Here is a 72089-nt window from a genome sequence, read left to right on the forward strand (position 1 = left end):
GGGGAGGCAAGTGTGGAGAAATTAGGAACAAACCTCCTATAGAAGCTTGCCAAACCATGAAAGCTCCTAATATCTCCAACACTTTTAGGAGTGGGCCATTCTTGGATGGCCTTGATTTTCTCGGGGTCCACATGAACCCCTTTTTTACTAATTATAAACCCTAGAAAAACTACACTATCTACACAAAAGGTACATTTTTCTAAATTTCCAAAAAGTTGATTTTTCCTAAGAATATTAAAAACTTGCCTTAAGTGTCCTATATGATCACTTAGACTCCTACTGTATATGAGAATATCATCAAAATAAATTACTACAAATCTACCTATACAATCCCTAAGGACATGATTCATGAGACGCATGAATGTACTAGGAGCATTGGTGAGCCCAAAGGGCATCACTAACCACTCATATAATCCAAACTTGGTCTTGAAAGCGGTTTTCCATTCATCTCCTTCTTTGATTCTAATTTGATTGTATCCGCTTTTAAGATCAACTTTAGAAAATATGATGGCTCCATGAAGCTCATCTAACATGTCATCAAGCCTACGGATGGGGTGTCTATATTTCACAGTGATGTTGTTGATGGCTCTACTATCACAACACATTCTCCACTTGCCATCTTTTTTTGGAACCAACAACACTGGAACAGCACAAGGACTTAAGCTCTTTCGAACCCAGCCCTTCTCCAACAAATCTTGGACCTGAGACTCAATTTCTTTAGTTTCTTGGGGGTTGGTCCTGTAGGCAGGCCTATTAGGTAGGCTAGCTCCAGGCACCAAATCAATTTGATGTTCTATTCCTCTAGAAGGAGGAAGGCCCATTGGACCCTCAGGAGGAAATAGATCATCAAATTCCTTTAAAAGTGTTTTTATCCCCTTAGGTAAAGTCTCATGTCCACTAGATGTGGCAGTGCAAGAAAGAGTTCCTTTACAGAGAAGGAAATAAGAGGGTTGTTGAATCAAGAGGGTTTGTTTGGAAATTTTATTCTCTTGACTAACGACCTCTAGGGAGGGAACTCCTTTCTCCCTAGATTCCTCTCTATCCTTAAGTTTCACAGACTTTTTTTTTTTCTCTCTTTTCTTCTTTTTTTATAAATCTCTTTTCACTATCTCTTTTGAGTTTCATTTGTGCTTGATCCTCAGCCACCTGTTGAGGAGAAAGAGGATGAAGCACAAACTTTCTTTCCTTATGAGTAAAGGTAATCTCGTTAGTAAGGCCATTGTGCATGGTTTTCTTATCAAATTGCAATGGCCTTCCTAATAAGATGTGACAAGCTTCCATTGGTACTACATCACATAGCACCTCATCTTCATAGTTCCCAATGGAAATTTTGACCTTTACTTGTTGGTCAACTGCTAAATCACCATCCTCATTAATCCAATGGAGTTGATAAGGTTTAGGATGGGAATTAGTAGTTAAACCCAACTTCTCAACCAGCCTAGTGCTACAACAATTACACCATGAGCCACTATCAACAATGAGAGAACATGCACTGTTTGAAACTTTGCATCTAGTATGAAATATGTTCTCTCTTTGTGATAGAGTATCACTAGGTTGGTTGTTGAGGAGTCTCCTAATCATTAAGAGCTCCCCTTCATAAGGAAAAGTAGACTCTACACCTTTCTCTTGATCACTTGCTTCTTCCTCACTATTACTAGAGGAAGTAGTAGCCTCATCTTGGCTACTATAAATGTCATGCCCCCTCATGATCATTACCTTCTTTGTGGGGCATTGGGAGGCAATGTGGCCTCTCCCTAAACATTTAAAGCACTTAATATCACTAGTCCTAGAACTAGTGTGTGTAGTGTCCTTTCCCTTTCCCTTATCTTTTTCTGTGGCTAGATTTTTGGAGGGTTCAAAAGATTTCTTCTTTTCAAAAGTTTTTCCCTCCTTCTTGGAATCTTTCTTTAGAAATGAAGAGTTGGAGCTATTTTTGTAAGATTTTCTCATTCTTTGTTGTTCTACCCTTACACAAAGTTGGACCAAGTCATTTAGGTCCCTGTAGGGTAGTAGCTCCACTTGGTCTCTTATTTCTAAATTAAGACCACTCAAAAATTTAGCTACAGTAGTAGCTTCCTCTTCCCTGATACAAGCCCTCATCATTAATAGCTCCATTTGTTGCCTGTACTGTTCTACAGACATGTCTCTTTGTTGGAGCCTTTGGAGCTTATTCATAAGCTCCCTCCCATAGTAGGTAGGAATGTGCCTCCTCCTCATTGCACTTTTAAGATCATTCCAATATTGAATTGGAGGATCATTGTGGAGGCGTCTCTCTCTCTCTAGGGCTGTCCACCAATACATGGCATGCCCTTGGAAGCTAAGGGCAGCCAAAGGTACTTTCCTCTCTTCACTTACCCTATGGCAAGCAAAGAGTTGCTCCACCTTCATTTCCCAATCTAAATAAGACTCCACATCATCTTTGCCAAAGAATTGTGGGAGGTCAACCTTGACTTCCCTTGGCTTAGGAATTCTCCTAGGAGTATGTTGGTAGTGATCCCCTTGATTCATGCTTTCATTAGGGGATGTGTATTGGGAATGTGAGCTCCTACTCTTTTTCCTATGTTTCTTCATATCTTCTTTCAATTTTTCCTCCTCTTGTCTTAAAATTCTCAACTCTTCCTCAAGATAAGCAAGTTGTCCTTCTCTTTCAATTCTTTCCTTCTCTCTTTGAATGGACTCTTGCTTTTTCCATAGTTTAAGTGATTTGAGCTCTTTAGTAATGTAAGAAAGACTTTTTGGAGAGCCATCACTTTCACTATGGGAGGAATCTTGAGACATTTTAATTCAAGAGATATTTTTCACACAAAAATAGTTTTTATGAAAATAAGGTTTTGGAGTGCTTTAGACTTGGCACTTAGAGGTCTAAGAGTACAAATTGAACTTTGGAGGGAGGTGAGCTACTAAAGAGCCACTTAATAACCAAGCCTCTTCAAGTAAAAATCTCTAAACCCCCTTGTACTTTTGTCTTGCACAAAACAATTTTCACAAAGAACTTTTCTAAAGAAAATAACAAGCAAGTGCCTATGTGTACAATTTATAAAATGCTTGAAAACATAAAGAGCATGAAAACATAAATTGCTTGAAAACTTAAATGACTGAAAACATAAATTACTTAAAACATAAAGTGCTTGAAAACTTAAAGACAAGAAAACTTAAACTAGACGTTTAAAGCAATAAAACCTAAGTGAGAGCTTGAGAGGTACCAAAGACCTTCAAGGACCACTCTCACAAGTACTACACGTGGATTACTATAAAAGTTCTTAAGGAGAGATGGAGATACACCAAAGGCACTCCAAGACACTCCTTAATAAAGGCCTTGTACAAAAATTTAGAAAGCAAAAATTACAAGGTAAATGAAATTCAAATTTGCTTCAAATGAAATGTAAATTTACACTCCAAATGAAATGTAAATTCACTCTCAAATGAATTTAGTGGCTGCACCTAATTTTAAGGAAAACAAATTAGCCACTAATTTAGAACAAATTTAGAGACGGATTTTGTAATGAAAAACTAGGTTTTAGAAACCAAAATTTCCGTCACTAAATTTAGTTCTAGATTTTCACAAAAAATTTTCACAATTGGTTTAGTTTCTTGTTGCTCCAAATCAGCCACCAACTGCAGCCTCACAAGGTGTTTCACTCCTCTCTTTAGAAGCAACTTTGATATTAGTCACTTCTAGGTGTTTCCAAGAGCCTAGCCACCAAGAGAGAACAAACTCCCTAAGCAACCACCAAAGCCTTCAAGTGGATGTCCTTTGCCTTGGCCTCCTACACCTTTCAAGAAGCACTCAACCACCTTCAAGACTGAATATTAGTGTTAAAACTGAAAATGAACAATTTAGAATGGCTACACCAATTGGTGGAAAACAAATGAGACAAGACTAGAAAGAATTCCACAAAAAGACAAGCAACAATTAAAGGAAATTTTGAAGGCTAGCACACAAAGATTAACCTAGGAAAGGCACTAGAATGGATTACAAAATTAAAAGCTAAGATTAGAAAACAAAATAAGACTCAAAAATGTGGCTGGTCACAAAGATTTACATGCAAAAACAATACCAAAACCGAGAGCACTCTTAACCAATTTTTACTCCTTTTTTGGCTTTTTCTTTTGCTATTTTCTTTCTTTTTCTTTTGCAAAATATTTTTCACTTAATTTTCTTTTGATGTTCAGGAGTTTCAATGCCTTTTTATCACTTATAAGTCTCGGTTTCAATATAGAAAAAACTGCAGTAAAATTTCACACAAAACAAGAGGTGTTTTCATGCATGTTACAACTAGTGCTTCACTCTTTTGTATTATTTTTAGGTCAAACTTTTAAGCACTCATTCCTTTGTTTTTCTCATGCATATAAAACACACACACCTCTGTTTTGGTTCTGTTTTAAGGCAAAAAAAATTGCACAAAGTTTCAGCCACAACACAAGACTCAAAGAAACCTAATAGGAATTAGTGTTTAAGAATTTTTTTGACAAAACTTTTAACAAGACATAATAGAAACTTAACTCTAGGAAATTTGCTAGAACTATTAGCAAATTAAGAACTCAAACATGTAAAGCAAAAGCACATATAGGAAGGTTCAGATTTATCAAGAAAATATTCAATAATTTTCGGACACAAAAACACAAAGCAAAAATTAGGTCAAACAAGCTATTCTAGGAAGTTACAACATATAAAGGACTACACATGACTTACTAGGACAAAACAAGTGATTCAAAACCAAAATCTATGCAATATGAATGTTGTCCAATCACGGACACATGTTATAGAATGAAGAGACTCAAGCAAAATTAAAAACACAAGTATAGGAACCTAAAGCACAACAAAACCGGTTTGATTCAAGAATTAGGAGAACAAGCAAATATGAATCAAACAATTATTATGTGACATTTTGGATCCATCAAAGTGTGAATAAAATCTAGATCCATTCAGCAAACATAAGAAGACATGTAATAGAAGGAAGATACAACACGGATTCAAGTAGAAAAGTTTGGAAACAAAACCTCAAGAGCACTAGGCTCTAGATACCAAAAAATGATGGAACTAGGTGAGGAAGATTGGTGTTCCTCAACTCTTCCATGCTTAGGACCGTTTGCACTTGAGGTAGACACTTGAAGAATCTCTGAATCCTCCTTTGAAGAAGCTCCAATGGAGGTGAAGCCAAGAATGAGGTTCGGTTACTTCAAGCTTGAGGTAGAAGCTTGATGAACCAAGGCAAGGTTTGAAGGAACCTTGAAGGAAACCTAAGAGAGGAAATCTCCACGGTTTTTATGACTCTTGAGTTGAGAGGAAAATCTGATTTCATTCTCAAAATATGTTCAAAAGTGTCTTACAAAGTGTAGAAATCAAATATATAGGGAGAGGTAGCTTGTAGGAGAAGCTAACCTTAACCATGGTTCACTAGGAACCATGGTAGGATTAACTTAAACTCCCACGGTTTAGCTAGCTTCTAGGAGAAGCTAACCTTGACCATGGTTCACTTAAGAACCATGGTAAGGTAAGCTTAACCTCCCTTGGTTTAGAAGCTTGTCTTGCAAGCTTCTAAACCAAGAGGTGAAGCTTGAGAAATTCGGCCAAGGAGAAGCATATGAGCTAGGCGGCCTTGGACAAAAATGGCTCCATGATTTAATTTGAAAAACTTTGATTTGGTTTAGTTAGGTTCATCATATGATGATGAGACCTAGCTAAATCAAATCTATAAAAAATTAGGAGCAAAATGAGTCCAATATGCAAAATTTTGCCTAGGCCCAATTCAGGCCCAATTTCTAAGCACACCCTCAAGCATTGCTAAATGTCACCCCCTTTTCCCTACTGAAAAAAAATAAAATGAATGTATCATCTAGGGAGGTTAAATGGAGCTAAACTCTCCAAGTAACCTACCTTAAAAACAATATACACATAATAGGAAAAAGCAAATAAAGTGCCTCTCAAATACAAAGGCAAAAATAACCTATACAATAGACTATGTATAAACTGTACAATATGAACAAATAGAACTAGGCCTTCTCTTCATGATAGAGCATTCCAAGTGAAGATTATCTTGGGCCTAACAAGCCCATTAGTCTTCTCAAGATCCAGCTCTTCCTGTATCCTCCTAGCCATAGCTCTGGTCACTGGGCCCTTGGCCCATGGTCTATCAGAAGTTGAATCAAGGTGTAGAAAGTAAGTTTAAATTTGGAGTGAATGGAGTGTTGAGATTTAAGGATGGGTTGTATATTCCAAATGTGCCAGAACTTAAGAGATCAATCTTGGAAGAAGGTCATAAGAGCAGTCTTAGTATTCATCTAGGAGTTACTAAGATGTATCAATATCTTAAGAAGATGTTTTGGTGGCCTAAGATGACGGAGGAAGTGGAGGAATTTGTGTATGCTTGCTTAGTATGTTAGAAAGCTAAGGTCGAACACCAAAAACTTTCAGATTTAATACAACCTTTAGACGGCCTAATTTGAAAATAAGATTCTGTATCTATGGATTTAGTTGTAGTTATGTATGATATTCTTAAGAAATTTGATCTTATTTGGATTAATGGATAGGCTTACCAGGTCTGCTCACCTTGAACTTATTAACATTAGACATTTCTTGGAGAGATTGATAGAGTTGTACATCAATAAGGAAATTTTGAAGAAAGTGCTACATGGGAGTTAGAAAGCAAGATGCGAGAAACTTATCTATTTTTGTTTTCAGGTAAATTTCGGGGACGAAATTTCTAAAAGGAGGGGAGAATTGTAACACCCCAATTTCCTTAAAAGGATATTTTTATTAGTAATGGCATTTTCGTAATTATTGATGGAATTTTCGTAATTTTAATAAAGGGACAAGGGTATTTCTGGGTTTCGGAACGGGCCGTTCCAAATGCAGAACGGGCCGTTCCAAAAGAAGGAATATGCTTGTTTTTAAAGACCCAGAACGGGCCTGGAACGAGCCGTTCTGGTATGGAGAACGGGCCGTTCTGGAAGCAGTACGGGGCGTTCTGCTGAGATTGAGAACGGGCCGTTCTGGTTTCAGAACGGGCCGTTCTGCTTTTTGGGAACGGGCGTTCCGATTTTGGAACGGGCCGTTCCAGTTGAGAAATTTGCCCACGTTTGAAGGATCCGGAACGGGCCGTTCCGAAATCAGTACGGGCCGTTCCGGTTGCGCCAGGAGGCCTATAAATAGGGGCAGGGGGGGTGAAAATTTTATACCGAGCAAGAAGTGATAATCTTAGAGAGAGAAAGAGGAGAGAGTGAGAGAGAGAGAGAGAGAAAGAAAGAGAGAAAGAGAGGGAAGAAAGAGAGAATCCAGAGGAGGCCCTGCCCAAGTTTCAACTCTGCTTATCCAGGTAAGGGGGGAGTGAGAACCTCGCTCAGGGGTGTGGGGATAATTGTTGGATAGTTGTTTGTCGGATTGGCCCCCAATCCTTTGTCGTTATTCTGTTTAATTTCTATTTACTCTACTTTGTTCTTTGTTGAAGATGCCGTTGTTCTGTTTGATTTTCTATTTACTTTACTTTGTTCTTTGTTGAAGGTGTCGTTGTTCTGTTTGATTTTCTATTTACTCTACTTTGTTTTTGTTGAAGGTGCCGTTGTTCTGTCCGATTTTCTATTCATTCTACTTTGTTCTTTGTTGAAAGTAATAAATGAATATGAAATTAATGTTAATAATAAATGAGGTTTAATATGAACAAGAATGCTCTCTGGATCTCTGTGAATACCTATGCGGACCTTATGAGGAGTATTGATGACATGACCATGTGAAATATGGACAAATGACATGAGACCTAAGAATGGACTATTGAGACAAACTATGATTATGATACTATGACAAATAATGATATGATGTACTAAATGAAATTATGTAATAAGTTAAATGTTGAGTCTATGAGATTATGAAAGTATGACATGCATCATATGCATATATTACTCCAGGTGTGCCGCTGAGGCCGCATACCCACGACTAACAAGGTGTACTTTATGGTCACCCACGATGTAACATGCTAACAAGGTGTACCTTATGGTCACCCACGACTAACAAGGTGTACCTTAGGGTCACCCACGATGTAACATGCTAACAAGGTGTACCTTAGGGTCACCAGTGATGTAACCAGGTGTACCTTACGGTCACCAACGATGAATTGTGAATCTTCCGTATGGCGCCACATGCATGCATTTATGAGTTGAGTCCATGACATCATAGCATGATAAATGAATATATATGTGATATTTGATTATTTATGTATGTTATTTACATGTGACTTATTTTTATGGTGTGTGTGTGTGGGCTATTTAACCTTTATTTCTGCACCTGAAACTGAGTGAGATATTTCTCACTCCCTTGTTATTTTTGTATATGTTTTAAATTATGTTGCAGATGATCAGCATCATGAGGATGTTGGTGATGAGGCTTAAGGCTTCAGTTGGGCATTCTCTGATAGGATGTGAAAGCGGGCATAGCTAGGCTTGTTTTTGGGATGTTATTATTTTAAAAGCTTTAATTTTCTCTTCCTTTGTAATTTTGAACATTCTTGAGAAAAGACCAAAATGTATATCTTTGTCATACTATTTTATTACATGATTTGAAAGTGATATATTAATTCCTAACTAGGAGGCACTGCCACCTTTACTGGAATTAATATATATTCTCCTTTATATGATTTCTTGAGTTTAATACTCATCTTTGACTTTTTTTTTTATGATTGATGAATTACGAATGTGAATCTTCTACCTTATGAGATTTGAAGCAGTTGTTTTATACATGAAAGATGTTATTAAACTATGAAAGATTTTATTTACCCAAAAAGAAGAAAAGTAATATCTTATTGTTTACATTTATTGTGTATTAACGTTGGGGTAGAGGGTGTCACAACTTGTCTTTTATTAACGCAGCCCGGAATCCCAAATTGATAAATTGATAAATGATTTATGGACCAAAAACTGTTGCCAACTGCAGCATTAAAAGGAGCAGCCACACTTAAAGCAAGATCAGGATGCAAGAACAGATTGAATGGGGGAGTTCCTATCTTGCCCCTTGAAGGGTTGTGTAAGACAGTTAGTTGTAGGGGAAAAAAAAAACTGCCATTCAGATCTGTGAGAGGGGAGAGTTAGCTATGTTTTATTTAATTATAATTGGTAATTCAGAAAAGGAGGGAATAGGTGTGATGAATGTTAGCCTTTGAACAGAGAGATATTCTCTGTAGAAGCCGTAGGCTCTGGAACTGTCTTGTGCAACGTGTTATTTGAATTCGATAAAATTCCCCTTTCAATTTCAAAACTAGTGTTCTATCATCTTACCTACACTACACCTATAAACATGTTTTAAAATATTATTAGAAGGTAAGGTAATATATATTGCATTAAAATAAACTAAAATGAAACTTATTTTTCCTTCTTACACAACACAACACTTACTGTGAAATGGAATAAATACAATTTAATACACAAGTAAGCACCAAATTTTAAAGAGTAACTTAATACACTTACTGTGAAAAATTATTTCTTGGATTTTTCTAACATGATTGTTTGTGTTATTTTTGAAGATGGTGTGGAGCAGGTTGTGGACAATACCTTTGGTGCTCCTAAATTGAAAGTATTAAAGCAGAAAATGGAGTTGCTTGGCATCAGCCTCGAAAACTCTTGTTTGCCTGGACAGTACCATAACCTGTTTTGTCCAAAAGTATCATTTTCTTATAAACTGTAATTCATTTTCTGCACCAAGTATTTGAATGTATCTGGTTTTTAAGTAGGTTTCTGAATTTTGTTTGTTTTGATATGCTAGTGCAAAGGTGGGCAGTTAAAGGAGAGGAGTTTGTCTTTTCACATTATATCTGATGGGTATGCTTCATCTACTTGCTTTGTGAATGTGGCAACAATATATGTTTTTGAAGTGATGTGTTTTTCTGCCATATGTGTGATGTAGTGAATTTGCAATGTGGAGGTGTTTTCGTGCTCAATGTGGTTGGGCTGGCCAGGTGAACCTAACATGGATTTATAAACTTTATGTCTTGTTTCAAACATAAAACTTGTAATGGGGTAACAAAGACATACTGCTTCTGCATGATTATTTGGTTATAGGTTTTTGCAGATGACAAGGAATTTTACGGTGGGGTTTGTGCTAATGCCAAGTCACATGGACAAATAGCTGAGGAGAGATTAGGATTGAAACCACTTGGTCCTAAGGTATTCAAATTGCTTTTTGCAATTCCAGTGGCTAATAGTAGTAGAAAAAGTTGAAAAAATGCTGAATTCTCAGAAGGAGCTGTCTCTCTCTTTTGGTTGGTAATTGTTATTATACTAGACATCTAAAAGTCTATTAGAGTGTGCTTGGGAAAGCTATGGAAATTTGATTATTTCAATGATCAATTATATGTATAATCAATTATAATTGGAATAAATTTTTATTTGGATAAGTTCACTGAAAAATAATTTTAAAGTATTTAATTTTCAAATACATGAAAATAACTTATTTTTCAGAGAAAAAAGAAAACATTTTACAAATTCTAGCTATTGTTCCAAACATGTAGCTTACTTTGCAAAACTCTTTTTATTTTTACTCAAAAACAGCTGAAATCTCCCAAAATAATCTTGGATTATCTTAATAAGTGTATTGCTTTTCTCATTGCTCTCTAAATACAAAAAAGTAAGCACTCTTCAGAGTATCGAGGGTGGTAATGCATTTTATTTGGTATTTTCAGCTGAAATAGACAGTGTTTGACTTTATTGTGCTTTTGGCATTATTCTCCCAATGGTTAAGGGGAATTGTCTCATTAACAGAGAATTCACTTGACACTTTGAAATAAGGTTCAGTATTATCCACCTCTACGGACGTGGTCAAATTGATTCAAATAAGGCAATAACATACTTTTTTTCTCCTTTTACAGCCCTCAAGAACATAGTATAAGGTATCTCTGCCAATTTTCATAACCTGTCCCATGTTAATTAACATCTCTCTCATCCCCAACCACCTAAAGGTAAGCAAAACAATTTCTAGTCACATGCTAATATACTAAGAATCCCAAAAGCATAGCAAGCAAATTCCAAAAATTAAAATAGGCAAATATGCGTAATACAAGCTCAATCTGCATATCTGTAAAGGCAGTGACATATTTTAGTTTCCAGTAATAGAGAATCTTCAATGGTTTACCTCAACACGTGGCTGTCCAGGAAGCAGCTTTGCAACTGCAGTACCTACTACAGCATGACCAGCCTCATGTCGTGCAACTACAGCCTTCTCACTTCCTCGTAACTTGGCAGTCTTCTTTTCTATGCCCTAAAACAAATAATTTGGAACTAAGCTTGTGGTTGACAAAGATTGCAAGAAAGTAGAGATTAGCAAATTAGGAGGGACAATGGCTGAAACCCTAGCGCGACTATAAGGAAAGGGAAATTTTAGGAGGGAGTGGCGTTTTGAAACCCTTAGCCATGGTTGCTCTGAGTTTATGAGCCCGTGAAAGTAAAAAAAATTATGAAACATTACAAGTCAAATTATAATAAATATTTTAATATTAAATTTATTTTATTTTAAAATTAATTAAATAATCTTATCAAAGAAATTACTATAGATTTTAAATTTTATTTATTATATTTTATAATGAAAAAAAATTAATATTATATCAAAAGATAATAAAAATTATAACTAAAATCATAATAAAAATAATAATAAAATATAATATTGAAAATTAATTATATTTTATCACTTTTTAATAAAGTAAGTGAATGATAATGAATTAATTAAAATTTTAAAACATATTTTATTTAAAAATATTTTTTTATAATACAGTGATTAAAAGTATTATAATAAATAATAAAATTAAATCTTATATTAATTATTTTAATAATGATACTAAATTAAATATTATAATTATTTTACAATAAATTAAAATGAAAAGATAATAAAATATTTGAACTGATATTTCAAATAAAATATATTAAAATATTATAATCAAAATAAATTTAGTATTAAATCAAAAGATTATAAAATTCATAACTAAAATTATAATAAATATTTGTATCAAAGAAATTGCTACACATTTCAGATTTTATTTATTATGTTTTATAATCAAAAGATATCTAATATTAAATCAAAAGATTATAATAATTATAACTCAAATCCAGATAAATATCTTGATATTAAATTTATTATATATTAAAATTAATTAAATATTTTTATCAAAGAAACTAATACAGATTTTAAATTTTATTTACTATGTTTTATAATCAAAAGAAATTCAATATTAAATTACCAAGATAATAAAAATTATAACTAAAATCATAATAAATTTTCTAATATTAAATTTAGTATATATTAAAATTAATTAAATATTTGTATTTAAGAAATTGTTGCAAATTTTATATATGTATTTTAAAATTTTTATTATATTAAATTAATTGAAAATAAATTATATTTTATCAATTTTTAATAAAGTGAGTGAATGATAATGAATTAATTAAAATTTTAAAATATATTTTAATTACAAATATTTTTTTATCAATACAGTGACTAAAATTATTATAATAAATAATAAAATTAAATAAATTAAATATAATAATAGTTAGTTTTTAGTGATACTAAATTAAATATTCTAATTATTTTACAATAAATTAAAATGAAAATATAATAAAATATTCTAACTGATATTTCAAATAAAATATATTAAAATATTATAATCAAAAGAAATCTAGTATTAAATCAAAAGATTATAAAATTCATAACTAAAATTATAATAAATATTTGTATCAAAGAAATTGCTACACATTTTAGATTTTATTTATTATGTTTTATAATCAAAAAATATCTAATATTAAATCAAAAGATTATAATAATTATAACTCAAATCCAGATAAATATATTGATATTAAATTTATTATATACTAACATTAATTAAAAAAATTTATCAAAGAAACTAATACAGATTTTAGATTTTATTTACTATTTTTATAATCAAAAGAAATCCAATATTTGATTACAAGATAATAAAAATGATAACTAAAATCATAATAAATTTTCTAATATTAAATTTAGTATATATTAAAATTAATTATATATTTTTATTTAAGAAATTGTTGCAAATTTTATATATGTATTTTAAATTTTTTATTATATTAAATTAATTGAAAATTAATTATATTTTATCAATTTTTAATAAAGTGAGTGAATGATAATGAATTAATTAAAATTTTAAAATATATTTTAATTACAAATAATTTTTTATCAATACAGTGACTAAAAGTATTATAATAAATAATAAAATTAAATAAATTAAATCTAATAATAGTTAGTTTTTTAGTGATACTAAATTAAATATTCTAATTATTTTACAATAAATTAAAATAAAAATATAATAAAATATTCTAACTGATATTTCAAATAAAATACATTAAAATATTTTAATCAAAAGAAATCTAGTATTAAATCAAAAGATTATAAAAGTCATAACTAAAATTATAATAAATATTTGTATCAAAGAAATTGCTACATATTTTAGATTTTATTTATTATGTTTTATAATCAAAAGATATCTAATATTAAATCAAAAAATTATAATAATTATAACTCAAATCCAGATAAATATTTTGATATTAAATTTATTATATATTAAAATTAATTAAAAAAAATTATCAAAGAAACTAATATAGATTTTAGATTTTATTTACTATGTTTTATAATCAAAAGAAATCAAATATTTGATTACAAGATAATAAAAATGATAACTAAAATCATAATAAATTTTCTAATATTAAATTTAGTATATATTAAAATTAATTAAATATTTGTATTTAAGAAATTGTTGCAAATTTTAGATAAGTATTTTAAATTTTTTATTATGTTAAATGAATTGAAAATTAATTATATTTTATCAATTTTTAATAAAGTGAGTGAATGATAATGAATTAATTAAAATTTTAAAATATATTTTAATTACAAATATTTTTTTTATCAATACAGTGACTAAAAATATTATAATAAATAATAAAATTAAATAAATTAAATCTTATAATAGTTATTTTTTTTACTGATACTAAATTAAATATTCTAATTATTTTACAATAAATTAAAATAAAAAGATAATAAAATATTTTAACTGATATTTCAAATAAAATATATTAAAATATTATAATCAAAAGAAATCCAGTATTAAATTAAAAAATTAAATAATTGTCAGTAATACTAAATTTTGTTATAGTGTCAATATAGTGGCTAAGAGTATTATAATAACTAATTAAAATAAAAAAATTAAATCTTGGTAATTTTTTAATGATGAAAAATTAAATATTATAACTATTTTACAAGAAATTAAAATGAAAACATTTTTTATAAATTATTATAAATAATAATATTTTTATTCATTTTAGCGACCGATTCTAATTCGGTATCTAAAATTACTATATATATTATATTTTTTTATTCACTTAGCGACCGATTTACCTGTGGTCGCTAAAATTATTGTAAAATAATAATATTTTTTTTCTTTTAGCGACCGATCCTACTTTCGTTGTAAAACCCAACTATTATTTTATTATTTTATTATTATTATTATATTTATAAAGGTATTTTCGTAAATTTATTAAAGTTATAGGGGTAATTTGGTAACTTGGAACGGGCTGTTCCAAAAATGGAACGGGCTGTTCCAAGCATTAAAAATGTGTTGTTTTTGTTGTTGCAGAACGGCCTTGGAACGGGCCGTTCTGGTATGGAGAACGGGCCGTTCCAGAGGGAGAACGGGTCGTTCTGCTGAGATTGAGAACGGGTCGTTCTGGTTTCAGAACGGGCCGTTCTGCTTTTTTTGGGAACGGGCCGTTTCGATTTTGGAACGGGCCGTTCCAGTTGAAAAATTTGCCCATTTTTGAAGGATCAGTACGGGCCGTTCCGAGTGCGTTAGATTGCCTATAAATAGGGGCAGGGGGTGAAAATTTTATACAGAGTAAGAAAGTGAAATCCTAGAGAGAGAAAGAGAAGAGAGAGAGAGAGAGAAAGAAAGAAAGAGAGAAGGAAGGAAAAAGAGGAAAACCATAGGAGGAGGTCCTGCCCAAGTTTCAACTCTTGCTTATCCAGGTAAGGGGGGGAGTGAGAACCTCTCTCAGGGGTGTGGGGATAATTGTTGGATAGTTGTTTGTCGGATTGGCCCCCAATCCTTTGCCGTTGTTCTGTCTTATTTTCTGTTTGCTTTACTTTATTGCTTGTTGGAAATAATAAATGATTATGTAATCCCAATCCCTTGCCGTTGTTCTGTTTGATTTTCTATTTACTCTACTTTGCTTTGTTGAAGGTGCCGTTGTTCTGTCCGATTTTCTATTTATTCTACTTTGTTCTTTGTTGAAAGTAATAAATGAATATGAAGTTAATGTTAATAATAAATGGGTTTTAATATGAAAAAGAATGCTCTCTGGATCTCTGTGAATTCCTATGCGGACCTTGTGAGGAGTATTTATGACATGACCTTGTGAAATATGGACAAATGACATGAGACATATGAATTGACTATTGAGACATGATATGATTATGAGACTATGACAAATGAGGACATGATGTAGTAAATGAAATTATGTAATAAGTTAAGTGTTGAGTCAATGAAATAATGACTGTATGACATGCATCATATGCATATATGACTCCAGGTGTGCCGCTGAGGCCGCATACCCACGATGCTAACGAGGTGTACCTTAGGGTCACCGACAGTTGATGCTAACAAGGTGTACCTTAGGGTCACCGACAGTTGATGCTAACAAGGTGTACCTTAGGGTCACCGACAGTTGATGTCAACAAGGTGTACCTTAGGGTTACCAGTGATGTAACCAGGTGTACCTTAGGGTCACCAGTGATGATATGTGAAACTTCTGTATGGCGCCACATGCATGCATTTATGAGTCGAGTTCATGACATCACAAACATGATAAATGAGTATATATGTGATATTGATGATGTATGTGTATGTTTTACATGCGACTTATATTTGTTGTGTGTGTGTGTGTGCTATCTAACTTTTATTTCTGCACCTAAAACTGAGTGAGATGTTTCTCACTCCCTTGTTGTTTTTGTATATGTTTTAAATTATGTTGCAGATGATCAGCATCATGGGGATGTTGGTGATGAGGCTTAAGGCTTCAGTGAGGCATGCTCTGATAGGATGTGACATCGGGCATAGCTAGGCTTGTTTTTTTTTGGATTTTATTGTTTTAAAAGCTTTACTTTTCTCTTCTTATGTAATTTTGAACGTTCTTGAGAAAAGACCAAAATGTACATCTTTGTTATACTATTATTATATGATTTTAAAGTTATAAATTAATTCCTAACTAGGAGGCACTGCCACCTTTGCTGGAATTAATCTATATTTTCCTTTATATGATTTCTTGAGTTTTAATACTTATATGTTGACTTTTTATGATTGATGAGTTACGAATGTGAATCTTCTACCTTATAATATTTGACACAATTGTTTTATACATGAAAGATGTTATTAAACTATGAAAGATTTTATTTACTCAAAAAGAAAAAGAAATTTTTCTTTACATTTATTGCGTATTGATGTTGGGGTAGAGGGTGTTACATTTAGTGGTATCAGAGCAGGTCGATCCAATCGACCATGAGTTTTGAGTTTACTATGCTTATTTGGTTGATGAATGATGGATTGAATTGATTGTGAAACTTGTTGGTATGCTAGTATGATGATTGATTATGTTTATTAATTGTATTATTTTCTTAGACTATGGCTGGTAGAAATGATCGTGCGATTGTTGATGCTCTTCAAGCATTAGCACAAGCTATGAATAATAACAATAGGGCTGAGGTCGCTCCTAACTGGTTGGAGCAATTTCAACGAAATCACCCACCTACTTTTAAAGGAGGATATGACCCAGATGTTGCTATGAATTGGCTAACTGAGATTGAGAAGATCTTCAATGTCATGGATTGTCCCCTTACTCAGAAGGTGAAGTTGGCCACTTTCATGTTAACTACTGATGCTCACTTTTGGTGGGAAGGAGCACTTCGGAGGATGATCGATGGAGGGGTGCACTTGAATTGGGACAACTTTAAGAAAGCTTTCCTCGAGAAGTATTTCCCAGATGATGTGAGGAGTCGGAAAGAAATGGAATTCCTTGAGCTGAATCAAGGGAACGACACAGTGGCAGAGTATGCTGCCAAATTTGATGCTTTGGTCCGTTATTGTACCCACTACCATGGTGAGGGTGGTGAAAGGGCTAAATGTATAAAATTTATAAATAGTCTGAGTCCTGAAGTGAAAACTGCAATTAACTATCAGGAGATATATCACTTTCCCACTCTGGTCAATAAGTGCAGTATTTATGATCGTGACAACCGTGCTCGTGCTGTTTTCTATAAAGGAGTTGGAGGTCCTATCCGCGCTGTAAGTTCTAGTACTTCGGGTAGGAGTAAGCCTTACTCTACTTCTAATAGATTTCAAGGGAGTAAAGCTGCTGCTAATAAAAGCAAGTCCCTTACTAGAGGATCCACTGTTAGTGCTATTGGAAGTGTTGGAGGGTCTGTGTCCACTCCTTCAGGAAGATGTTGGAAGTGTGGACGTGTTGGTCATAATCAGTCTGAGTGTCTTGACAAGGAGATTACCTGCTTCAATTGCAGTGGCAAGGGTCACATCAGTACCCACTATCCCGAACCACGAAGAACACATGTTATTGGATCGGGTTCGCAAATCGAGCGTCCAAAAATTGTAGGGAGAGTATTTGCTCTTAGTGGTGCTGAAGCTTCTCAGTTAGAAAATTTGATACAAGGTACTTGTTTCATAGCTGAGACTCCTTTTGTTGTACTATTTGATTCTGGTGCAACTCATTCCTTTATTTCTGTCTCTTGTGTCCAAAAATTGAATTTGCCAGTGTCTTTATTAGATTTTGATTTAGTTGTTAAAACCCCTACTAATGGTCCTGTGACTACATCCCTAGTGTGTTTGAAATGTCCTTTGACAGTTTCTGATAAGCAGTTTCTAGTTGACTTAATTTGTTTGCCTCTTAGTCAATTAGATGTAATTCTTGGTATGGATTGGTTATCTTCTCACCATGTTCTTTTAAACTGCTTTGAGAAATCTATTTCCTTTGGTGAATGTAAGAGTACGGAATTTCTTAGTGCTGCTGACATTAAAACTTGTTTAAAAGAAAATGAAAGAGTGTACATGATCTTAGCTTCTTTAACACTTGAGACTGATAGTAAGCTAGATGAGATTCCCTTAGTGAGAGAATTTCCAGAAGTATTTCCCAAGGATATGTCTAGTTTACCACCTGAGAGAGAGATTGAGTTTAGCATAGACTTAGTACCAGGTACCTCACCTATATCTATAGCACCCTATAGGATGTCCCCAACGGAGTTAGTTGAGCTTAAGAAACAAATAGAGGAACTACAAGAGAAACAATTCATTAGGCCTAGTGTCTCGCCTTGGGGAGCGCCTGTTTTATTGGTTAAGAAGAAAGATGGGAGCATGAGGTTGTGCGTAGACTATAGGCAACTGAATAAAGTGACCATTAAGAATAAGTATCCTTTGCCTAGGATAGATGACCTTATGGACCAACTAGTTGGAGCTTGTGTGTTCAGTAAGATAGATTTAAGGTCAGGATACCATCAGATTAGAGTGAGAGTTGAGGATGTTCCTAAGACTGCATTTAGGACCCGCTATGGGCACTATGAGTATTTAGTTATGTCTTTTGGTGTGACTAATGCACCTGGTGTTTTTATGGACTACATGAATAGGATCTTTCACCCTTACTTGGATAGATTTGTAGTGGTCTTCATAGATGATATCCTAGTGTATTCCAAGACTAGGGAAGAGCATGTTGAGCACCTTAGGATCGTTCTTCAAACCCTTAAGGAGAAGCAGTTGTATGCTAAATTTTCAAAACGTGAATTTTGGTTAGATAGTGTGAACTTTCTAGGACATGTGATATCCAAGGGTGGGATAGTTGTAGATCCTGCTAAGGTAGAAGCTGTGATAGAGTGGAGAACACCTAAATCAGTATTTGAGATTAGGATTTTCCTAGGACTAGCCGGTTATTACAGAAGGTTCATAGAGAATTTCTCTAGGCTAGCTCTTCCTTTGACTAAGCTGACAAAGAAAGACCAACCTTTTGTGTGGGATTCTAAGTGTGAGGAAAGTTTTCAAGAGCTTAAGGGAGGAGTGCGTTAGATTGCCTATAAATAGGGGCAGGGGGTGAAAATTTTATACAGAGTAAGAAAGTGAAATCCTAGAGAGAGAGAGGGAGAGAAAGAAAGAAAGAAAGAAAGAAAGAGAAAAGGAAGGAAAAAGAGGGAAACTAGAGGAGGAGGTCCTGCCCAAGTTTCAACTCTTGTTTATCCAGGTAAGGGGGGAGTGAGAACCTCTCTCAGGGGTGTGGGGATAATTGTTGGATAGTTGTTTGTCGGATTGGCCCTCAATCCTTTGCCGTTGTTTTGTCTTATTTTCTGTTTGCTTTACTTTATTTCTTGTTGGAAATAATAAATGATTATGTAATCCCAATCCCTTGCCGTTGTTCTGTTTGATTTTCTATTTACTCTACTTTGTTTTGTTGAAGGTGCCGTTGTTCTGTCCGATTTTCTATTTATTCTACTTTGTTCTTTGTTGAAAGTAATAAATGAATATGAAGTTAATGTTAATAATAAATGGGTTTTAATATGAAAAAGAATGCTCTCTAGATCTCTGTGAATTCCTATGCGGACCTTGTGAGGAGTATTTATGACATGACCTTGTGAAATATGGACAAATGACATGAGACATATGAATTGACTATTGAGACATGATATGATTATGAGACTATGACAAATGAGGACATGATGTAGTAAACAAAATTATGTAATAAGTTAAGTGTTGAGTCAATGAAATAATGACTGTATGACATGCATCATATGCATATATGACTGCAGGTGTGCCGTTGAGGCCGCATACCCATGATGCTAACAAGGTGTACCTTAGGGTCACCGACAGTTGATGCTAACAAGGTGTACCTTAGGGTCACCGACAGTTGATGCTAACAAGGTGTACCTTAGGATCACCAACAGTTGATGCTAACAAGGTGTACCTTAGGGTCACCGACAGTTGATGTTAACAAGGTGTACCTTAGGGTCACCAGTGATATAACCAGATGTACCTTAGGGTCACCAGTGATGATATGTGAAACTTCTGTATGACGCCACATGCATGCATTTATGAGTCGAGTTCATGACATCACAAACATGATAAATGAGTATATATGTGATATTGCTGATGTATGTGTATGTTTTACATGCGACTTATATTTGTTGTGTGTGTGTGTGCTATCTAACTTTTATTACCGCACCTGAAACTGAGTGAGATGTTTCTCACTCCCTTGTTGTTTTTGTATATGTTTTAAATTATGTTGCAGATGATCAGCATCATGGGGATGTTGGTGATGAGACTTAAGGCTTCAGTGAGGCATGCTCTGATAGGATGTGACATCGGGCATAGCTAGGCTTGTTTTTTTTGGGATGTTATTGTTTTAAAAGCTTTACTTTTCTCTTCTTATGTAATTTTGAACGTTCTTGAGAAAAGACCAAAATGTACATCTTTGTTATACTATTTTATTATATGATTTTAAAGTTATAAATTAATTCCTAACTAGGAGGCACTGCCACCTTTGCTGGAATTAATCTATATTTTCCTTTATATGATTTCTTGAGTTTTAATACTTATATGTTGACTTTTTATGATTGATGAGTTACGAATGTGAATCTTCTACCTTATAATATTTGACACAATTGTTTTATACATGAAAGATGTTATTAAACTATGAAAGATTTTATTTACTCAAAAAGAAAAAGAAATTTTTCTTTACATTTATTGCGTATTGATATTGGGGTAGAGGGTGTTACATTCGTCGCTAACATTATTATAAATAATAATTTTTTATTTTATTTGCGACCGATATAAATTCGGTCGCTAAAATTATTTCAAAAATATTAATATTTTTTAGCCACTGATTACAATTCGGTCGTTAACGTTACTATAAATAATAAATATATTTTTTTTAGCGACCGATTCTGAGTTGGTCGCTAACTCTATTTTAAATAATATATTTTTTTTAGCGACCGAATTTAGTGTGATCGCTAAAATTATTATAAATAATATTATTTTTTATTTATTTAGCGACCGATTATATTTCGGTCGCTAAACTTATTATAAATAAGAAAAAAAAATTATTTTTTAGCCACCGATTTTAGTTGGTCGCTAAAATTGTTATAAAATAATATTATTTTATTTTTTTAGTGACCGATTTTCTATTTGGTCGCTAAAATTATCATAAATAATATTATTTTAATTTTGTTAGCGACTGAAACCGTTCCGTCGCTAATTTAACAAACATTTGTTATGTTAGCGACCGATTTAGCGACCGTTTGTTAGCCTCTACAAATTTCGGTCGCTAAATAAAATTTGCTACCGAGTCAAATTCGATCACTAATTAACGAAAATAATTCGGTCGCTAATTTCGGTGGCTAAAATGACTTTTTTTTGTAGTGTAGACTCGAACTGCTCTGATACCACTAAAGTGTAACGACCCGACTGGTCACTACACACAGCACAACACCAAAACACCACACAGAGAAGAACAAGTATATACGTATAGGGTCTAGAATATATATATATACAAGGTCCAAATCTGGCTAGAGTCAGAGTGTACAAAAATACATCCAGCAAATGCTAAACTAAGTAGCTAAATACATTAAAAGAATAAGACTCCATCTGCTAGCTGCAGACCCTCCTCAGCAAACACCAACCTAACCCTGCTCTGCTCCCATACATAGTATGATCATCGCAATCAAAATCACATGGAAACAACAAAGGGTAAGCTAGTGAAAAGAAACAACATACATATATAAATATATGAATAGTAAACAGCTACAGCTATCAGCACATCAATCAACTTAATAATATCAGCCTATAATATATCACAACATTCTTCAATAACAGTACTGACTTAGCGGCTATAACAGCACTGACTTAGCGGCTATAACAGCACCACATTAGTGGCTATAACAGCACCGACTTAGCGGCTATAACAGCACCACATTAGTGGCTATAACAACATCGACTTAGCAGCTATAACAACACCACATTAGTGGCTATAACAACACCGACTTAGCGGCTATAACAACACCACATTAGTGGCTATAACAGCATACAACTCAACTTAACAACTTACAGCACAACAATATCAGCATCCAGCATATATAGCTAAACAACACAGCTCAACATTATACAATACAGCTTTTCAGCAATAACAACATACGACATTAACAGCTTACAACAATAACAGCTTACATCCCAGCTAGTAATATTCAACATAGCTTAACAGCTCACAACACAACAATATTCATCAATTATAGCTCAACATCATAATCTAGCATTATCAACTAGTCAGCACATCAATATTTAACATCTAAAGCTCAGCTATTATCAACTAGTCAGCACATCAATATTTAACATCTACAGCTCAGCTATTATCAACTAGTCAGCACAACAATATTTAACATCTAAAGCTCAGCTATTATCAACTAGTCAGCACATTAATATTTAACATCTACAGCTCAGCTATTATCAACTAGTCAACAAAGAAATATTTAACACCCACAGCTCAGCTAAGCATATTTATCAGCAAATTTCTACACATATCAGCTTAACATCAACTATCATCTCTGCGCCCGTCGCGCTCATGGTCATGCCCAGCGTGGCACAACCAGAGAGCATCAAGGCTAAGCACTCCCGGCGCAATTCCCATTGCGCCCGGCGTACTAGGAGGTAGAGACCTTAGAAGGTCTCCCAAGCCCGGCGTACGAACCCGCGCTCGACGCAGGGTAAGTAGAGACTTCCCCAAAGTCTCACGCCCGACACAATATCTATTGCGCCTGGCACCACCTCTGGCAGAGACTCCTAAGGAGTCTCCACACCCGGCGAGACAAGGTCACGCCCGGTGCCACACCAGAAATCCCCAAGCAATGTCACTTACTGATATCGCGCCCAGCACGGTCCAACCACGCCTGGCGGGGGCCATCCAGAGGCTCACACCCTCAAGCTCGCCCGGCGCATACACCACTGCGCCCGGCGGGCTTGCCCAATGGAGCTCTCTGATGGTCACGCGCCCGGCGCGAAGAATTGCGCTCGGCATTATCCAACAGCAACCCTCAATCTTCGAAAATTCTTCAAAACTTGCACCAACTCATCTTTTCAGACGCATGCAATCAGTTCAAAACATCACATTTTCATCAAACGACCTAGAAATCCCAGCTTTTCCCACATACAACCACAATCAAGAAAAACTCCTAGATTTTCATCAAAACCCGGAAACCCCAAAACGAATTTTTCACCACAACAGCCCATCAATCAACATAAAATCAGCCACACCATGAGTTAGGAACTCATTTTCAATCCAAACAGCTAAAGACCTAGCTTCCCTTACTTGAAGATTGGCTCAGAATAGCCAAGAAGCAGAATTTCCTTTCCGAAGCTCAACCTAGAACTTCAATCCTTCAAAAGTAAGCTTTCTAGTCCAGAGCCATTCTCTTTAGAACTTCTCTCTAAAACCTCCTCTCCTCAACTGCCCACAACCCCTATTTATAGACATTCCAGAGTGGCCAGAACGGCCTGTACCGAATCCTGAACGGCCCGTTCTACACCCCCTCAACACGTACAAAAATTAAATGCAGAACGACCCGTTCTGAAATCAGAACAGCCTGTTCTAGAACTCATCCAGAACGGCCTGTTCTCCATCCAGAACAGCCCGTACTCCCCTCTAGAACGGTCCGTTCTCCCTTCAGAACGGTCCGTTCTCCAACCAGAACGGCCTGTTCTCCCTCTAGAACGGCCCGTTCTCAGCTACGATTTACTGGTCATTTTAATAACTTGGAACGGCCCGTTCTGGGCTACTAAAACACCAATTTGCTACGTTACAGTACCCATGAAAATCGAAGGGTTTTGGTATATTTAATTATGTGAATAAATAAATTTTAAAAAATAAATTCAAAATAACAAATTTTAGATTAAAAATTTGTAAAAAATGAATCAATAAAAAAGACTAATTAAAAAAATAATCAAAGATCAATTTTCATAACAAATTTTGTTTATATATGACAAAATTAAAAAATTAAAAACAAAAAATTATAATAATATTATAAAAATATTAAAATAAATAATAAATAATACAACTGAAAAACTAATTTATACTATAAATTTTTAAAAAAAATATCACCAAAGAAAAACTAAAACATATTAACAAAATATTAATATTAAACTTTTTAATTATAATAGATGCTACATTAAGATATAAATTAAAAAATATAAAAATAATATAAAGATATAAAAAAATTTATATAGATAAATAATTAAAAATATTAAATAAAAATAAAAATAAAACAAGTAATTATAATAAATAAAAATAAATAAATAAAATGATTGTTCCAATACCCTACGATTATAGTGGATACCCTAGAATTTTTATATTTTAAATAACAACAGTCAACAGATATTTCTGTGTCATTTCTTGTAACTCGAAATTAACATTTTCAAGCACGAATTTAGGACTTTTCTTTCAATAACACCATAACATGCAATTAACATGAATATTTTAATTGAAAAAAATAGTCAAGCAAATAATACTCCATGTGCAGCTATTAGAGTCTCAAACACATACTTTCTCACAAATCTCAAAGTGAATAAAAGATCAACTTTGTGGTTGCAATGGCCATCAAATACAATTATTTGCTCTCAACTTCCTACTAAGCATTTTATTGCCCATTTTCCTTCTCTGACACTACCTATGAGAATTTTGGGATGGTTTCTGCAGCAACTACAACTGATTGATTCCATGCAAGGACTTTGGATTCTGATAACCAAGAGATAGTGCACAACCTTCATGTGTTAGAGCTAAATGCATCATCCCTTCTGAAAAGGAAATTTTCACCAAACAAGAAAAAATGGAAACTGTTGAATAGATGAATTTGAATGCCTCAACTAAGTCTTTTGTCAAATCTTTATACCAAACCATATCACATGAAAGAAATAGATAACACAAAAGAATATAGTGACAATAATATCATGCCAACTCGAAATCCGATTCTTCAATGTTTCATCTGAATAGTGTGTGTTTCGAATATGGGATGAAGCCTAAAAAACATAGACAACTAGTGTAGAAAGTTATGTGTTAATTAATTTAATTTTTACATATTTAGTCCTCATCAATCATCACATTTTTATGATAATTTTTTCTCAATACTTCAAAAATAAATATAGTACACTCAATAGCCTAAACCTTGTACAAATTAAAAAGTTTACAACATAAAGACACAGTATCAATACGAGGCAATGGAAGAATTAATATTCAAAATATGCTAGAGTCAAGGAAAAGTGATACTACTTGAGAAATTATATGATCTTCATTAGTTGCTAAAGATGATGCAGAAGGAAAATATTGATAACACCAAAGCAAGACCAAAACATTCAGTTTCAGAATAGAGTAATGCTATATAGTCCGAATCCATCGTCTGAAATTTTTTCCAAACACATAAAAGATTCAAGTCAGTGAACTTACACATTTGACTTTTCAAAAAATTTTAACGTTCGGAAGATATTTTGGAATTTAAATTCGGAGGATTTAGCATTTTTGTTCAGAATATATACCTTATCCTATAAATTTACAACCATGTAGACCCACAATTGTAATGTGCATACTTGAAAATTAATTATCACAATCATTACTTAGTCCACGGTCATATTCCTTTTCAGTAACGATTCTCCGTAGTTTTTAGTAGGCTTGCATATTGTTGTCTTTTGAGTAATAGTTACTTGTACTTACTTGCTTAAGAGCTTAGTAGGTTCAAATGTTAACTTTTTAAGTTATAAATAACTTAATGTTGTAACCAAATAAGTTCATATAATATGAAATGACACAGTCTTCTAAATCAAAGATTTGGTTGTAGACTGGAGGAAGGAAATACCTGAGATTATAGGAAGCACACAACCCAATTCCACGTGCTTAATGAAACTGAGACATTGACATTTGTTGAATGACTTAATGTTGTACCATATCCGGCCGCATTACTAATTCACACCCATGGTCCAACCAAATGTCATATGTGTCTAACCCTATTTGAGCTTGGATTTTAAAGCTTGTTTGATTTTGGGCTCTACTATTTAGGAAGTTAGAACATCTTCGATCGTACATCACACACATGATTCGACTCAATTGTCCAAGAAAAAAACCAATCATCCATGAACATTTCAACACTGTCCCTTTCACCTTCACTATCACCGTCACTTAAAGTGATTTTAACTGTAAGTTCATTTTTCCTTGCTGTTCCTTCATACTTACTAAGGACGAAGCAAAAAATGAAGTTAAGCATGGGAGAGGATGGAGTAGAAGAGAGATCAATAATTACATAATTATTTGTTGTCTTATACTCCAACCACTCTGGAACACAGCTTCCAGGATACACATAAACAACTTTATTGTGATCTGTAAAATTCATCACATTGCCTTGTGTATTCAACCCAATAGCAACTGGAGAATGTTCAACAGATAGGTGTTGGTTTGCAAAATTCATCACACTGATTTGTGCATTCAACTCAATAGCAACTAGAGAATGTTGATCCAAGTTCAAGCAATTCCATAACAGAACTCGTGTCCTGTTTGCCCTTAATTGTTCAACAGATGTTGAAGGGAGCAATAATATTGTCTTCAACGATTTGCAATCCCTAGCGTTTATATTTTTCAAGGATAGGGGAAGCTCTGGTATTGTTTCAAGCTCACGGCAATAGCTTAGGTTTAGATGTAGCAGTTGCGTAAGATTGTTGATGGATGAAGGTAACCTCTGAATGCCACTTCCTGTTAGATCTAGTGATTTAAGCTTTCTTTGATGTCCAAATGACGAGGGAAGTGCTTTCATTTTCTCTGTCCATGATAAGTCCAATTCTTCCATATTTTTTGATATAATTGAGAATTCAGTAAGACTCTTACAATAATCAAGGATGAGATAATTGAGGCTATGCATATGGGAATCACTTGAAAGTATGGTAAGGGATATACAGTTACTAAGATTCAATATCTCAAGTTTGGCTAGAGAGAAAATAGATGGATGCACAGTAGTCAAACTTTCACAACTAGAGAGATCCAATACTTCAAGATTTATAGCTTTAGATAAATCTGGCAGCTCCTTTAACTCAGAAGATCCATCGAGGTAAACACCTTTTAAACTCACCAGGTTCTGTAATAAAATAGAGATATCAAATGCACTAAATTAGTTAATTTGGTCTCAACGATGCAACAATAAAATTATAACAGTGAGATACTTATTTACCTTCACTCCATCCCAAAGTTTTTCCAGTTTGCTCAGTTGTAATTTCAATATTACTAGTTTTTCGGCAGAAAAGTTTTGTGGCAAGGATTTTAGAGGGTAACAATCCCAAGAAAGAAATCTTAATTCAGTTGCCAAAAATAGAGGTCCTTCACCAAGTTGATTTTCGAAACCATAATATGCATCTTCCCTTGAAATTTCCAGAAATTTCAGTTTGCTCATCTTAGCAAATATGTGAGGCCTTAACTTTAGTCCCCTAATTGTTGTCAACTGAATTCGTATGCTTCTAATGGCCTCAGTAACCTGCCATCAATGTTAAAGAAAATTTTTAACCATCACCAAAAAGCCACATTTCTCTAATAAAGAAAATTCATATGTCATTAAAAAGATATAATTAGTTAGGATTTAAACCTTGTCATTTTTCAGTACTTCATAAATGTCATTGGGATCCCATAATCGGCTGCGGCTTCCAGAGTCTTCAATAGACTCTTGACGAACAATCTCACATGCCATTTCTTGTAAACTATCATGCATAGACACAATATTATCCTCTGAAAAAGATATAAGAGCTTTGTCTTTCAACCTTTCTAGCCCAAAAATCACTGAATTATCACTTTTATCATCTTTTAGTAAAGATTTTAGATTATCTACATTTATCTTTGTAGACAATTTGAGAAAGAAACATGCAAGATCTAGAAAAATTTGTTTCTCTTTGCGATCTAGATCATCAAAACTGAGTTTCATTTTGTCGTAAACTTTCGTAGGAGGAATTTTTTCAAGTTTGGATAATTCACTTTCCCATACTTCCTTATTTTTTCCACAAAGAAGACGAGCTAAAACTTTAAGTACTAATGGAACACCTTTGGAATAATTGACCACCTTTTTTGATAGCTCATTGTACTCCTTGTGAAGATCACTTTTGTTAAAGGCATTCAAATTGAAAAACTGAAGTGCTTCACTGGAACTGAGTTCTGTAAGCCTATATATCTCATCAGCTTTGTTAGCATTAAGCACTTGCTCATCTCTTGTAGTTACAATTATTCTGCTACCTGATCCATAATTATCAAGAGTTCCGAGTAAATTTTGTAGGTGATCCAAATCATTCTGCTACCTGATCCATAATTATTCTGCTACCACAATTAATATAACTGCAAAGAAAAAGAAAGATAGAAATGAAATGGAAAAATCAGTTTATTATAAAAATGAAACTAACTTGATATGTCTAGAACAAGTCATATGATAAAAACATGAATACCAGCTTTCTTTTTCTGGATAAGTATGCTTTCAAACGAGTCTTGGTTATTCTTTTCTGATCCTTTTCAGAATATTGTCTACCTGTCTGCCTTTCGGTTTAAGAAGCAATTTCTTTTGCCAATTTTTCAACAATGATGGAATAAATAAGCATTTGCATTTTTAACTTTATGGCTTAAAAATATTATACTGGGTCCCATAAGATAATTGAAAGTACCCAACTGCATAATCTATTTATTTTTCGCAGATTGAGTAATTTAGGGTTATTTTAAAAATAAATTATTAAACGAGCTTGTTTTAAAATAATTTATATTCTTAAGATTGTTTACCGTAGAATTATTATAGCTCATGATAATTCATATTTCACGTGTCTTTGTTTTTTTTTTAATAAATCATGAGAGTTATAAAATAAAGATTATTGTAGCAAACTAATTTAAATCGTTATCAGTTATAACGATATAAAGTGACCCTTTTTTTTTGGAATTGTTATAATCTATATTGGTCCAAATAAAAAAATATTTTTCCTTTAAAAATATAAGCAATTTCAAAATAGTCTTATTTAAGTATTTAGTTTTTAAAATAAGTACATAATAATAGTTAATCAATCTTATCTTTTTAATGACTTGATTCATCTAAATCCTATTGACACCAGTTTTCATTTGGCTGATTTATATTTTCCAAACATTTTTTTCCCTGAAGATCAATGTCCGCACTTGTTTATTCTTTTAAAGGTTTGTTGGGGGTGGGGGTTGGTTTTCGGATAAACTTTTTTCATCACTTCTAAGAAGAAAATAAAAATAAATAAATAAATTTTTATAAATTAAAATTAGATTATATGTAAATTAATTTGTAAAATTTCTTTTATAAAAAAAAAAATACGAATTAGCTTATTTTAGTTTATAGAAAAATTTGTATTATATTTCATATTTTTCTCTAAAAAATACTTCTTAAAAAATTTATCCAATTATAAACTTAGGAATGGATACTAATTAATAAAGTCCTGCCTAATTAGTAGGGTGTTTGGGCCAAAAACAAAAAAAATTGCCCATTGTTTTTCCTAAGACATTTGCAAATTTGAACATGTATTGTGGAATGATGATGACATTGTTGATGAGAACTGCTGGTGATTGAAAGATCGGAGAATCCATAAATAAGGAATCTACGTTGGACTACGTGAAAAAATATCAAGAATTGAGGCTTTGAGCTAAAAGTAGTAGAAAATAGAAATTACAAGAAATGGAAATTGATAAAAAAAAAAAGGAGTTACATATAGTGATTTAGTTCTAAATTAGGTAAAAAAAGTTTATCAATTATTTAATAATTCATTTCATTAGACATTTGTAACATCCCGAATTTTCTACTAATGCAATATTTATTATTGTTTATTTTTATATTTATGAATATTATTTTTTATAGTTATTTTTGTTAATTAAAAGGGGTTTTATCGAATATTTTTAAAGGTTTGTAATAATTTAAATTATTTATGAATTTTTTTTTATAAAATTCTGTTTTTACGCCGGAACGGGCTGTTCCAAAATTGGAACGAATCATTCCACACAGAAAATATACTATTTTTGAAGTATCAGAACGGGTCGTTCCAAAAGTAGAACGGGCCATTCCCAAAGGGAAACGGGCCGTTCCGGAATTCTAAAATTGACTAAAAAGTCAAGTTGGAAACGGGCCGTTCTCCTTATGGTCAATCTGTGTAAAAGTGAACTCCAGAACGGGCTGTTCTGGTTTTAGAACGGGCCGTTCCAGTTGAAAAATTTGCCTATATTTGAAGGCTCGGGAACGGGCCGTTCCGAATTCAGTACGGGCCGTTTCGGGTGCGCCGAGATGCCTATAAATAGGGGCAGGGGTGAAAAAAAATTTATAACTGAGTAAGAAGTGAAAATCTTAGAGAGAGAAAGAGAGAGAGAGAGAGAGAGAGAGGGAGAGAGAGAGAGAGAGAGAGAAAGAGAAAGAAAGAGAAAGAGAAAGAGAAAGAAAGAGAGGGAAAGAAGAGGGAATCTAGAGGAGGAGGTTCTGCTCTAGTTTCAGCTCTGCTTATCCAGGTAAAGGGGGAGTGAGAAATCTCGCTCGGGGGTGTGGGAATAATTGTTGGATAGTTTGATTGTTGGATTAGTCCCCAATCCCTTGCCGTTGTTCTGGCTTATTTTCTGTTTGCTCTACTTTATTCCTTGTTGGAAATAATAAATGATTATGTCATTAACGTTAAAAATGAATAAGTTTTAATATGAATAAGAATGCCCTTTGAATTCCTATGCGGACCTTATAAGGAATAATTATGACATGACTATGTGAAATATGGACAAATGACATGAGACATAAGAATGGACTATTGAGACAAGTTATGATTATGAGAATATGACAAATGAGGACATATGTACTAAATGAAATTATGTAATAAGTTAAATGTTGAGTCAATGAAATAATGACTGTATGACATGCATCATATGCATATATGACTCCAGGTGTGCCGCTGAGGCTGCATACCCATGACTAACAAGAAGTACCTTAGGGTCACCCACGACTAACAAGGTGTACCTTAGGGTCACCCACGATGTAACATGCTAACCAGGAGTACCTTAGGATCACCAATGATGATATGTGAAACTTCCTTATGACGCCACATGCATGCATTTATGAGTCAAGTTCATGATATCATTGCATGATAAATAAGTGTATATGTGTTGTTGATTATGTATGCGTATTGTTTACATGTGACTTATATTTGTTGTGTGTGTGTGTGTTATCTAACCTTTATTTCTTCACCTAAAACTGAGTGAGATGTTTCTCACTCCCTTGTTGCTTTTATATGTGTTTAAATTATGTTGCAGGCGTTCATCATCATGAGGATGTTGGTGATGAGGCTTAAGGCTTCAGTTGGGCATGCTCTGATAGGATGTGACATCGGGGCTTAGCTAGCTTAGTCTAATATGTTATTGTTTTAATAACTTTAGTTTGTTTTCTTTTGTAATTTCTAGCGAAGAAATAACGTAAATAAAGTTGTAATCTTTCTTTTGTAATTTTGAACGTCCTTGATAAAAGACCAAAATATGCATCTTTGTCATATTATTTTTATTACATGACTTGAAATTTATAAATTAATTCCTAACTAGGAGGCACTGCCACCTTTGCTAGAATTAATCTATATTTTCCTTTTATATGATATCTTGAATTTTGATACTTACATGATGACTTTCTATGTTTTATGAGTTACGAATGTGAATGTTCTACCTTATGATATGAGACAATTACTTTTGAAAGATGTTATCAAACTATGAAAGGTTTTATTTACTCAAAAAGGAAAAGTAAAATAAAATTTTGTCCACATTTATTGTGTATTAATATTGGGGTAGAGGGTGTCACATTTAGTGGTATCAGAGCAGGTCGATCTAATCGACCATGAGTTATGAGTTTACTATGCTTATTTGGTTTACTATGCTTATTTGGTACATGAATGATGGACTGAACTGATTGTGAAACTTGTTGGTATGCTAGTATGATGATTGATTATGTTTATTAATTGTATTATTTTTTTAGACTATGGTTGGTAGAAATGATCGTGCGATTGCTGATGCTCTTCAAGCATTAGCACAAGCTATGAATAATAACAATAGGGTTGAGGTAGCTCCTAACTAGTTGGAACAATTTCAACGAAATCACCCACCTACCTTTAAAGGAGGATATGACCTAGATGCTGCTATGAATTGGCTAACGGAGATTGAGAAGATCTTCAATGTGATGGATTGTCCCCTTGGTTAGAAGGTGAAGTTGGCCACCTTCATGTTGACTGCTGATGCTCACTTTTAGTGGGAAGGAGCACTTCGGATGATGATTGATGGAGGGGTGCATTTGAATTGGGACAACTTCAAGAAGGTTTTTCTTGAGAAATATTTCCCGGATGATGTGAGGAGTCGGAAAGAAATGGAATTCCTTGAACTGAATCAAGGGAATGACTCAGTGGCAGAGTATGCTGCCAAATTTGATGCTTTAGTTCGTTATTGTACACACTACCATGGTGAGGGTGGTGAAAGAGCTAAATGCATAAAATTTGTAAATGGTCTGCATCCTGAAGTAAAAACTGCAATTAACTATTAGGAGATATATCACTTTCCCACTCTGGTCAATAAGTGCAACATTTATGATTGTGACAACCGTGCTCGTGTTGCTTTCTATAAAGGAGTTGGAGGTCCTATCCGTGCTATGAGTTCTAGTACTTCGGGTAGGAGTAAGCCTTACTCCGCTTCTAATAGATTTCAAGGGAGTAGAGTTGCTGCTAATAAAAGTAAGTCATTTACTAGAGGATCCATTGTTAGTGCTACTGGAAGTGTTGGAGGGTCTGTGTCCACTCCTTCAGCAAGATGTGGGAAGTGTGGACGTGTTGGTCACTAGTGCAAAAAAGGGTATTTACGTCACCCAATTTACGTCGGAAACAGTAAACACCGACGTTGTAAAAACGTGGTGGCAGTTTCGTAATTAAGTGGAGACTAATTTACGTCGGACCCCCCCTAGTCCGACGTAAATGTGGGAATTAACGTCGCAGTCTCATAGTGCGACGTAAATTTACGTCGGACTAGAGGTGGTCCGACGTAAATTTACGTCGAAACCCCTGTAGTCCGACGTAAATTTACGTCAGAACAACGAAACCCGACGTAAATTTACGTCGGAACAACGAAACCCGACGTAAAAAATGGCCCTATATTCCCCACCTTTGTATTTTCCATTCCCGCGCTCACAATTTACAAACAACCCCTCTCATTTTCTCTGAATTTCTGAGTCTCCCACTGCGTTTATTGCTACATTCAACGTATCCAAGTCTCTAAGTGTCTGCACGTTGGTCGTTTGAGGTTAGTTTGTTGTCCCCGTAATTATTTTGTTTTTTTTTGCTATTTGTTCCGCTGGAACGGCCCGTTCTCCTTGTAGAACGGGTCGTTCTCCTTGTAGAACGGGTCGTTCTCCTTGCAGAACGGGCCGTTCTCCTTGCAGAACGGGTCGTTCTCCTTGCAGAACGGGCCGTTCTCCTTGCAGAACGGGCCGTTCTCCTTGTAGAACGGGCCGTTCTCCTTGCAAAACGGGCCGTTCTCCTTGCAGAACGGGTTGTTCTACAAGCAGTACGGGCCGTTCTGCAAAGAGAACGACCCGTTCTGCTGGAAATTTGTTGTTGTAATTTTTGATCTGGAACGGCCCGTTCTAGTTTCAGTACGGGCCGTTCCATATGCATTAAAGAAGAGACTTTTTTAGGCATTGACCTTTAGTTTACCATCGATTTTTTAGGGTTGTAGTTTAGGTTAGAAAATTTATGAATAACTGAGTCAATAGTTAATTTGTGTTAATATATAGATAATGAATCGAAGTTGGATGAATGCAAGTCGCATTAGTCAAGAGTACAGAAATGGAGTTGAAGAGTTCTTACAATTTGCAAGAGAAAATGGGAAACCCATCAAAGGGGCATATTATTGTCCATGTGTTCGATGTTTGAATCAGATACGTCAAGAAGTTGGAGAAATACGTGATCACCTGTTTATATATGGTATTGTGAAGAGTTATACAGTATGGACATGGCACGGAGAAATATTAGACATTCCAACAGTGTCAACAACTGAAAATTTTGAAGGGATGGGCGATAACTTAGAAGAGATGATACGTGATGTTGGTGAAGAAAATTTTGAAAGAGCACATGTGTATGATACCTTAAAGTCTGATTTTGAGCAACCATTGTACCCAGGATGCAGTATGTTTACAAGATTATCAGCAACTTTAAAATTGTTTAGTTTAAAAGCAAGAAATGGCTGGACTGATAAAAGTTTCACAGAATTGTTGGAGTTATTGAAGGAGATGCTTCCAGAAGATAACACGTTACCTAATCGCAACTATGAGGCAAAAAAGATACTATGTCCAATGGGTTTGGAGTATAAGAAGATACACGCGTGCCCTAATGATTGCATATTGTATACAAATGATTTTGCTACACTGAAAGTGTGTCCCACATGTGGATTGTCGCGGTTCAAAAAGAAAACTGATGGAAGTAATGGTGAGGAAGAAATAGAGGGTCCCCCTGCTAAGGTCTTATGGTATTTGCCAATAATACCTAGGTTTAAAAGATTGTTTGCCATTAAAGAGGATGCAAAAAACCTCACATGGCATGAAAATGGTAGAAAATGTGACAACTTTCTTCGACATCCAGCTGATTCTCCGCAATGGAAGAGGATTGATGAAACATTTCCAGAATTTGGTGCAGAGTCAAGAAACTTGAGAATTGGTTTAGCTACAGATGGCATGAATCCTTATGGGAACCTAAGTAGTAAACACAGTTCATGGCCAGTTTTGTTGGTCATTTATAATTTGCCTCCTTGGTTATGCATGAAGAGAAAATATATTATGTTGTCTATGATGATATCAGGTCCCCGACAACCAGGAAATGACATAGATGTGTATCTTAGTCCATTGATTGATGACTTGAAAATGTTATGGGACACAGGAGTGGAGGTGTTTGATGCATATCGTGAAGAAAAATTTACTATGCGTGCAATGTTATTTTGCACAATAAATGATTTTCCAGCATATGGTAACTTGAGTGGGTATAGTGTGAAGGGTCATTATGCATGTCCTATATGTGAAGAAAACACAAGTTATACCCAATTGAAACATGGGCAAAAGACTGCGTACACTAGGCATCGTAAGTTTCTTGTTCGTAGTCATCCATACCGTAGATTGAAGAAAGCATTCAATGGAAGTCAAGAGGATGAAATTGCCTCCACACCGCGCAATGGTGAAGAAGTATATCAACGGGTGAAGAACATTAACATTGTGTTCGGAAAGACGCAAAAGAAGTCAACTGAGAGAAATATCTGGAAGAAACGATCAATATTCTTTAATCTTCCTTACTGGTGCAAGTTAGATGTTAGACACTGCATAGATGTGATGCATGTCGAGAAAAATGTTTGTGATAGTGTAATTGGGACATTGCTAAACATCAAAGGAAAGACTAAAGATGGAGTGAAAGCACGACAAGATTTGGTAGACATGGGTATACGTTCTGAGTTGCATCCTCAGTCTATTGGAAGACGCACTTACTTGCCTCCAGCTTGTCATACTCTATCAAAGAAAGAAAAAAAAAGCTTTTGTGAGTGCTTAAGCAGTGTGAAAGTTCCACAAGGGTACTCCTCAAATGTGAAGAGTCTGGTGTCTATGCAAGATTTGAAGTTGATTGGTTTAAAGTCTCACGATTGTCATGTGTTAATGCAACAACTTTTGCCTGTGGCTATTCGTAACATTTTACCATCTTCTGTTAGAGTTGCTATTACTCGATTGTGTTTATTCTTCAATGCCATTTGCAACAAAGTAATTGACCCTGTAAAGTTAGATGAGTTAGAAAATGAAGCAATCACAATCTTGTGTCAATTGGAAATGTATTTTCCACCTTCATTTTTTGATATCATGGTGCATTTGATAGTTCATTTGGTTAGGGAGATTCGATTGTGTGGCCCGGTTTATCTTAGATGGATGTATCCTGTTGAGAGATACATGAAGATCTTAAAAGGATATGTCAAGAATCAATACCGCCCAGAAGCCTCTATTGTGGAGAGGTACATTGCAGAAGAAGCCATTGAGTTTTGTTCAGGGTATATGTCAAAATCAAAACCAATAGGAATTCCCAAGACTCAACATGATGGGAAACAATTTGGTAAGGGTACTCGAAGTTTAAAGATTAGAACTGTGAGTCGAACAGAAGTTGACCAAGCCCATTTGTACATATTGAACAACACTGATGAAGTAATTCCTTACATATCTGAACACATAGATGAAATCAAGATAGCACACCCCCGGATGAATGAGAAATGGGTATTGAATGAACATAACAAGAGTTTCTTAGCTTGGTTTAAGAAAAAGGTTTATGGTGAGGTTAATGCTTCTGATACACTTTTGAGACTCGCGCGTGGGCCTAACAACGATGTCATTACATTTGGTGGGTATGACATTAACAAATATTGTTTCTATACAAAGACAGAAGATGACAAAAGTAGAGTACAAAATAGTGGGGTTACAATTCAGGCTGAGGCTGTGCACTTTGCTAGTTCAAAAGATAAAAATCCCATTACAGCATCCATGAGTTATTTCGGAGTCATAGAAGACATATGGGAAATTGATTATGTTACGTTTAGAGTGCCTGTGTTCAAGTGTAAATGGGTTGATGGCAATACGGGTGTGCGGACAGATGATTTAGGATTTACTTTGGTTGATTTGAATAAGGTCGGCTATAAGGATGAACCTTTTATTATGGCATATCAAGCAAGACAGGTTTTTTATGTCAGGGATCCATGTAATGAGAAATGGTCAGTGGTCCTCGAAGGAAGAACCATGCATGGAACTCACGAAGATGAGTCTCTAGATATGCATGAGACACCGTCTTTTTCAAGCAGATCATTTGGTCCTATTGCGGACAATGAAGTGGACGAAATACATGCTATTCGAAGTGATCATGATGAAGGAATATGGGAAAACATTCCAACCTAATAGGTTTCTGTTTATGTATTATTTATTTTTTTATTAGTTATTTTGTTGCTATATTATTATTATCTTTTTTACTTTATTTGTCTATTCAGTTAATTCATTGTTTTAATAATGACAGTTTAATTTTTTCAGGATTATGGAGGATTCTGGGTCTGGCAGTGGAAGGAGGGAAGGTAGATCTGTCACCCGATTGTCTAGGTTGACGGCTGGGCGCATTGCCAAGGAGAGGACACCGGTTGAGGTGGATCCTCGTTCTGGAAAGGCATCAGGCCCAAATGCTGCCAAGTTTAAGAGCTATTTGGGAGTCCTAGCTCGACGACATGTTTCTATTATCATTCCATCATGGGATGACGTTCAGGAGGTTGACAAGAACCTCATGTGGCAGGATATTCAGGTATATACTTTCACATCCTTTCAATATTATATAACTAAAATACATTATTTATTATTTGTTGTTATTTTCATAGCAAAATTTTGACATTCCCAACACTGAGGGCATGAGGAGGAAGATGTTATCTGCCCTTGCCACCAGGTGGAGAGACTTCAAGACTTTCTTGACACGGGAGTATGTATTTGGAGAGCGCCAAAATGAGACTCCCTGTCTAAACTACCAGATCACTGATGAGGAGTGGATGCAATTTTGTGCCACTCGATTGGACCCTTCGTGGAAGGTTAGTTATTGATAACTTTTACATTGACACAAATACTTAAGGTACATTTTAATTTATCTCATTTTCTTTTTTGTATTATTACAGGCTAAAAGAATAGCTGCCCAAGAACGACAGGCCAAGAATGATGCACCCCATCTATTGTCAATAGGGGGATATGAAAGAAAAAAAAAGCAAATGAAGAAGGCTAAGGCACAGGCAGCAAGGGTTGAGGATGCTGACCGTGTAGAGTCACCTCCCCGCCATGAGATGTGGATAGCAGCCCGGACAAAACCAGATGGGCAAATGACTTCTGAGTCTGCAAGAGTCGTTGCTAGTAAAATAGTAAGTAAAAATATACAAACTAAGACTCTTCATTTCAACTCATTTAATTCATAAGAATTTTTAATCTTCCTTATTGTTGCAGGAGGGTTTAGTTGAGCAGAGCACCCAGGGCTCATTTGTTTCTGATGGTCGGAATGATATCCTCACAACGGCCATATGAAAGCCAGAGCACGGAGGTCGTGTGCGTGGTGTTGGTGGTTCTTGGAGCCACCAAGATTTCTTTGGTGGCCGATCATCGAGGAGCACTGTCAACTCTTGCAGTCAAGAGGTTATACAGGAATTGGAGCAGAGATTGAAGATGGAGTTTGAAGAGAAACTGAAGAATATTGGAAAACAGTTTGAACAGAAGTTTGAACTTTTGGCTCATTCTCAGCAACAGACTGCAGTTGCTCATGATGGTGTTCGAGTCAGCACTAAAGGGAGCTGTGCTGCTCCAGATCCCTCACCGGATCAGACTCACACTGATGTACCAAACCAGTGTGAGTTATATGTTGAGGATGACCCCCCACGGTTAGTGGCTATTGGCTGAGTATTTGAGGGTGGCTCAACCATCCATGGTGTCCCTCTACAGCCAGACTGGACACGGGTTGTGGTTGACCAAGTTCAAGATTCTGCTGCTCCAGTGCCTTTGCCCAATACAGAGGTTCAACTAGTGGGGCAGGCAACCGGCACATTCTTAGCTTGGCCAAAACGTTTGGTCATGCCGCTTTCAGCACGGGCAAAGGTAATTATATTATTGCTCTTTTAGATTCTTATAATTCTATTATTGTTTAACTAATTTTGATTATTTCTTTAGGATTTTATCAATCGTGGTAAGGAGGTCATGAGAGAACCTCGTGTTCATGATGCCAATATCGCAGAAGCTGAGGATGATCCCATATCTAAGCTTCTAATCAAATTACCACGAATAGAGAAGCATCCAATTCAATTGCAGTGGGACATTAGAGTTTTTGGAGTTGATAGCTCTGATGTTCCACTATACATATCTCTGCCTGATGCATTAGAGATTGTTGGGGGAAACTGCATGTTAAATATATCTGTCATACAGTTGTGGGCCATGTAAGTCATATTTTCTTTTATGAGTCTAAATTTACAATAATTACATTTAACTTATAATAATTATTTGTGTTAGGTACATGGACAAATTGAGTGTGGAGCAAGCACAAGCAGAAGTATATGGATTTATTGAGCCTCAATCCATCCAAAAATCAGGAAACACTCAGGTCCAGATCCAATAATATATGCAAACATGGATGAGTGACTCAAGAAGACATATATACATGGCTCCATACATTGACGGGTTAGTTTTTTAATTGGTTTTTTAATCATGGTAATTTTTTAACTGATTTGTTTGTCATACAATGTAGGTCCCATTGGCAGTTAATGGTAATCATTCCTAAGGAATATACCGTGGTGTGGTTTTGTTCACTTCATCGAAAACCAAGCCATGAAATTAAAAGCCAATTACATGGGTAACTAAAATTTTTTCATTATGTTTTAAAACTAATTATATATATTGGCTAACATTTGTTTTTATTTCAATTAATTAGAATCGTGTCTGGAGCTAATATATTAAGTGGAAGAACCAGATCATCAAAGTCATTGCATTTCATATACCCTAAGGTTAGCAAATAAATTCATACAATCAATAATATTTAAATTTATTGACTTTGGAATTAATAGTTATTTGTTTCTCATTTTAGTGTAATAAGCAATAAGACTCGTTTGAATGTGGCTATTACATTATGTATTGGATGAAAGCCATAGTTTCTGCGGGTATTATTGATTCTTGGGTGCAGGTAATTCATATCAAAATTTATTTAACTATATTTACCTTTAGAATAATTAACATTGCATATTAATGACACTTAAATTACCCTTTCAGGTCTTTCAAGATCCATCTCCATTGCCCGAAGATGAGTTGCTCAAGATAAGAGAACAATGGGCAAATTTTTTTCTAAGTTTAGTTAGTTAGATATTATGTTTATAGTTTGATAGTTAGTTAGATATTATGTTTATAGTTTGATAGTTAGTTAGTTTAGTTAGTTAGATAGCATTGACAAACATGTTTTATAGCTTTTTTAGGATAATAGGATTTACATTGTCATAATTTATGTTTTTTAAGATTTATATATTATTTTCTTTTTGTCATTCAATTTTGAAATACAATTTGAATTTCTATTCTGGACTGCCTGGTTTAGAATTGGTATTCTGGATTATATTTATATGCAGGTGTTGGATATATCAATTTACAAACGTTTTTAAAAAAAAAACTCCCACAATTTACGTCGGACAAAGCCATCTCCGACGTAAAATTGTGGCATGATTTTGCCCCATTTTACGTCGGTTTGGAGAAATCCCCGACGTAAATTTACGTCGCCTTTTAGAGGCGACGTAAATTTACGTCGCCTTTTAGAGGCGACGTAAATTTACGACTCCCGTATTAACGTCGGACCCTTTTCCGACGTAAAAGGGTCAAAATACACGACGTAAAAGACCCTTTCTGTACTAGTGGGTCATAATCAGTCTGAGTGTCTTGACAAGGAGATTATCTGTTTCAATTTCAGTGGCAAGGGTCACATCAGCACCCAATGTCCTGAACCACGAAGAACACGTGTTATTGGATCGGGTTCGCAAATTGAGCGTCCAAAGACTGTAGGGAGAGTATTTGCTCTTAGTGGTGCTGAAGCTTCTCGGTCAGAAAATTTGATACAAGGTACTTGTTTCATAGTTGAGACTCCTTTTGTTGTACTATTTGATTTTGGTGCAACTCATTCCTTTATTTCTGTCTCTTGTGTACAAAAATTGAATTTGCCTGTGTCTTTGTTAGATTTTGATTTAGTTGTTGAAACCCTTACTAATGGTCCTGTGACTACATCCCTAGTGTGTTTGAAATGTCCTTTGACAGTTTCTGATAAGCAGTTTCTAGTTGACTTAATTTGTTTGCCTCTTAGTCAATTAGATGTAATTCTTGGTATGGATTGGTTATCTTCTCACCATGTCCTTTTAAACTGCTTTGAGAAATCTATTTCCTTTGGTGAATGTAAAAGTACGGAATTTCTTAGTACTGCTGACATTAAAACTTGTTTAAAAGAAAATGAAAGAGTGTACATGATCTTCGCTTCCTTAACACTTGAGACTGATAGCAAGCTAAATGAGATTCCCTTAGTGAGAGAATTTCCAGAATTATTTCCTAAGGATGTGTCTAGTTTACCACCTGAGAGAGAGATTGAGTTTAGCATAGACTTAGTACCAGGAACCTCACCAATATCTATAGCACCCTATAGGGTGTCTCCTAATGAGTTAGTTGAGCTTAAGAAACAAATAGAGGAACAGCAAGAGAAACAATTCATTAGGCCTAGTGTTTCACCTTGGGGAGCGCCTGTTTTATTGGTTAAAAAGAAAGATGGGAGCATGAAGTTGTGCGTAGACTATAGGCAACTGAATAAAGTGACCATTAAGAATAAGTATCCCTTGCCTAGGATAGATGACCTTATGGATCAACTAGTTGGAGCTTGTGTGTTCAGTAAGATAGATTTAAGGTCAGGATACCATTAGATTAGAGTGAGAGTTGAGGATGTTCCTAAGACTGCTTTTAGGACCCGCTATGGGCACTATGAGTATTTAGTTATGCCTTTTGGTGTGACTAATGCACCTGGTATTTTTATGGACTACATGAATAGGATCTTTCACCCTTACTTGGATAGATTTGTAGTGGTCTTCATAGATGATATCCTAGTGTATTCCAAGACTAGGGAGGAGCATGTTGAGCACCTAAGGATCGTTCTTCAAACCCTTAAGGAAAAGCAGTTGTATGCTAAATTGTCAAAATGTGAATTTTGGTTGGATAATGTGAACTTTCTAGGACATGCGATATCCAAGGGTGGGATAGCTGTAGATCCTACTAAGGTAGAAGTTGTGTTAGAGTGGAGTACACCTAAATGAGTATTTGTGATTAGGAGTTTCCTAGAACTAGTCGGTTATTACAGAAGGTTCATTGAGAATTTCTCTAGGCTAGCTCTTCCTTTGACTAAGCTGACAAAGAAAGACCAACCGTTTGTGTGGGATTCTAGGTGTGAGGAAAGTTTTCAAGAGCTTAAGAGGAGATTAACTAGTGCTCCTGTGTTAGTGTTACCTGATCCTAGTAAGACTTTTGAGGTATTTTGTGATGCTTTAAATTGGGTTTAGGAGGAGTTCTTATGCAGAAGGGTAAGGTAGTAGCCTATGCTTCTAGACAACTTAAAATTCATGAGCAAAACTATTCTACCCATGACCTTGAGTTAGCTGCAATAGTATTTGTGCTTAAGTTATGGAGACATTTCTTGTTTGGGTCTATATTTGAGGTTTTTAGTGATCATAAACATCTTAAGTACTTGTTTGACCAAAAGGAATTGAATATGAGGCAGAGGAGATGGTTAGAATTCCTTAAAGATTATGACTTTCAATTGAATTATCACCTCGGCAAGGCTAATGTTGTAGCTGACGCTTTGAGTAGAAAATCTTCAAAAGTGTCTTCTTTGATGATTAAAGAATTGCATATGATTGAGGAGTTTAGGGATATGAGCTTAGGGTGTGAGTTGACTTCTAAGAGTATTAAGTTGGGAGCTTTGAAAGTGACTAACAGCTTGATAGATGAGATTAGGGAAGGTCAGAAGATAGATCCTTTCTTATTGAGTCAAGTAGAGAAGTTGAATCAAAGTGTGAAGAGTGAGTTTAGATTTGGAGTGGATGGAGTTTTGAGATATAAGGATAGGTTGTGCATTCCTAGTGTGTCAGAGCTTAAGAGAGCAATCCTAGAAGAAGGTCATAAGAGTAGCCTTAGTATCCATCCAGGAGCCACTAAGATGTACCAAGACCTTAAAAAGATGTTTTGGTGGCATAAGATGAAGAGGGAAGTGGAGGAATTTGTGTATGCTTGCTTAGTATGTCAGAAAGCTAAGGTAGAACACCAAAAACCTTCAGGTCTAATGCAACCTTTAGATGTTCCTGTGTGGAAATAGGATAGCATCTCTATGGATTTTGTAGTTGGGTTACCTAAGACTGTGAAGAACTTGGATGCTATATGGGTCATTGTGGATAGATTGACTAAGTCTGCGCATTTTATTCCCATTAATATTAGGTACCCTTTGGAGAGGTTAACCAAGTTGTACATCAGGGAGATCGTGAGGTTGCATGGAGTTCCTACTAATATAGTGTCTGATAGAGATCCTAGGTTTACCTCTAGATTTTGGGAGAGTTTGCATAAGGCTTTAGGCACTAAGCTTAGATTGAGTTCAGCTTACCATCCCCAAACTGATGGCCAAACTGAGAGAAACATACAGTCTTTGGAAGACTTGTTGAGGGCTTGCATCTTAGAACATGGGGGTAGTTGGGATAGTTTCCTACCTTTGATAGAGTTTACCTATAATAATAGCTACCATTCTAGTATTGGGATGGCACCCTATGAGGCTTTGTATGGTAGGAGATGTAGAACACCTTTGTGTTGGGCAGAACCTGGAGAGAATGTCATGTTAGGACCTGAGATAGTTTAACAAACTACTGAACAGGTTAAGATGATCCAAGAAAGGATGAGAGCAACCTAGAGTAGGCAAAAGAGTTATAATGACAAGAGGAGAAAAGACCTTGAGTTTAAAGAAGGTGATCATGTATTCCTTAAAGTCACTCCTGGGACAGGAGTAGGCAGAGCACTGAAATCCCGTAAGCTTACTCCATGTTTCATTGGTCCTTATCAAGTTCTTAAAAGGATCAGTGAAGTAGCCTATCAAATTGCCTTTCCTCCATCTCTTTCAAATCTCCATAGTGTCTTTCATATCTCCCAACTCAGAAAGTATGTCCATGACCCTTCCCATATTATTGAGTCTGACAACATTCAGTTGAAGGATAATCTTACCTATGAAACGGTTCCTTTAAGGATTGATGACACGAGGGTGAAACAACTGAGAGGAAAGGAAATCCCTTTGGCTAAGGTCGTTTGGAAAGGAAATTTTGAAGAAAGTGCTACATGGGAATTAGAAAGCAAGATACGAAAAGCTTATCCATTTCTATTTTCAGGTAAATTTCGGGGACGAAATTTCTAAAAGGAGGGGAGAATTGTAACACCCCGAATTTTCTACTAATGCAATATTTATTATTGTTTAGTTTTATATTTATGAAGATTATTTTTTTATAGTTATTTTTGTTAATTAAAAGGGATTTTATAGAATATTTTTAAAGGTTTGTAATAATTTAAATTATTTATGAAATTTTTTTATAAAATTCTTTTTTTACGCTGGAACGGGCTGTTCCAAAATTGGAACGGGCCGTTCCACACGAAGAAAATATACTATTTTTGAAGTATCAGAACGGGCCGTTCCAAAATTATAAAAAGACCCATTTTTGTTTTCCCAGAACGGGTCATTCCCAAAGGGAAACAGGCCGTTCCGGAATTCTAAAATTGCCTAAAAAGTTAAGTTGGAAACGGGCCGTTCTCCTTACGGTCAATCTGTGTAAAAGTGAACTCGAGAACGGGCCGTTCTGGTTTTAGAACAGGTCGTTCTGCTTTTTGGAAACAGGCCATTCCGGGTGCGCTAGGATGCCTATAAATAGGGGCAGGGGTGAAAAAAAAATTATAACGGAGTAAGAAGTGAAAATCTTAGAGAGAGAAAGAGAGAGAGAGAGAGAAAGAGAAAGAGAAAGAAAGAGAGAGAAAGAAGAGGGAATCTAGAGGAAGAGGTTCTGCTCTAGTTTCAGCTCTACTTAACCAGGTAAGGGGGGAGTGAGAAATCTCGCTCGGGGGTGTGGGAATAATTGTTGGATAGTTTGATTGTCGGATTGGCCCCCAATCCCTTGCCGTTGTTCTATCTTAATTTCTGTTTGCTCTACTTTATTCCTTGTTGGAAATAATAAATGATTATGTCATTAACGTTAAAAATGAATAAGTTTTAATATGAATAAGAATGCCCTTTGTGAATTCCTATGCGGACCTTATCAGGAATAATTATGACATGACTATGTGAAATATGGACAAATGACATGAGACATAAGAATGGACTATTGAGACAAGTTATGATTATGAGAATATGACAAATGAGAACATATGTACTATATGAAATTATGTAATAAGTTAAATGTTGAGTCAATGAAATAATGACTGTATGACATGCATCATATGCATATATGTCCAGGTGTGCTGCTGAGGCCGCATACCCACGACTAACAAGGTGTACCTTAGGGTCACCCACGACTAACAAGGTGTACCTTAGGGTCACTCACGATGTAACATGCTAACTAGGTGTACCTTAGGGTCACCAATGATGATATGTGAAACTTCCTTATGACGCCACATGCATGCATTTATGAGTCAATTTCATAACATCATTGCATGATAAATAAGTGTATATGTGTTGTTGATTATGTATGTGTATTGTTTACATGTGACTTATATTTGTTGAGTGTGTGTGTTATCTAACCTTTATTTCTTCACCTAAAACTGAGTGAGATGTTTCTCACTCCCTTGTTGCTTTTGTATGTGTTTAAATTATGTTGCAGGCGTTCATCATCATGAGGATGTTGGTGATGAGGCTTAAGGCTTCAGTTGGGCATGCTCTGATAGGATGTGACATCGGGGCTTTGCTAGCTTAGTCTAATATGTTATTGTTTTAATAACTTTAGTTTGTTTTCTTTTGTAATTTCTAGCGAAGAAATAACGTAAATAAAGTTGTAATCTTTCTTTTGTAATTTTGAACGTCCTTGATAAAAGATTAAAATATGCATCTTTGTCATATTATTTTTATTACATGACTTGAAATTTATAAATTAATTCCTAACTAGGAGGCACTGCCACCTTTGTTGGAATTAATCTATATTTTCCTTTTATATGATATCTTGAATTTTGATACTCACATGATGACTTTCTATGTTTTATAAGTTACGAATGTGAATCTTCTACCTTATGATATGAGACAATTACTTTTGAAAGATGTTATCAAACTATGAAAGGTTTTATTTACTCAAAAAGGAAGAAAAAAATTGTCCACATTTATTGTGTATTAATGTTGGGGTAGAAGGTGTCACAAATTTAAATTGTTAAATATATTATATATTAATTTAAATTTATATAATAAAATATTATATAATTTTTAATTTTTTTAATAATTTGTAAATTTATCTATATATTTAAGACTTTTAATTTTAAGATTTGATCATTGAAATTTAACATATATCATGAATTATTAAATAAAGTAATTTTATTAAAAATTATTCTTAAAATAATTTGATTCTAAATGTTAAACTCACACATATATATACACGCACAAACACACACACATATATATATATATATAAACTTAGAGATAAACTTGAAGTCTATCATAAAATATGTAAAATGATACTAAGAAGTTGCTTAAAATTATGAGTTTATCCATTTAAGTAAAAAAAGTAAAGATGAATTTATTTTTAAATAATTTAGTGACACTTTATTAAAACCAATATAATCGATTTTATTTTCACTGAAATTGTATATGTAACATCTTTTTTTTAAAATAAATAAATTTTAAATTAAAATTATTAGAATAAAGAGAGAAATATACTATGTACTATACATATATAAATAGAATAGGGTAGAAAATTTATAAAATTAGACTTTTTTATATTACATGTAAAAACTAATTGGGTACTGTACCGTAGTGGTCCCCCGTTGGCCGACCAACGCAAGTCGGTAAAATGCTGACCTAACATGCTCTTCGCGCCTTGGCGCTCGAGCATAGAAGGCTATGTACCGTGGGGGACTCCTGTTGGCCGATCAAATCGACCGACCCAACACACATCAATGAAAGGTCGATTCAGTACACCAATCTACTATGACAGCCGAGACAAATGTGAACTAGGACGAAGGAATCTCCCACTAGCCGATCCAAAGCACATCGGTAAAATACCGAGAATATCCAGTAAGGCGCCTCAAGGCCCATTTGGCTTGGCTTGCACAAGTAATCAATAAGATCCCGCGATCCGCGGGATAGGGAGAATAATGGTCATAAACGCAGGGAATCATGAATTTATGAGGGGGCATGACTCGAGGGATTCAGGCTGGTAACGCCACACGACTATATGTAGCAATGATTAGGTCTGATAGGACAGGTTACTCTCATCGAATGTTCTAGGTCAAGACTGCTGTCAAGTTCTTTTAGCTCGGTATCGCTAAGGGTTCTTCGGCGGCGGTCTCCAATACCAGAACAGGTACTAAAATTTTTTTTAATAACACTTGCTCTTTAATTTTTTTTAATCCATTTTAATTCAAAAAATAAAATTTATTTTGAACCCTAACTCAAATTATATTAAATTATATTAAAAGGAAAATATTTTATTTTATAACTAAATTAATAATCTAAACCCTAAACTCTTTACCATTTATTTCTTTTAAAGTCACCAACATTCTCAAAGTAGTACTTCATCATTTTCTAATCTACATATATTTCATTTTTTTACTCCCACCTCTTCAAGATAGTTAAATTTTAAACAAGTCAGTTACCGAATTAATAATCAGAACATTTATTAGATTTGTAAATTATTTTCACTAAAATATAATTCTATTATATTTTTTAAAATAAATTATAAAATTATCTAAAATTTTAAATTTTAAACATGTTTGTTACAAAACAATCATTTAAAAAAAATTATAAGATTTATAAACTTTTTTCACCAAAAAGCCTAAACCTTAAAACCCAAAACTATATACCCTAAAACTATAAATCTTAAATCCTAAATTTTAATCCTCAAGTATAAAACCTTTTTTAAATTTATTAAATTATCCAAAAATTTATAATTAAAATTTTTAAATATGTCAGTTAAAAAAAACACCACCAGAATAATTACAATATTTTAAAACTCTTTTTCACTAAAAGATAATTTTGTTATAAGACAATAAAACAACTAAACTAAAAATTATTTAAAAGATTATGTATATCTTATATTTAAAGTTGAAAAGATACAAATTTCAAAAAATTAATGAAATATATGTTGAGTTTAAATAGAAAAGTATTTAACATTTTTTTTAATCTTTAATGTTTTTATTATTTCATTTTTTATTTTATCTGATTTATCTTATCCAAAATAAAAAATAAAAAATTGTCAATTACAAAAAGATCAACAAAGTAAATATGAGATTTTAAAATCATATTCACCAAAAACATAATTGTGTTCCAAGAAAATAAAGCTGCTAGAATAATAATTAAAAAAAAAATTCTTAGTAGACATGCCTACAATTGAGATATAAATTAACTACACACAAGAAAGGAAAAAAAAAAAAAAAAGATCGACATTCACCAGAATATGCTTACAAGAGCATATTGTGAGAGAGTTTATTTTCACACTAATATTAAAGAGTTGATATTTTAGTCATTTTAAAAGTTAATTGGTTCATGTTGCTTAGACTAAAAAACCACATTTTTAACACCTTTGTTAATTTTCCACACCTATTAGAATTTGAGATATTTGAGTCACACATGTTAAAATTTTATCTGCCATATATTTTAACAAAAAATAAAATAAATAATTGTTGTAAAAATATTTGCAAAACATGATAATTATAAAAAAGAAGATAATTAGGACAGAAAAAAATCATGATCAGCAGAAAATAATGCAATTAAATTTAAATATATCAGTCACAAAAATAATTATCAAAATAATTAAGAGATTTGTAAATCATTTTCATTAAACATAATTCTATTATAATTTTTTTAATTTATCAAATTATCAAAAATTGTAAACATGTTAGTTATAAAACAATCACTAGAAAAGTTACAAGATTTATAAATCTTTTTCATTAGAAGATAATTCTAATTATAAGCAAAAGAAGCCACTCAACTAAACTCTAAAACCTAAACCTTAAAATCTAAATCCAAAACCCTTTAACCTAAAACTACAACTCCTAATCTTAAACTTTAACCCTCAAATATAAAACATATTTTAACTTTATCAAATTATCTAAAAATTTATAATGAAAAATTTTAAACATGTCAGTCACAAAAAAAAATAAAATTATCAAAATAATTATGAGATTTATAAACTCTTTTAACTAGAACATAATGTTTTTTATAATAAAAATAAATAAATGCACTAATTAAAAGCTATTTAAAAGATTATGTGTAGCTTATATTTAAAGCTTAAAAAATAAAAATTTCAAAAATAATTAATGAAATAGATATTAAGTTTAAATATAAAAATATTTAACTTTTTATCTTTAATTTTTGCACTATTCCTTTTTTCATTTTAATTATTTGATGTATTTTATATAAAATAAAAAAATATTCAGTTAGAAAATGATCAATTGAATAAATATGAGATTTCAAAATCATATTCCTCAAAAAATAATTCAGTTGCTATAAAATAAAGTCAGTAAGATAAAAAAGTGGAAGATAATTCTTAGTGGACATGCTTGGCATTTAGCTATAAATTAGATACACAAGAAATGAAGGAAAGAAAAGACATTCACGAGAATATGATTTTGAAAACATATTGCGGGAAAAAGATTATTTTTTAACGCTGATATTAAAGTTGTCAATCCATTTATCTATTATATATGTGTAATACACTAACAAATTTACATTATTAGACTTATTTAAGTTATGTCACATACAAAATTAGGATTATTAAAAAAAATTAGTAAATTTTTTCTTTTAGTTTTTTAACACTTTTTTAGTAAAATTTAGTACCAACCAGATGATACTATAAATAAAAACAAAGTATTGTAATTGTTGACTCTTACACTACAAGGAAAATGATAAATTGCGACGGACAAATTGCGACGGTTATCTAGAAACCGTCGTCACTTTGATATTGCGACCCTTCTTACGACAGTTTTACAAAACCGTCGCAAAATTATTCAACATTGAGACGGTTTATCAAAAACTGTCGCAAAATTGTTCAACATTGCGACGGTTTATCGTAAACCGTCGCAAAATTTGTTGAACATTGCGAAGGTTTATGATAAACCGTCGCAATTTTTTTTAACATTGCGACAGTTTGTCATAAACCGTTGCAAAATTTCCAGCATTGCGACAGTTGATGAAAGGGTCGCAATTCCAAGTTTGCGACGGTTTGTGCAATGGTTCTGATAACCGTCGCAAAATTGCCTGGTGACGGACAATTCTGCGACGGTTCTCAAACCGTCGCAATGTTGTCTTTGCAGCAGTTATAACCGTCGCAATGTAGGCCATATAACCGTCGCAAAATCGTCATTTTCTTGTAGTGTTAATAAATATATTATAAACTAATTTTAGAAATGTCTCAATGAATGCATATTCAAAGGTTTGAAGATAAGCTATATTAAATATAAGTCAATGTCAAGCTTTAATTTTGTGACTACAAAATCAATTATCAAGCATTTTTAAAATTTTTTGCATAATAATATTCATTTTTTTTATTACTTTGCTATTATGATTGATATCATGTTAACCAAAAAAGTACTTTTATAAAAGTTATATATATATATATATATATATATATATATATATATATATATATATATATATATATATAGGAGGGTTCAAACGACACCGGTGTAACTTTTACTAAGTGTTACACCGCTTAATAATTTTATATGAAATGTGAATTTTGAAAATCCAACCGTTAGATTAAAAGTTCATATCTCTTAGATCATATATGTCAAATTTTGTTAAAATTGAACAACAACTTGAAGGTAATCAAAGTGTTCATATTTTAGTATATTTTGAAATGTATATATTACGTCAATTTTGTTTTATGAGAATGAAGTATCAAATCATCTTAAATTAATATAAAATTTGATATATATGATCTAAGAGATATGAACTTTTAATCTAACGGTTAGATTTTCAAAATTCACATTTCATATAAAGTTATTGAATGGTGTAACACTTAGTAAAAGTTACACCGGTGTCGTTTGAACTCTCCTCATATATATATATATATATATATGGAATACACAAGCAAATTTACATTATTATACTTCTCTATATTATCTTATGTGTAATAATTGAAATTATTAAAGTAAAATTTAGCACTAACTATATGATACTATAAATAAAAATAATATTTTTACTCTTAATAGATATATTGTAAACTAACTTTAGAAATTTTTTAAAGATAAATTTAGCATTAATTGTAAGAGTTAATCACCTATACACTGTCAGTGTAAAGTTTTTTACACTGGCAACCATCATATCTCTTAATAGTGTCATGTTAGTTGCTTATTTAATGAAATAAAAATAAAATAAAATAATTTAAAAGATATGATTGGTTGCCAGTGTAAAAAACTTTACATTGACAGTGTATGAATGATTAACTCTATTTGTAATGCCCCCTCAAATTTGATGTCTCAAAGATTTCATTCCATAACACTTCACATAATGATACTTCACACAGTTCTTTGTCGGTCAAAATCTTTCATCGGTCAAAATCCTCTATGGGTAGCCCATTTTTGAGATGTTGGTTCACTTTTAGGATTAACATCTGACCCCACAAACCAATATAAGATTTTTTAGCATATTTTGTTCTCAATTGCTAACTTTCAAGGAATGTTCCTACAAGGCCACTCATCCTTAAATTGCTCAAAGCCAAAAACGCTTAATTCTTTATGTGATGAATTACCAAAAAGTATATGCGTCTTGTTAGTATAGGTAATACATATTAATTCCTTTAAGTTATTATCAATTGCATAGTCTCACACATGTACAATTTATGGATTGCCCTTATTCTGATGTGTCTGAGTTGTTACAGTATATAGACACTTTTAAATTTGAGTATCAATTGATTTTAAAAGCCACATATACAAAATCGGTTATAACAACTGATTTTGTACATGCACATTTTATATTTCTATGCCTACCGATGGGTTATGCCAATGGGAACCAAGATTAATAGAAGAAAACAATTTTGTGACACCTTTTACCCTGCATGTTATTATAGGCTTATAAATTCTAATTATAATGAAGAATTAAAAAAAAAAATCAATTATATACTGAATAAACATATTTTACAATTTCTCTTAAATAGAGGTATGAAATTTCAAAAAAAAACTAGAAAGAATAACCAAAATAAATATCTAACAAAGGAAATGCAATGTAAAGTCTAATGTGTAGTCCTAAGTTGAAACAATCAATAAAAAACATAAACTCCTAGTTATCATCCCGATGTCACTTCCTATCAGAGCACACCCAGACCTAATACAAGGTTTAAACCTCGTCTCCAACCTAATCATCCTCATGATGAATCTCACTTGTATACATATAAAAAAAACTAACAAAAGATAAGAGTAGTGAGAAACATCTCGCTTTGACTACTGGTATAAGTTATGGTTGGGTAGCCAAATACAACAAGCATTAAATACACATTTACATTTAAGATCAATAAATATGAAATACTCCATCCAATAATTACATATTTCATCATAGATTATATTCACAATTCACATTCATTTAAGACATAATCGTTATGTTTATGACGATGCAATTGACACAGACAATGCTAATTAACTAAATGTATCTGGCGCTAGTAAAACAATTTCAACTATTTCCCGAAGGCCAAATTAGAGTAGCCTATGAGATCGTATCAAGTCAAGCCATTTCAACACTCTACACTAGGAAGATATACACCAGGACACACTAGTAATCTTCTTGTAATTCGATGGTTGAATGGGAGCTCCGAGTTTGATATTCTGGAGGGTAGGTACCTTAAAAGGCACTCTGACGCTCAAGTCAAGACAAACATAAATATCAATGGTAATAAATGAACAGTAACTTTACATCAAGATGTGAACTATTTATATTGACATTAATCCGCTCAATTCTCGATGGGCCTAATACTAGGGTTACCAATTTAGGTAATATGCTTGATATTTAACTTTGTGCTTGTGACTAGCCTTTAACCATTAATTAAAGGTAATTAAAAGTTTAAGGGAAGACATATTTCTTGGACCTATCAACTGTCGAGGGTGACAAAGGCTTCAGCAACCACTAGTTCCGAACGAAGTCTAATATCCTTTATATGGAGGCTTTTGGCCATCGAGGGTGCCGAACGAGGTATGTTGTCCCTAGGAGGTTGTCAGCAGTCGAAGGTGTCGAGTAGGCCTCGACTACTAAGGGTGGCGAATGAAGTTTAATCCCCATTTACCATGAGGATATCGCCGAAAGGTACTCCTCATACAATATCTTATGTAAATTATTTAGCTTTTATTTACCAAAAAAATATTTATCTTTTATACATACATAAATGATTAATGTTTATATTATTACTATTTTCATTAAATGATTTATATGGATAATATGTGATATATATATATATATAGATAAATCATATACGTTATAAACAAAATATTTTTAGGATTATATATTATTATAATTATATCCATAATATTGATTAGTTGTAACGACCCGCCATGGTCTCTACACTTAGTGGAATCGCACTACAACTAGTTAACTAAGAGAATATTAAACTGGATAACACATACATACAGGCATAAATATAAAGATCAAAATAATTAAGTTTCTGTATACAAAATAAAGCACCATATATGTATAGTCATCCCAAAATATTCCTTAGTGTCGGTCAAGCACAGACAAAAAAATTGTTACCCAGAATGGTAACTCAAAACACGAGACTCAGCTCCTCGTCTCGTAGCGATCACCTCTACTCCAAGCTATCCCTGACCTGCTCCCATACCAAGTATGATCATCGCAGTCCCACCACATGGAAACAAAAGGGTAAGCTAGAGTTCAAAAATCAATCATACAAGTACAAAATAAAAATCTATACTACACATGCATCCCAATCAAGTCCTTAAGGAACCTTTCACCTCAATCAATAATCAAACATGAAGTCAAATACTGTACACTTCATCATCATGACAATCATGCAATACATGCAACTCATGACAGATATCCATGCATATCAATCATCTAATGCGTCGTCACGCATACACCTAAGAGATCTCCATAACAATAGAGTTGTATAAGTGACATTCCATCCTACCGAAATTACCCCAACCGTTTTCATGCCCAATGCGCCCACTCGGTCACAGCTAAGCAGGATATAATCCTTACTCGGGTTTACTTGGATGATGTCACTTACACAATTGAAAGTCCAGATCCACCGTCAGGTATAGCACAGCTGGGTACGGGCTTACCACAACCTTGGCATGCATTAACCAAGTCAATAGTGGAGTTCGCCCACCGACTATCCGCAAGGATTCATGCACCTTCCCGAGTACTTGGTTAAGGGAATAACCCTCGACCTCATACCCCGCTCCATCACTAGCTAAGGACTTAGAGGAGACTCACCCAACCCAGTGGCCTATCTGAGCACCACTCTCCCAAATCCAGTGGCCTCCCTGAGCACCACTCTCATATATCAGTGGCCTATCCAAGCACCACTCTCAAGAGACTCTATGTGAGCTCTTCTAGTTCGAAAATATTTTCCTCTCCTCAAGTCCTAGCTAGGCTAGACTCATGCCATAGGCATCACATGCAATCATGCATCATACATCATAATGGTCTGCCCACCATGCATCATGATCAACAATCATACACATGTCATAAGACATCACATGCAATAATGCATCATACATCATAAATGGTCTACCTACCATTATGATCAATAAACATACTCATATGAACATATACTAATGCCATATCATATCTAAACATTCATACGTATCATCACAAAGCATACATATGAATCACACTGCACTATACATCATATATCATACATACATGATCTAATATTTCAACGTTAAACATGCATAAGCATCATACAACTCAAAATAAACTTAAGGCTCACATGCATTCAGCCTATGCTTCAAAATCCTCCTTTTTCTCAAAACCCCAAAAATGAGATCTTCTTCAATCCATTTATGAATTCTTAACATTCATACATCAATTGAGTTTCTAAACTCACGTGCAACCTAAAAACAAATAATCTAGCTTCCCTTACCTGAAGATTGGCTCAGATAGCCAAAAAATGAACAAAAGTAGAATTTCCCTTCGAGGCTCAACTCGGAACTTCAATCCACCCAAATCAAGCTTTCTAATCTGAATTTCAAGAAATGACAGAAGGCATTAGTGGTCTAGAGGAGAAAAAGATTCATACAAAGAAATTTGAGAGAGAAAGGAGCTCACTGACCCAGAGACCTTCTCTCTAAAACTTCTCCCTAAAAACTCATGTTTCTCCTGAAGGCCCCCAGCCCCTATTTATAGACTTTTCGGAGAGGCCAGAATGGCCTGTACCGATACCGGAACGGCCCGTTCTGAACTCCCTCATCACGCACAAAACTCACACCCAGAACGGCCTGTTCTGAAATCAGAACGGCCCGTTCCGGGACTCATCCGGAACGGCCCGTTCTCCCTCCAGAACGGCCCGTTCTCCCATTCAGAACGGCCCGTTCTCCTTCCGGAACAGCCCATTCTCCTTCCGGAACAGCCCGTTCTCCTTCCGGAATAGCCTATTCCAGAACCGTTCCCAACCTAAAAATTTAGGCTAATTTAATAGCTTGGAACGGCCCGTTCCAAATTGGGAACGGCCCGTTCTAGGCTACTAAATCAGCCAAATATATATATATATATATATATATATATATATATATATATTTTATACGTTACAATACTCCCCAACAAACAGGAATTTTCGTCCCCGAAAATAGGCTTACGTGAAAAGAGAAATGGATATTGTTCCTTAAACTGGCTCTCTTCTTCCCAGGTTGCCTCACCAGCAGCTATATCCCAAAGAATCTTCACCAAGCTAATGGACTTGCCACGAAGCTCTTTCAACTTTTGATCAATCACAGCTACCGGTCTCTTCTCGCAGGTCAAGTTCTCTCTAACTTGCACCTCATCCATCTCTATCACGTGACTCGGGTCTCTGATGTACTTCCTCAATTGTGAAACATGAAACACATCATGCAGGTTGGACAGAACTGGAGGTAACGCCAACTAATAAGCTACCGGACCTACACGACAAAGGATCTGATAAGGACCAATGAATTTCGGTGTAAGTTTCTTGGCCCTTACAGCCCTTCCCACTCCAGTAGTGGGTGTCACCTTGAGAAACACGTGCTCTCCCTCCTCAAACTCTAGAGGTCTCCTCCTCTTATCAGCATAAGACTTTTGTCGACTCTGAGTAGCTCTCAACCTCTCCTGAATCTATTTCACCATCTCAGTAGTCTGAAGAACTAACTCTGGACCAACCACTACTGACTCACCCTCATGATACCAACAAAAAGGAGTCCTACACCTCTTGCCATATAAAGCCTCAAAAGGTGCCATGCCAATACTCGCATGATAACTGTTATTGTAGGTAAACTCTACCAATGACAACACCTCCTCCCAGCTACCCAGATGATCCAACACACAAGCTCTTAGAAGATCCTCCAGTGACTGAATTGTCCTCTCCGACTGACCATCTGTCTGTGGATGATAGGCGGAACTCAACCTCAACCTCGTCCCCAACGCCTGATGTAGAGTCTGCCAAAACCTTGAAGTAAACCTTGGATCTCTGTCAGAAATAATACTGGAAGGCACTCCATGCAACCGTACTATCTCTCGGATATACAACTGTGCAAGCCTCTCCAAGGACCACCTCTTGTTGACAGGAAGAAAGTGTGCACACTTTGTTAACCTATCAACAATCACCTAGATAGAGTCACTGTTCCTAGCTGTCCTAGGCAATCCAACCACAAAGTCCATAGTGACACTATCCCACTTCCACTCAGGAATCTCGATCAACTGTAAAACCCCTTCGGGCCTCTAATGCTCAATCTTCGCCTTCTGACAAGTCAGACAAGCGGCTACAAACTTTGCTATCTCCTTCTTCATACCAGGCCACCAGAAACTTTTCTTGATGTCTTGATACATCTTAGTCATACCAGGATGTATGCTAAGACGACTCATGTGTCCCTCCTCTAGAACAGCTCTCCTCAACTCTAAATCACAAGGCAGACAAATTCGACCTCTGAATCTTAGAATCCCATCAATACCAAGCTCAAAACCAGCTGCCCTCTTAGTACCAAGCAATCCCAAACTCAACAAATCTGGGTTCTATAACTGTTTAGTTCCCACTTGTTTCAAGAACTCATTAGTGATGGTGATTATACCACAACGAATGTGATCCTGAACAACCTCCACCTCTAGTCTCAAGTCTCTAAGCTGCTCAATCAACTCCAACTCCCTAATCATCATAGCCGACATGTAAATGGATTTCCTACTCAATGCATCTGCTACCACATTCGCCTTTCCAAGATGATACATCAACTGAAAATCAAAGTCCTTTAAGAATTCCATCCACCTTCTCTGTCTCATATTCAGCTCTTTCTGATCAAACAGGTATTTCAAACTCTTATGGTTACTGAATACACTGAATCTCGCACCATACAGATAGTGTCTCCACGACTTCAAGGCAAAAACCACAGCTGCAAGCTCCAAATCATGAGTAGGATAATTTCTTTCATGGTTCTTAAGTTGCCTCGAAGCGTATGCCACTACTCTCCCTCCCTACATCAATACACAACCTAACCCCTGGTGAGAAGCATCACAGAACACATCAAAATGCTCATCAGTATCAGGTAACACCAAAACTGGAGAAGTAGTCAACCGTATTTTTAACTCTTGAAAACTATGCTCACAAGCGTCCGTCCAAACAAAAGCCTGATCTTTTCGAATCAATTGAGTCAAAGGCATTACTATTCGAGAAAAACCCTCAATGAATCTCCGATAATAACCTGCCAACCCAACAAAATTCCTAATCTCTGTAGCAGTCCTTGGACGCTCCCACTGAATCACAGCCTCCACCTTGGCTGGGTCCATTGCAATCCCCTCTGCCGATATCAAATGCCCCAAAAATTTCACCTCAGACAACCAAAATTCACACTTGGAAAGTTTGGCATACAATTGTTTCTCCCTCAACACCTCCAAAACCGACCTCAAATGCTCATGATGATCCTCCAATGATTTAGAATACACCAAAATATCATCAATGAAGACCACCACAAATCTGTCTAAGAACGGTCTGAAAATCCTGTTCATGTAATACATGAACACTGCTGGAGCATTAGTGACACCGAAAGGCATCACTACATACTCATAGTGACCATACCTAGTCCTGAAAGCAGTCTTTGGTATGTCACTCTCCTTCACCTTGATCTGGTGGTATCCGGATCTCAAATCAATCTTTGAAAACACTGAAGCTCCCCTCAACTGATCCATCAAATCATCAATCCTCGAAAGTGGATATTTATTCTTTATCGTTAACTTATTCAACTCCCGATAATCAACACACAAACGGGCCCCACCATCCTTCTTCTTTACTAATAATACCGGGGCACCCCAAGGAGAAACACTAGGCCTCAACATCTGTTTCTCCAACAAATCCTCAATCTGTCTCTTCAGCTCTACCAACTCAGCTGGAGTCATCCTATAAGGAGCCACTGATACCGGTCCTGCACCAGGTACTAGATCAGTACTAAACTCAACATCACGCATAGGTGGCAATCCTGGCACATCATCTGGAAACACCTCAGGAAATTCACTAACAATCTCAATCCCAGTGATAGCTCTCTCTATCTCAATGCTCAAAGCTGCAAACAACATGAAGCACTCAGCTCCATCTCTCATCAACTGCTCAGCCTGACCTGCTAATACTAACATGTCCTCCTCCAACTGAGGAAATACCAACTCTCTCCGAGCACAATCTATAAGGATGTGATGGGTAGATAACCAATCCATCCCTAAGATTATGTCGATATCCACCATGGGCAACACAATCAGGTTCACTCGGAACCTCCTACCAGACACCTCTATCGAGCATCCCACACACATCTCCGACGTCACCACAGAAACTGAAGCCGGAGTAAACACAGACAAATCAACATGCAATGAAGATACTAACAAACCCAATCTCTCCACACAATCAACAGAAATGAAAGAATGCGTGGCACCAGAATCAAACAAAAATAAAACATCCTCACCTGCTGCCTTCCCCTTTCCCTTCACCAAGTCTGATGAAGTGGATGCCTTTGCACTTGACAATGTAAACACTCTCCCCGCAGCTGTAGGTATGGGTGGCCTCGGGGCACTCCTAGATAAAGTCGGTGGTGTCTGACAATCTCTAGAGATGTGGCCTGGCTTACCACATCTGAAGCAAACATTCCCCGGATGGGAACAATCTTTAACCATATGTGCTCCTCCACATCGGTAGCACCGCATCGACGATGCTCCACCTTGAGGAGTAGCAGGACGAGGTCCCCTACTAACAACTCCTCTTTGAGACTGTACAGGTTTGTCATAGGGTCCCCTCTACTAGCCTCCCCTCCTGGACCCGGATGATCCCTCTTGAACTCTAGCAACCTTACCGCTGCTACCACTACCCTCCAATCTCTCAACAGTCTTTGCCTTCTCAACCAAGGCAGGAAACTCCACTATGGACATAGGGACTATGACCCTCTTCAGCTCATGTCTCAATCCCTCTGCAAACTTTCTACATCTCCAAGCCTCAGATATGGCTTGAGAGTAGAAACGAGCTAGATGCTCAAACCTCATAGCATACTCAGAAACAGACAAGCTCCCCTGATATAGTCTCATGAACTCTGCCTCCTTAGCGTATCTAACGCTGTCCGGGAAATACTTTTCCAAAAAGACCCTCCTGAAGCAATCCTAGTCAACAAGCACACCCCTGCTCTCTAACATCTGCCTGGTGCCTCTCCACCAGTACTCAGCCTTGCCCCCTAGCATGTAAACTGCATAAGCCAACTTTCTCTCATCAGAAGATCCCAAAACATTGAAGATCTTCTCCATATCCCTCAACCACTAATCTGCCACATCAGGATCTGAATCCCCTCTGAACTGAGGAGGCTGACATCCCTTAAACTCTGCTAAATCTTTCCCCTCCTGAGAGACCACCAGTCTAGCTACCTCAACCGCAACTCTACCTGCCCCCATATGAGCAAAGTGAGCACTCTACTGCTGCATTGCCATGGCTATCATCTCCATGGCCCTAGCAATCTGGTCATACTCGGGTCTCGCGATACTACAAGAATTCAAACATCCTATTAGTAACATAATACCCCCACAAATCACCAAAGGCTAGCACATATCAGAGATATGACACAATAGAAACCTAGAAGGATCACTCCCCACAAAGTATCCTAAAAGACTCGACCGGCTCTGATACCATAAAAGTGTAACGACCCGCCATGGTCTCTACACTTAGTGGAATCGCACTACAACTAGTTAACTAAGAGAATATTAAACTGGATAACACATACATACAAGCATAAATATAAATATCAAAATAATTAAGTTTCTGTATACAAAATAAAGCACCATTATGTACAGTTATCCCAAAATATTCCTTAGTGTCGGTCAAGCACATACAAAAAAATTGTTACACAGCATGGTAACTCAAAACACGAGACTCAGCTCCTCGTCTCGCAGAGATCACCTCTACTCCAAGCTATCCCTGACCTGTTCCCATACCAAGTATGATCATCGCAGTCCCACCACATGGAAACAGAAGGGTAAGCTAGAGTTCAAAAATCAATCATACAAGTACAGAATAAAATCTATACTACACATGCATCCCAATCAAGTCCCTAAGGAACATTTCACCTCAATCAATCATCAAACATGAAGTCAAATACCGTACACTTCATCATCATGACAATCATGCAATACATGCAACTCATGACAGATATCCATGCATATCAATCATCTAATGCGTCGTCACGCATACACCTAGGAGATCTCCATAACAATAGAGCTGTATAAGTGAAATTCCATCCTACCGAAACCACCCCAACCGTTTTTACGCCCAATGCGCCCGCTCGGTCACAACTAAACAGGATATAATCCTCACTCGGGTTTACTCGGATGATGTCACTTACACAATTGGAAGTACAGATCCACCGTCAGGTATAGCACAGCTGGGTACGGGCTTACCACGATCTTGGCATGCATTAACCAAGTCAATAGTGGAGTTCGCCCATCGACTATCCGCAAGGATCCATGCACCTTCCCGAGTACTTGGTTAAGGGAATAACCCTCGACCTCATACCCCACTCCATCACTAGCTAAGGACTTAGAGGAGACTCACCCAACCCAGTGGCCTATCTGAGCACCACTCTCCCAAATCCAGTGGCCTCCCTGAGCACCACTCGCATATATCAGTGGCCTATCCAAGCACCACTCTCAAGAGACTCTATGTGAGCTCTTCTAGTTCGAAAATATTTTCCTCTCCTCAAGTCCTAGGCTAGACTCATGCCATAGGCATCACATGTAATCATGCATCATACATCATAATGGTCTGCCCACCATCATGATCAACAATCATACACATGTCATAAGACATCACATGCAATAATGCATCATACATCATAAATGGTCTACCTACCATTATGATCAATAAACATACTCATATGAACATATACTCATGCCATATCATATCTAAACATTCATACGTATCATCACAAATTTAGCATACATATGAATCACACTGCACTATACATCATATATCATACATACATGATCTATTATTTCAAAGTTAAACATGCATAAGCATCATACAACTCAAAATAAACTTAAGGCTCACATGCATTCAGCCTATGCTTCAAAATCCTCCTTTTTCTCAAAACCCCAAAAAATGAGATCTTCTTCAATCCATCTATGAATTCTTAACATTCATACATCAATTGAGTTTCTAAACTCACATGCAACCTAACAACAAACAGTCTAGCTTCCCTTACCTGAAGATTGGCTCAGATAGCCAAAAACTGAACAAAAGTAGAATTTCCCTTCGAGGCTCAACTCGAAACTTCAATCCACCCAAATCAAGCTTTCTAATCTGAATTTCAAGAAATGACAGAAGGCATTAGTGGTCTAGAGGAGAAAAGGATTCATACAAAGAAATTTGAGAGAGAAAGGAGTTCACTGACCCAGAGACCTTCTTTCTAAAACTTCTTTCTAAAAACTCACATTTCTCATGAAGGCCCCCAACCCCTATTTATAGACTTTTCAGAGTGGCCAGAATGGCCTGTACCGATACCGGAACGGCCCGTTCTGAACTCCCTCATCACGCACAAAACCCACACCCAAAACGGCCCATTCTGAAATCAGAACGGCTCGTTCCGGGACTCATCCGGAACGGCCCGTTCTCCCTCCAGAACGGCCCATTCTCCCATTCAGAACGACCCGTTCTCCTTCCGAAACAGCCCGTTCCAGAACCGTTCCCAACCTAAAAATTTAGGCTAATTTAATAGCTTGGAACGGCCCGTTCCAAATTGGGAACGACCCGTTCTGGACTACTAAATCAGCCAAATATATATATATATATATATATATATATATATATATATTTTTATACGTTACATTAGTAGTTTTAATTTATAATTTAAATATTTTGGCTATTACTTCCATACATGTTTTGGTGCTCTCTGTGAGTTAGACAAATAAGATGTGTTTACTTGTTCACTTCATGTCACATCAATTAATAAAGGTAATTTTTTAAATATTACTCTCAACTTTCATGTGCTTATGTGCAAACTATAATATATATATATATATATATATAAATATATATATATATATATATATATATATATATTAATTTGTATTATTATATAAGGATAAAAAAATTTACCACGGATTATTTACTTACAAGTATTGGGTCATGATTTTTTCATGAGTTATTGGGTCATTTTTTTTACTGTTCATCTCCAACCTTTCTCCTCTAATCAATCTTTCTTTTCTAATGAAGAAACCTAAACATGATCTAGTGGCCTTGACTAATAATGTGCATGCTTTTGTTAGAATTCCTTTATTATCTTTATCAATTCAAAAAGAGTGAAGGTCTAAAAAAAATGCGAGTTCATTCTTTTTATATTGTGCCCCATTTTGATTCGCCCAAGGGAACCCTTTTAGCCCCATTCATAATTGTAGCAGACACAAAAAAACCTCAAAGTCACGTATATATTTTCTCAATTCAAACGTAACAAATATGGAAATCGAGAATTTAGTATGAAAATAAGAAGAAAAAGTAACTTGGGTGAATTAAGATGGAGTTCAAAATGGGACATAGAATAAGAATAATGAACTCACATGTTTTTAGGATTTTCACAATTAGTGAAAACACAAGTGAACATGTGTGTTATAGTAAACCTTTGTCCTTTTGAAATCAGTGAAGATAGTGAAGGAATTCCAACACAAGCACACTGTTGCTAAGGGTCGTTGGATCTTATTCTGGTTTCTTCAAAAAGGATTTCTCTCTTAGAAGAGAAAGGTTGAAGATGACTTGTGAAAAGAAATACCCAATAACCCATGAAAAAATTCAAAACTTGATTTGTAAGTAAATAACCCAAGATTTTTTTTTTATTCTTTCATAATAATAATATAAATTAACACACACACACACACACACACACACACATATATATATATATATATATATATATATATATATATTATATGTTAAAATTTGCACATAAACTCCTATGAGTTGAGAATAATATTTAAAAAATTATTTTCTATAATTGCATCACCATCAGCCTTGGAGAGCTTTTCGTTGACAGCAAGTGGAGTTGAAACAGGATTACAATTCTCCAGTTTGAATTTTTTCAGCAAGTCATTTGCATACTTTTTCTATGAAAGAAAAATTCCATCATCAAACTGATGCACTTCCATCCCCAAAAAATACCTCATCATTCCAAGATCTGTTATTTCAAAAAACTGCAACATGCTGTTTTTAAATTCTTCAATTTCATCAACATCATCACCTGTAATCAACAAATCATCAACATACAGAGAAACCACAATTTTCTTTCCATTTCCATAATCTTTCACATAAAGAGTAGGCTCATTTTGGCTCCTCCTGAAATCATTTTGCAGAAAATGAGAATCAATTCTGCTGTACCAAGCTCTTGGGGCTTGTTTCAGCCCATACAAGGCTTTATGAAGCCTATAAACTTTTTCTTCATGACCTGCAACAATAAAACCATCAGGCTGTTCAACATATATTTCTTCTTGCAATACTCCATTTAAAAAAGCAGATTTAACATCCAAGTGAAAGATTTTCCATCCATATTGAGCCGCTAATGCAACAATTAATCTAATTGTTTCATGCCTAGCAACCGGCGCAAATGTATCACCATAATCAACACCAGCCATTTGAGAATACCCCTTCACAACAAGCCTTTCTTTGTGCTTGTGGATGGAACCATCTGGATTTAATTTTGTTCTATAAACTCATTTTACGCCAATCACATGTTTGTCCTTGGGCTTTGAAGTAAGTTCCCAAGTGCCATTTTTGTTAATCATGGCCAGCTCCTCCTTCATTGCATCTTTCCATTCTTCATGCATTGAAGCCTCTTCAAAACAAGAAGGCTCACTTACAACAAAATTGCATTTTTCATAAATTTCAGCCAAAGACTTGGATTTTAGCACAGGAGAATCAGATTCAGCAATCTGATTTTTATTCTCATTTGCAGCTTGCTCCTGGTCGAAATTGGTTGTCAACTGTTCTGTTTTTGTGCTCCTTTGAACTTCATTATTTTCCCAATTCCAGTATGCATTCTCATCAATTTGAATATCCCTGTTGATCAAAATCTGTTTTGACCTCATATTGTACACCCGGTAACCTTTGGAGTTTGCAGCATAGCCTAAGAAAATCCCCATTTCAGCTTTGTCATCTAATTTGGATCTTTTTGCTGCTGCAACATGAGTATAACAAATAGATCCAAAAATCTTCAGGTGTTTGGCAGTGGGCTTCACTCCATTCCAAGCTTCAATTGGTGTTTTCTCTTGAACAGCTCTTGTTGGCAGCCTATTCAAAAGATACATGGCTGTATAAACAGCTTCAGCCCAAAAACATTTTGGCAATTTCTTTTCAGCAATTAAACATCTTACCATCTCCATAACTGTTCTATTTTTTCTCTCAGAAACTCCATTTTGTTCAGGAGTATAACTTACTGTCAATTGATGAACAATGCCCATATCTTCACAAAATGCATTAAACTCATTAGATGTATACTCCTTCCCATTGTCGGATCTCAACATTTTAATTTTGCAGCCACTTTGAGACTCCACCATGGCTCTAAACTTTTTAAAGACATCAAAAGTTTGAGCTTTGCTTGATAAAAAATACACCCATGTCATTCTTGTCAAATCATCAATAAACAGAAGAAAATATTTGCTTTGGCTAAGAGAAGGAACACTCATTGGACCACACAAATCAGTGTGAATAAGCTCCAATTTTTCCTTTGCTCGTGTGACATTTGTTGATGAAAAAGACTTTCTATGCATTTTTCCCAATTGACAAGCATCACATAAATCATCAATAATACCCATCATAGGCATGTCTCTCACCATATCATGAGTTTGCAAAAATTTCAAAGAACCCATATTAAAGTGACCATATCTTTTGTGCCATAAAACAGAATCATCATGTTTGGAAACAAGAGCTGATTCATTCACTTGATTCAAACTGATTGGAAAGCTATTATCACCCATTTCCACCTTAATAACTTCATAATCATTTGAGTCCAATATGATACATCCATTGTTTTTAAATGAAAGAGAATATCCTCTCTTCATTAGTTGAGCAACACTTAGCAAATTCTGATCCAAATCAGGAATAAATAAAACATCATGAATAAATTTAGGACCTTTGCTAGTGTGAACAGAAACTGTACCTCTTCCTTCAGCCTGTACGATATCTCCATTTCCAAGCTTAACTTTGGTTTGGACAGCCCTATCCAAAGAAGTAAAGAGACTTAAGTTCCTCGCCATGTGGTTTGTGCACCCACTATCAACATACCATACATCATTTGAACCTGAACTACTTGTTTGAGCAGCCATAAACAAGTGTTCTTCATCTTGGAGTTGCTGATCGGTGAAGTTAACTTGATGTGCATGTTGTGGTTGAGATTGGTTCTGCCTGGATCTGCAGTACCTTTCTCTATGTCCCCACTTCTTGCAAATGTTACATTGGATTTGAGGCTTCCCCTTATACCAACAATCTTTTGACAAGTGATTTGTTCTTTTGCATGTAGAACAAGGAGGAAAATGATTGTTTTCTGCAGATTCACTACTTCCATCCATCTTGGTTTTCCCCTTTTGGTCACCAGCTGTTTTATAATTTTGCTTCTTTTGATTTTTCTGACCAGCTTGCTTTCCCTTGTGTCTTGCTTGAAATGCACCTTCAGTTACATCATCCATTCTCATTGAGAATCTTTGCTCATGAGCTTGCAATTTACTGACCATTTCGGAAATGGTTAGTTTCTTAAGATCACATGACTCTTTAATGGCAGCAACTTTGGCTTCAAATTTTACGGGTAGACTGATCAACATTTTTTCGACTACCTTGTGGTCATGGACCACCTCTCCATACAATCTCATTTGGTTCACCAAGTGAGACAACTTTGAAGTGTACTCCTTGACTGATTCACTTTCCTTCATTTTCAGCATTTCAAACTCTCTTTTAAGAGTCAATAGTTTGATGGATCTCACCCGTTCATCACCGGCATACCTTTTGTTCAACTCGTCCCATATTTGTGTTGCTGTTTCCAAATGCATAATGCTTGTAAAAACATCATCTGTCAAAGCTGAATGTAAACATGAGACAGCTTTTTCCTTCTTCAAAGTCTCCTCCTCATGTTGCTTTATTTGAGCTATGGTAGGATTAGCCCTCAATGGTGGAACTTCCTTATCTTGATCTACATACTCCCATAAGCCAAAAGACTTCAAACATGATCTCATTTTGACAATCCATATGTGATAGTTTTCCCCAGAAAATTGAGGAACAGCAAATACACCATTATTTCCCGAAGCCATTCTATCACTCACTCACAAGTGTTTAATCTCTCCTCTCAATTTTTGCCAGACCCACAGCCTATAAGAACAATGCTCTGGATACCACTGTTAAGACAAGCAATGGGCAGCGGAAGCATAAAACATAAAAACCATACAAACCATAAAACAGAGAAGAAGAAAGGTTAGGGAACAGAGCAATTTCGTATTTGCTGAACAACCATACTATTCTATTTGTTTTTCATTCATATATAAGGCAAATACATGAAAAATGACAGCCATACATAGAGCCCATAAATGCTGTCAGTAAAACACATGTTCCCATCATCATTAAGTGTGTAGATTTGCCTAAAATCAGAAACCTAACAAGATATTATCTACTGCACTAAGTAAACATAATTACTGCAGAACTTTACCCACTAATACAAGCAACCATAAATAATTATAGCAGTAAAAAATAAAGGAAAAGTTTTACTGCATTAACAGTTTTATGTGATTTGAATCATTCACATCATCGAGAACAATAAAAACCTTCATACAACAAATTCTCCCAACAATATCTTCTGGCAATGAATTTGGTGTGTGAATTTTCAAATCATATCCTAATAGTCCAGAAAATAATTTTTCTTTCAAACAAATTATTCCTTGTTTGTTTGATTCTTCTCTTTCATGGGCCAAAAAATAACAACCTTCATATTCAGACTGTAATTTATTAAATACTTCTTCTGCAAGGGTTGTTTTTCCGATACCGCCCATACCCCAAATTCCAATAAGACAAATGTTTTTCAACTCTTTTCTTATCCATGATTCTGTAGTAGCAATTCTTTCGTCAATTCCAACAAGTCCTTTTGAATTAACAGGGGGTTTAACCAACCTCTTCAACACAAGATTGCATATTTCTTTAACCAGCTCAGCATCATTTCTATATGACACACAAACAAAGACAATATGTTAAAATCAATGGAGATTTTTCTTAATATTTTCCTTAGGGATAAGGACTTCTTAACAATCAAGTACTCTTAATTCTAATCTTTTATTTTTCTCCCAATCTAACTGTCTTAGTGAATAATTCATCTTTTAACAATTAAGTTGAAAGAAAATAAAAGATGAAGATAAAGAATTACTATTTTTTAAGTTATTTTTAAAGTAACTTAATAGATATATTAATTTAAAAATATCTTTAAAAATTAGAAATTGATTATATTTAAATGTATTACTTGTTTGTAATTTAAAAACTAAATTTGGTGAACCAACAAAGCATGGTTGGTCCCATCAGAATTCTAGCATAATGTCATCTGGCTAAAACTATATTATGCTATAGTAATAACTAATAAGCACAAACTATATATATTCTGCTGAAAACAATTTAAAAAATAAAGGTTAAATCATTTTGCAATTTAACCAATAATACATAAACTATATAACAACCAGAAAATATTGAACATTCATGGAGAAGAAGGAGCTTACAGAAATTTTGATGACTCAATTCCAGATAAATCAGCAGACTTATTCAAAGCACACCTCCAGAGTTGTACCTTGGTATTATGCTTACTTTCATGCTTAGCAAATGCATTTTTGTAACTCCCTGATTGGTGTCTTACATCTGTAGGTTCTACATCGTAGAAAACAGGGATTACACTTCTTTCGTATTTCTCTTTGCATTCAAGTATTTTCACGAGTTCTTCTAAACACCAACGAGAAGAAGCATAATCTGGTGAGAATATGATCAATGAAATGGATGATCCTTCAATTGCTGCAACAAGTGATGGCCATATTTCTTGTCCCTTCTTAAGATTTTTATCATCTACAAAGGCGTTTATTTTCTTCCTTTGAAAAGTGTCACTCAAATGGCTAAGAAACCCGCGACGAATATCTGGACCCCTAAATCTAACAAAAACATCATACTTTACTTGAGGAGTGTTGTTTTCTGAAGACATGGGTTTTTCCTCTAGACCCTTCAGTTTTCGAAATAACCGAGACAAACAAAAACAAAATACACACAGAAATAAACAAGGAATTACAATATATTTAATTTCCAAATTAACTTGGACACAAAGTATACAGTGTTGGATATATAGAAACAAGTGCAAACTGAATCTTTGTTTGTCTCTGTTAGGTCCAGAGTAGGCTTAATAGTTACTCACAGCTAAAACAAGAGATGAGTAAAAAGAGACAAGGGAGAAAATAACCACAGTAAAAATATTATTTACTGAAAGGGAAGAAATTACAACACTTCTCTCTCTATAACTTACTCCTTTGAATTAGGAGACTACTACTACCGAGAACAGATCTCAAGGTGTATAAGAGAGGAAGAGAGAAGAGAAGAAGATTTGGGATGAAAATTATGGTTTTCAGCTTCCCTATTTATAGGAAAGTCCCAATGGCATTTTCGTAATTTCTCCTAAACTTTTAATATTATTTTATTATCATGTGGGACCCGCTTTTAATTTTAAATTAAAAGCCACCGAAAGTGGCATTCGCAGCTGGTGGCAGCTGTTCCCAACATTTCTCCCAGTTGAAGATTATGATTAAGTTAATCATATCTTCACATCATTGATACTTCATGTTGCTTATGTCTTCAATAGGCCAAATAAGGATCGACACCATATAAACTTGTCAGTGTTGACAGGCTTTGTCATTACGTCTGCTATGTTGTCTTTTGTATGGATCTTCTGCATATCCACTTTTCCTTCTTCTACTACTTCACGAACAAAGTGATATTGAACTCCTATGTGCTTTGTCCTGGAATGAAAGGCTGGATTCCTTGCAATGTGCAAGGCACTCTGACTGTCACAATACACAGTAATTTTTCCCTGCTTGTGCCCGAGTTCTTCCAATAACCTTTGAATCCAAATTGCTTCCTTGCATGCTTGTGTAGCTGCCATGTATTCAGCTTCTGTAGTAGATAGAGCTACAACAGTCTGTAACTTAGACAACCAGCTCACTGCTCCTCCAGCAAGTGTAAACACATAACCAGTAGTAGATTTTCGTTTATCCAGATCTCCTGCAAAATCTGAATCAACATAGCCTCTGACAACAAACTCCGATCCTTCAAAACATAATGCAACATCTGAGGTTCCTTTGATATATCTAAGGATCCTCTTTACAATACTCCAATGCTCTCTACCAGGATCTGCCATAAACCTACTGACCGCTCCCACTACTTGTGCAATGTCTGGTCTCGTACAAATCATGGCATACATAAGGCTTCCCACCGCTGATGCATACGGCACTCGAGACATTTCTATCCTCTCTGCTTCGTTGCTAGGACTCATACTTGAGGATAATTTGTAATTGACAGGAAGTGGGGTAGAAATTGGCTTACAGTCTTGCATGTTGAAGCGCCGCAAGACTTTCAGTAAATAATTCCTCTGAGAAAGCCAAATCCTCCTGTTTTTTCTGTCTCGATGAATTTGCATCCCTAAAATCTTGTTTGCTGGTCCCAAGTCCTTCATATCAAACTCCCTAGCCAATTGTGCCTTTAATTCTTGGATCTGATCTTTGTTGGGGCCTACCACCAACATGTCATCCACATACAACAGCAAGATGATGAAATCATTGTCATCAAACCTATTGTAGTACGTACAATGGTCTGAACTCAGTCTGTTGTAACCAAGGCTAATAATGAAGGAATCAAATCTCTTATACCAACACCTTGGCGCCTGCTTTAAACCGTACAGAGATTTGGTCAACCTACAAACCAAGTTTTCTTTTCCTTGTTCTTTAAAGCCTTCTGGTTGGAGCATATATATTTCTTCTTGGAGTTCCCCATGAAGAAAAGCAGTCTTTACATCAAGTTGCTCAAGATGTAAATTAAATGCAGCACACATAGCTAGAACAACTCTGATTGTGGTTAATCGAACAACTGGCGAGAATATCTCGTTAAAATCAATGCCCTCTTTCTGAGCATATCCCTTAACCACCAATCTTGCACGATATCTCTCCACTTGATCATTGCCATCACGTTTGATCTTATAGACCCATTTGCAACCAATGGCTTTTCGACCTTTTGGAAGATCAACAAGTTCCCATGTTTTATTTCTATGTAAGGCCTCTATTTCTTCATGCATTGTTGCCATCCACTGAGAAACATCAGAACTCCTCAACGCCTCTTGAAAGGTTGATGGTTCTCCTTCTTCAGTTAAGAGACAGTACGCATCATGACTTGCCATAACATAGTCTGAATGCCAAGATGGTCTCCTTCTCTCACGTCTTATTTGTTGAACTTCTTCATCATTGGCTTCATCTGGTTCTTGTTCCTCATGCTCTTGTTCTGTTTCAGAGGTGTCATCCTTTTTAGACTTTCCTCCTATCTCCACTATACTAGTGTCTTTGATAGTGCTGTCATTCTCCTGCTCCTTTTGCAGTTCAGTTTCTGCAAAGACTACATCCCTGCTAACAACAACCTTGCGGGCAGTGGGATCCCACAAGCGATACCCCTTAACATTGTCAGCATAACCCAAGAATATACATTTCCTGGATTTTGGGTCCAGCTTTGTTCTTTCTTGGGAGTTGTACATCACGTACACCGGACATCCAAACACATGTAATGAAGAATAATTTGATGGTTTTCCATTCCACATCTCCATTGGTGTCTTCAAACCAATTGTTGTTGATGGTGAGCGATTGATCAAATAACAAGCAGTTTTGACTGCTTCTGCCCAGAAAGACTTGGCTAATCCTGCAGTTCTCAACATAGCTCTTGTCCTTTCTAGAAGAGTTCGATTCATCCGCTCTGCTACCCCATTCTGCTGAGGTGTATGAGCAACTGTAAATTGCCTCTTGATACCCTCTTGCTTGCAGAATGCCAGAAAATCACCATCTATATATTCTCCTCCATTATCTGTCCTCAAGCACTTAATCCTTTTTCCAGTATCAAGTTCCACCTGTGCTTTAAATTCCTTGAATACTGGGAACACATCTGACTTCTTCTTGATTGGGTACACCCACAATCTCCGGGAATAATCATCAATAAATGATACAAAATATTTTGCTCCTCCCATGGAAATTTCTGGTGATTCCCAAACATCAGAATGGATCAAGTCAAGTATGTGTTTGCTCCTTGTAGTTACTTTGGCAAATTGTAATCTATGTTGCTTGCTTGTCACACAGTGCTCACAAAATGGTAAGGTTACCATTTTAAGCCCTGACAAGAGATTACGTTCCGCAAGAATTTTCAGGCCTCGCTCTGACATATGTCCTAGTCTACGATGCCACATCATCGTTGCCTCTTCTTGACTTATTGCTGCA

General features: G+C 35.2%; 4 protein-coding genes across 7 annotated transcripts; 3 read left to right on the plus strand and 1 right to left on the minus strand.

The window, feature by feature from the left end:
• The first annotated feature begins 9469 nt into the window (after positions 1-9469).
• LOC109794895 (primase-helicase Twinkle, chloroplastic/mitochondrial) lies at positions 9470-10301 on the plus strand. Of its 2 annotated transcripts, none has more exons than XM_020354323.3 (4): positions 9470-9646; positions 9749-9804; positions 9890-9941; positions 10045-10301. In XM_020354323.3, exons 1-4 carry the CDS (start codon positions 9485-9487, stop codon positions 10201-10203), a joined length of 429 nt encoding a protein of 142 aa, XP_020209912.2. In that variant the 5' UTR covers positions 9470-9484; the 3' UTR covers positions 10204-10301. The 2 variants fall into 2 exon arrangements, with proteins under 2 accessions (XP_020209912.2, XP_082915335.1); XM_083059209.1 differs by having other exon boundaries at positions 10055-10301.
• Positions 10302-20949: 10648 nt separating this feature from the next.
• On the minus strand, positions 20950-28686 carry LOC109792246 (disease resistance-like protein DSC1). 3 transcript variants are annotated; one of them, XM_083059219.1, is made up of 6 exons: positions 28542-28686; positions 28166-28434; positions 27698-27809; positions 27290-27589; positions 25931-27196; positions 24543-24878 (listed from the first exon to the last, which is right to left on the minus strand). In XM_083059219.1, exons 2-5 carry the CDS (start codon positions 28216-28218, stop codon positions 26135-26137), a joined length of 1527 nt encoding a protein of 508 aa, XP_082915345.1. In that variant the 5' UTR covers positions 28219-28434; positions 28542-28686; the 3' UTR covers positions 24543-24878; positions 25931-26134. The 3 variants fall into 3 exon arrangements, with proteins under 3 accessions (XP_082915342.1, XP_082915345.1, XP_029125938.2); XM_083059216.1 differs by lacking the exon at positions 24543-24878 and adding an exon at positions 20950-21729 and having other exon boundaries at positions 27698-28434; XM_029270105.2 differs by having other exon boundaries at positions 27698-28434.
• Positions 28687-33723: 5037 nt separating this feature from the next.
• LOC145949386 (uncharacterized) lies at positions 33724-37680 on the plus strand. Its single transcript, XM_083059211.1, has 3 exons — positions 33724-37060; positions 37187-37448; positions 37522-37680. Exon 1 carries the CDS (start codon positions 33887-33889, stop codon positions 37055-37057), a length of 3171 nt encoding a protein of 1056 aa, XP_082915337.1. The 5' UTR covers positions 33724-33886; the 3' UTR covers positions 37058-37060; positions 37187-37448; positions 37522-37680.
• Positions 37681-38854: 1174 nt separating this feature from the next.
• LOC145949387 (uncharacterized) lies at positions 38855-39686 on the plus strand. The gene is made up of 4 exons (XM_083059223.1): positions 38855-39105; positions 39179-39346; positions 39414-39518; positions 39597-39686. The coding sequence occupies exons 1-2, from the start codon at positions 38870-38872 to the stop codon at positions 39282-39284; spliced, it is 342 nt and encodes a 113-aa protein (XP_082915349.1). The 5' UTR covers positions 38855-38869; the 3' UTR covers positions 39285-39346; positions 39414-39518; positions 39597-39686.
• The last annotated feature ends 32403 nt before the right edge of the window (positions 39687-72089 follow it).

This window comes from Cajanus cajan, chromosome 1, assembly GCF_000230855.2.
Source record: "Cajanus cajan strain Asha chromosome 1, NIPB_CcT2T_4, whole genome shotgun sequence".
Taxonomy (NCBI): domain Eukaryota; kingdom Viridiplantae; phylum Streptophyta; class Magnoliopsida; order Fabales; family Fabaceae; genus Cajanus; species Cajanus cajan.

What these genes read in the sequence shown, in the direction of transcription:
- LOC109792246 (XM_083059216.1), bottom strand. Translation starts at nt 28,030, where the DNA reads ATGAAACTCAGTTTTGATGATCTAGATCGCAAAGAGAAACAAATTTTT. An exon ending in AAGTACTGAAAAATGACAAG is followed by an intron (nt 27,590 to 27,697) that starts GTTTAAATCCTA and finishes CATTGATGGCAG; the next exon opens with GTTACTGAGGCCATTAGAAG. An exon ending in AACTTTGGGATGGAGTGAAG is followed by an intron (nt 27,197 to 27,289) that starts GTAAATAAGTAT and finishes ATTTTATTACAG; the next exon opens with AACCTGGTGAGTTTAAAAGG.
- LOC145949387 (XM_083059223.1), top strand. Translation starts at nt 38,870, where the DNA reads ATGAGAGAACCTCGTGTTCATGATGCCAATATCGCAGAAGCTGAGGAT. An exon ending in GTCATACAGTTGTGGGCCAT is followed by an intron (nt 39,106 to 39,178) that starts GTAAGTCATATT and finishes TATTTGTGTTAG; the next exon opens with GTACATGGACAAATTGAGTG.
- LOC145949386 (XM_083059211.1), top strand. Translation starts at nt 33,887, where the DNA reads ATGAATCGAAGTTGGATGAATGCAAGTCGCATTAGTCAAGAGTACAGA.
- LOC109794895 (XM_020354323.3), top strand. Translation starts at nt 9,485, where the DNA reads ATGATTGTTTGTGTTATTTTTGAAGATGGTGTGGAGCAGGTTGTGGAC. An exon ending in TTTCACATTATATCTGATGG is followed by an intron (nt 9,805 to 9,889) that starts GTATGCTTCATC and finishes TGTGTGATGTAG; the next exon opens with TGAATTTGCAATGTGGAGGT. An exon ending in AATGTGGTTGGGCTGGCCAG is followed by an intron (nt 9,942 to 10,044) that starts GTGAACCTAACA and finishes ATTTGGTTATAG; the next exon opens with GTTTTTGCAGATGACAAGGA.